Source organism: Oncorhynchus keta, chromosome 35 (genome assembly GCF_023373465.1).
Source record: "Oncorhynchus keta strain PuntledgeMale-10-30-2019 chromosome 35, Oket_V2, whole genome shotgun sequence".
Lineage (NCBI taxonomy): Eukaryota > Metazoa > Chordata > Actinopteri > Salmoniformes > Salmonidae > Oncorhynchus > Oncorhynchus keta.
The window spans coordinates 63,997,565-64,069,653 of NC_068455.1; the positions used below are offsets into that span (position 1 = coordinate 63,997,565).

General features: G+C 43.5%; 2 protein-coding genes across 5 annotated transcripts; both read right to left on the bottom strand.

Moving 5' to 3' along the window:
* Positions 1-683: 683 nt before the first annotated feature.
* Positions 684-11,818, bottom strand: LOC118369310 (claudin-7-A-like). Its single transcript, XM_035753759.2, has 4 exons — positions 11,276-11,818; positions 3,348-3,512; positions 2,173-2,257; positions 684-1,420 (listed from the first exon to the last, which is right to left on the bottom strand). The coding sequence occupies exons 1-4, from the start codon at positions 11,496-11,498 to the stop codon at positions 1,246-1,248; spliced, it is 648 nt and encodes a 215-aa protein (XP_035609652.1). The 5' UTR covers positions 11,499-11,818; the 3' UTR covers positions 684-1,245.
* Positions 11,819-19,977: 8,159 nt separating this feature from the next.
* On the bottom strand, positions 19,978-39,136 carry LOC118369166 (acetylcholine receptor subunit beta). 4 transcript variants are annotated; one of them, XM_052497262.1, is made up of 11 exons: positions 38,869-39,136; positions 34,968-35,101; positions 32,571-32,615; positions 31,924-32,033; positions 26,017-26,125; positions 25,716-25,863; positions 25,339-25,527; positions 24,656-24,879; positions 24,290-24,465; positions 20,453-20,591; positions 19,978-20,155 (listed from the first exon to the last, which is right to left on the bottom strand). In XM_052497262.1, exons 2-11 carry the CDS (start codon positions 34,992-34,994, stop codon positions 20,006-20,008), a joined length of 1,317 nt encoding a protein of 438 aa, XP_052353222.1. In that variant the 5' UTR covers positions 34,995-35,101; positions 38,869-39,136; the 3' UTR covers positions 19,978-20,005. The 4 variants fall into 4 exon arrangements, with proteins under 4 accessions (XP_052353222.1, XP_052353221.1, XP_052353223.1 ...); XM_052497261.1 differs by having other exon boundaries at positions 38,691-39,136; XM_052497263.1 differs by lacking the exon at positions 38,869-39,136 and adding an exon at positions 37,427-37,602.
* Between the last annotated feature and the right edge of the window lie 32,953 nt (positions 39,137-72,089).

Below are 72,089 nucleotides of genomic sequence, written 5' to 3' on the forward strand. Positions count from 1 at the left end.
AAACTTCTTCCATTTAAGAATCGTGGAGGTCACTGTTTCTTGAGGACCTTCAATGCTGCAGACATTTTTTGGTACCCTTCCCCAGATCTGTGCCTCGACACAATCCTGTCTCGGAGCTCTACCGACAATCCCTTCGACGTCATGGCTTGGTTTTTGCTCTGACATGCACTGTCAACTGTGGGACCTTTAGATAGACAGGTGTGTGTCTTTCCAGATCATGTCCAATCAATTGAATTTACCACAGGTGGAGTCCAATCAAGTTGTAGAAACATCTCAAGGATGATCAATGGGAAACAGGATGCACCTGATCTCAATTTCGAGTCTCATAGCAGTGTCTGAATAGTGATGTAAATAAGGTATTTCTTTAAAAAAAACATTTTTAATACATTTGCAATAACTTCTAAACCTATTTTTGCTTTGCCGTTATGGGACATTGCATGTAGATTGATGAGGATTTTATTTTATTTGACACATTTTAGATAAAGGCTATAATGCAACAACATGTAAAGGAAAGTGGTCTGAATACTTTTCGAATGCACTGTATATTACATAGTACAATAATAAAAACAAACACTTCTTGTAATAATGCACCTGTTGAGAATCACTGTTCTGAGATATTTTATAATGGGACAGAGTACATTGCAGGTCTGTATGAAAAGCCCCCCTCTCCCCCTTTTGGAGTGCAACAGTGAATTGTCCGGTGATTCACCATAGCGTATACAGTCACTCACAACTAGTGAAGTTCCACTTGGATTGAACATTGAACACAATTGGAGATGGTCATGTCTACAAAAAACTCCATTGTAAAAGTATTGGTGGTACGCTAGTCCAGTTTCCTGTTTTACATACATAAACTCCCATGAGTATGCCAAGAGTAGGACCTCAGCACCACAACAAGTTTAATTGACTACCTTCAATTACAAAGGAAATGTTCATTTCAGTAGACAGTGTTTCTTACATGGAGGTGAGTGTTTGCCATGATGCTGCATCTTGGCTGTAATAAGAGAAGTGTGTGTGTGTGTGTTTGTGTAATACGAGAACATGCACCCTAAAACATAATATAAGGGGGATCCAATAACCAATTATAGTGTATTTGCGAGGCCCACTCATAAACAATTGTGGAATTTTGGGAGCGGGTGAGAGACATCACAACGGTCCTGCTGGGGTGGGGTGGGGTGTGGGCATATCTGTAAACCTCACAACAATTTCTGTGAATCTCATTATAACCTGGCAGCATGATTTAGCTCACACGTACTCCTTGGTGCTGCTGGATGGTGAGAGAGCACTCACGCCACTCATGACAGGGTATTTGGGCACTGGCTTTTTACTCCTGGGGCAGGAAGATGCCAGCATGGCTCCCCCCAGCAGGTCCAGGAAAGAACCCCCCCAAGCGATGAAGATGGCTGCCCCAAACTCAAACCTGTTATTGGGGAGATGGAGAGAAGAGTGAGACTTGTTCTAGAACAGTGTTCTTACATTATTCTCCTGGAAAGCCATGTAGTGTGCACATTTTTTCTCCAGCCTTGCATTATTTTGAGTCAATAATCAAAGACTTAAGACGGCGCCAAGCCAACTTTGCTGATAGGTATTACTGCACATAGAAATGGTAGTAGAAATAGATCTGTAATTCGCATTGAAAGCAAGTCTAAGAAGTGATAGCGCTCTTCTATGTGCGCTATTTCTATGGTTCTCGTTCATTTTTTTTCTCGTTTCATTTTTGTGTCTTTTACTTTAGTTTTTGTACACCAGATTCAAACATCTGAAAATACAATATTTTTGGTTATTGAAAATATATTTAATAGTGGTTCAGATGATACAATGATTCTCTAACCCAGGGTTAGGCAACCCTTTGTCCCAACTAGGCACCCCACCTGCCCAATTGAGTAAATTGATTAGTTCAGTGATTGCCTAAATTCAACACACCTGGTCTTCCAGGTCAGTTAAATAAAAAACATGAAGTGGATGCGGCATTCTACGAGGACCATGGCTACCTGCCCCTGCACTACACTAGGGGTTGTTTGTTTTGTCACAAACTGATATTTGGTGAACTATTAGAATTTTAGAAGCCAGGAAATGGCAGTGCGATTTCTGCATATAGGACCTTTTTTAAAATAAGACCACTCAATAGAAGGGAAATGCCAATACATTCAGGAATTTTGTAGGGATACTTACTTGGTGTTGACAGGAGAATACGGGTTATAGAAGGCCCGGATGAGATTATGAGCGAACCACGAGCAGGCCACTAATGCACACAGAGCTGAAGAAGAAGATCAAACAGACACAGACAGATCAGTACATCGAGACATCATAAAGAGGTATTTGAGAGAGGGGAGCCATACACTCAAGAAGTCAATGGGAGGCTAGCTATTGAGTTTCAGTCATTAGCTGTTTACTGCCATTGACCTATGAGTCTTCAAATGAGCAAAAATCTAGTCCCCCCCTGTCCATGAATTATAATCTAAAATAATGAACGGATCCTAGATCAGCACTTAGATTCTGAGACCCTTTGTGAATAACAGGCCCTAACCATTTGATTTTATTGCCATTGTCTGATGAGAGTTAATAATTACCTCTTATATAACAGTAACAACCAGCATCCCAAATGGCACACTATTCCCTATATTGTGCACTACTTTTGACCAGATCCCTATAGGCCCTAAATAGGGAATAGTGTCAGAGTAATAGCCACAGAGTCAGTAAAAATTCTCTCCCTATGTGACCTCCAGGGGAACCAGAGTAGATGAGTGTGACATTTATTGCGCAACGTTTCAAATCGAAGGTCTTCGTCAGGCTTAGATGAGTGGGAGAGCAGCTGGTGGCCAGATAGAGGGTCAAACCTCCTACATACAGTACTCTCTAAGATCTCAGACGCTGGACCAGAATGACCAAGTGACCTCTAACACAGATCTTTTCATGTAATGTTAAATAGGAAGTGCCTACACATAAAGAAAAATACAGTATATGCCTGTGATGATTCTCTTGATCTCTCTATATAGCCATGCCCCTGTTAGGGACCAGAATGACAAAGTGACAAAGTGACATAATAAGCACAGATCTCAGACCAGCTTAGAAAGAATGTTTAAAAAAAGTAGGGCCCTGAGATCTTCATGACCAAGTCATTTGACCATGTAAGGAAAACTCTGGACCCTAAGAACATATAATGTTCGTGGTGATCTCTCTCTCTCTCTCTCTCTCTCTCTCTCTCTCTCTCTCTCTCTCTCTCTCTCTCTCTCTCTCTCTCTCTCTCTCTCTCTCTCTCTCTCTCTCTCTCTCTCTCTCTCTCTCTCACTCACTCTCACTCTCTCACTCACTCACTCACTCACTCACTCACTCACTCACTCACACACCTCCAACCAGTAGAATGACGCCTCCAGTCATGGCGGTGCGAGACTTCCACACTTTGTTGTTTCCTCCACAAGTGGTACACTTCATGCCCATGATGGCCACGCCCAGCCCAGCGATGGATACGATGATGCCAACAATCATCAGGGCACGGGTGGCCTGGAGAGTGCCTGAGAAACACACGCACACACATACAAACACCAGGGAGAGGAGAGAGGCCAGGAAAGGGAGAGGAGGGAAAGGAGTAGCAAGATAGTGAGGGAGAGAGAGGTGTGGCACAGCTATAGATAGCTTTAATTTATAGACTTGTGGGATATATTGCAGAATGTAAAATTAAAATAAAAGATTAGCAAGTCTCTCTACCCCCCTCTTTCTCTCCATATCTCTCTCTCTTCCAAATCAAATTTAATTTGTCACATGCGCCGAATACAGCAGGTGTAGACCTTACTGTGAAATGCTTACTTACAAGCTCTTAACCAACTATGTTTGTACCATGTTTTGGGCTGCTACCATGTTGTGTTGCTACCATGTTGTTGTTATGTTGTGTTACTACCATGCTGTGTTGTCATGTGTTGCTGCCTTGCAATTATGTTGTCTTAGGTCTCTCTTTATGTAGTGTTGTGTTGTCTCTCTTGTCGTGATGTGTGTTTTGTCCTATATTTATATTTGATTTATTTTGTATTTTTAATCCCAGCCCACTTCCCCACAGGAGGCCTTTTGCCTTTTGCTAGGCCGTCATTGTAAATAAGGATTTGTTCTTAACTGACTTGCCTAGTGAAATAAAGGTTAGATTAAACTAAATAAATAAATGCAGTTTTAAGAAAATACCCCCCCCCCCAAAAGTAAGAGATAAAAATAGCAAATAATTAAAGCGCAGCAGTAAAATAACAATAGCGGAACTACATACAGGAGGTACCGGTTCAGAGTAAAGGTGCGGGGGCACCAGTGTTGAGGTAATTGAGGTAATATATACATGTAGGTAGAGTTATTAAAGTGACCATGCATAGATAATAACAGAGAGTAGCAACAGCGTAGAAGAGGGCAATGCAAATAGTTTGGGTAGCCATTTGATTAGATGTTCAGGAGTCTTGTGGCTTGGGGGTAGAAGCTGTTTAGAAGCCTATTGTACCTAGACTTGAGTTTTGCCATCTTCACAACTGTCTTGGTGTGCTTGGACCATGTTAATTTGTTGGTGATGTGGATGCCAAGGAACTTGAAGTTCTCAACCTGCTCCACTACAGCCCCATCGATGAGAATGGGGGCGTTCTCTGTCCTCCTTTTCCTGTAGTCCACAATCATCTCCTTTGTCTTGATCACGTTGAGGGAGAGGTTGTTGTTCTTCCACCACACGATCAGTTCTCTGACCGTCTCCCTATAGGCTGTCTCATCGTTGTCGGTGATCAGGCCTACCACTGTTGTGTCATCGAAAAATGTAATGATGGTGTTGGAGTCGTGCCTGGCCGTGCAGTCATGAGTGAACAGGGAGTACAGAAGGGGACTGAGCACGCACCCTGAGGGGCCCTCGTTTTGAGGATCAGCATGACAGATGTCTTGTTATCTAACCAAACTACCTGGGGGTGGCCCGTCAGGAAGTCCAGTTGCAGAGGGAGGTGTTTAGTCCCAGGGTCCTTAGCTTAGTGACGAGCTTTGAGGGCACTATGGTGTTGATCATTGCGCTGTAGTCAATGAATAGCATTCTCACGTAGGCACTCCTTTTGTCCAGGTGTGAAAGGGCAGTGTGGAGTGCAATAGAGATTGCATTATCTGTGGATCTTTCGGGGCAGTATGCAAATTTGAGTGGGTCTAAGGTTTCTGGGATAATGGTGTTGATGTGAGCCATGACCAGCCTTTCAAAGCACTTCATGGCTACAGACTTGAGTGCTACGGGTCGGTAGTCTTTTAGGCAGGTTACCTTAGTGTTCTTGGGCACAGGGACTATGGTGGTCTGCTTGAAACATGTTGGTATTACAGATTCAGACAGGAATAGTTTGAAAATGTCAGTGAAGACACATGCCAGTTGGTCAGAGCAGGCTCGGAGAACACGTCCTTGTAATCTGTCTGGCCCTACGGCCTTGTGAATGTTGACCAGTTTCTGATGGTGCCAGAGGGTAGGGCTGTCGTATTATCGGCTCTGAACTAAATAATGCTATTTTCTTTTTTTGCATTGTTCGTATTGTTCGTTTTGTACATAATGTTGCTGCTACCGTCTCTTATGACCGAAAAGAGCTTCTGGACATCAGAACTGGAATTATATTTACCTCAAATTGGACAAGGAGTTCTTCTTCAATGAGTCGGACACGAGGATATACTGCAGACTCCCGATCAGGCACCGATCCCAGTGATTCGCTGGAGAAGGAAACAGAGATTTCGAAGCAAAAGATCAGGGTGCCTTGCGAGGATCAGCCCTTGCGTTCCTTTCTGCTAGCTAACATTCAATCGCTGGAAAATAAATGGGGCGGACTGAAAGCACGTATAGCCTACCAACAGGACATTAAAAACTGTAATATATTATGTTTCACCGAGTCTTGGCTGAACGACGACATTAAGAACATAAGACTGGCGGGTTACACACTCTATTGGCAAAACAGAACAGCAGCCTCTGGTAAGACCTAGGCATTTATGTAAACAACAGCTGGTGCACGATATCTAAGGAAGTGTCAAAGTTTTGCTCGCCTGAGGTAGAGCATCTCATGTTACGCTGTAGATCTGTATTTTTTTGTAGCTGTCTATATACCACCACAAAGTGAGGTTGGCACTAAAACCGCACTCAATGAACAGTATTCCCACCATTAGCAAACAGGAAAACACTCATCCAGAGGCGGCGCTCCTAGTGTCCGGTAACTTTAATGCAGGGAAACTTAAATCAGTTTTACTGAATTTCTATCAGCATGTTAAATGTGCAACCAGAGGGAAAATAATTCTGGACCACCTTTACTCCACACAGTACAAAGCTCTCCCTCGCCCTCCATTTGGCAAATCTAACTATAACTCTATCCTCCTGATTCCTGCTTACAAGCACACATTAAAGCAGGAAGCACCAGTGACTTGGTCTATAAAAAAGTGGTCAGATGAAGCAGATGCTAAACTACAGGACTGTTTTGATAGCACAGACTGGAATATGTTCCGGGATTCCTCCGATGGCATTGAGGAGTACACCACATCAGTCACTGGCTTTATCAATAAGTGCATCGAGGACGTCGTCCCCACAGTGACTGTACGTACATACCCCAACCAGAAGCCATCGATTACAGGCAACATTCGCACTGAGCTAAAGGGTACAGCCACCGTTTTCAAAGAGCGGGACTCTAACCCGGAAGCTTATATGAAATCCCGCTATGCCCTCTGGCAAACCATAAAACAGGCAAAGAAGAAGAACTCCTTGTCCAATTTGAGGTAAATATAATTCCAGTTCTGATGTCCAGAAGCTCTTTTCGGTCATAAGAGACGGTAGCAGCAACATTATGTACAAAACGAACAATGCAAAAAAAAGAAAAATGCATTATTTAGTTCAGAGCCGATAATACGGCAGCCCTACCCTCTGGCACCATCAGAAACTGGTCAACATTCACAAGGCCTCTGGACCAGGTGAATTACCAGAATGTGTTCCCCGAGCATGTGCTGACCAACTGGCAAGTGTCTTCACTGACATTTTCATCCTCTCCCTGTCTGAGTCTGTTATACCAACATGTTTCAAGCACACCACCATAGTCCCTGTGCCCAAAAACACTAAGGTAACCTGCTTACATGACTACCAACCCATAGCACTCACGTCTGTAACCATGAAATGCTTTGAAAGGCTGGTCATGGCTCCCATCAACACCATTATCCCAGAAACACTAGACCCAATCCAATTTGCATACCGTACCAATAAATCCACAGATGATGCAATCTCTATTGCACTCCACACTGCCCTTTCACACCTGGACAAAAGGAACACCTACGTGAGAATGCTATTCATTGACTACAGCTCATCCTTCAACACCATAGTGCCCTCAAAGCTCATCACTAAACTAAAGACCATGGGACTAAACACCTCCGTCTGCAACTGGATCCTGGACATCCTGACGGGCCGCCCCTAGGTGGTAAGGGTAGGTAACAACACATCCGCCACGCTGATCCTCAACACGGGGGCCCCTCAGGGTGCATGCTCAGTCCCCTCCTGTATCCCTGTTTACTCATGACTGTACGCCAGCCACAACTCCAACACCATCATTACGTTTGCTGATGACACAACAGCCTGATCACCGACAACGATGAGACAGCATATAGGGAGGAGGTGAGACCTGACCGTGTGGTGCAAGGACAACAACCTCTCCCCCAACTTGATCAAGACAAAGGAGATGATTGTGGTCTACAGGAAAAGGAGGACCGAGCACGCCACCATTCTCATTGACGGGGCTGTAGTGGAGCAGGTTGAAAGCTTGGCGTCCACATCACCAGCAAACTAACATGGTCCAAGCACACCAAGACAGTTGTGAAGAGGGCAAGACAAAACCTTTTCCCCCTCAGGAGACTTGGGTCCTCAGATCCTCAAAAGGTTATACAGCTGCACCATCGAGACCATCCTGACGGGTTGCATCACTTCCTTGTATGGCAACTGCTCGGCCTCCGACCACAAGGCACTACAGAGGGTAGTGCGTACGGCCAAGTACATCACCGGGGCCCAGCTTTCTGCCATCCAGGCGATGTCAGATGAAGGCCTTAAAAATTGTCAAAGACACCAGCTACCCAAGTCATAGATTGTTCTCTGTGCTACTGCTCGGCAAGCGGTACCGAAGCGCCAAATCTAGCTCCAAGAGGCTTCTACACAGCTTCTACCCCAAGCCATAAGACTCCTGAACAGCTAATAAAATGGCCACCCAGACTATTTTCACCCCCCACGCTGCTGCTTCTCTCTGTTATCATCTATGCAAAGCCACTTTAGTAACCCTACCTGCATGTACGTAATTACCTCAAATACCTCGACAATGTGTCCCCGCACATTGACACATTGACTCTGAACCGGTACCCCCTGTATATAACCCCGCTATTGTTATTTACTGCTGCTCTTTAATTATTTGTTTTTCTTCTCTCTTATTATTATTTAATTTTTGGGGTGGGTATTTTCTTAAAACTGCATTGTTGGTTAAGGTCTTTAAGTAAGCATTTCACTGTAAGATCTACACCTGTTGTATTTGGCAGCATGTGACAAATACAGTTAGATTTTAATTTGACTAAAGGTCTTACTTTTTTTTTTATGTTTGAACCTTTATTTAACCAGGAAGGGCTCATTGAGATTAAAATCTCTTTTATAAGAGCGCCCTGGCCAAGATGGGCAGCACCAAGTCATTACAAAAAAATTACAGACAGACAACATGAAAAACTCACAAGAGTATAAAACAGCTAATTAAAAACATTGACAGGTCAGGGAATCAGTCTCAAAATCCTTCATCAGTGATTTAAAAACACCAATCGGGACAAGTTCTTCCAGTTTAAAAGTATTTTGTAAGGCGTTCCAAGACAATGGCGCAGAGTACATAAAAGCCCTTTTACCAAATTCAGTTCGAACATTTGGAACAGTTAGCAGGATAAAGTCCTGCGGACGAAGAGAGTATCCACCATATATCTGAACAATAAAAATGCACAAATAAAAAGGTAGTAAACCCAAAATGGCTTTGTAAATAAAAGTATACCAGTGACTGAGCCTACGAGTGACGAGAGAAGGCCAGCCAACACTGGTATACAAAGTGCAGTGGTGCGTAAGGGTTTTGCAGTTTAAAATAAATCTCAAAGTACCATGGTAAAGAGTGTCAATTGATCTCAAACACCGAGCGGAAGCATTCATATATAAAATATCCCCATAGTCTAGTAAAGGCATAAATGTAGCTGATACTAGCCTCCTTCTGGCTTCAAAAGAAAAACAGGCCTTATTCCTAAAATAAAATCCCAATTTCAGCCTCAATTGTTTTGTAAGTTGTTGAATATGCAATTTAAAAGAGAAGCCCGTCATCAATTAAAATTCCAAGATATTTATATGAGGTTACAACCTCAATCTCCTTGCCCTGACAGGTAGTAATAGGTGAAAGGTTCAGAGGTCTATATCTTGCAACGGTGGTACCGTGGGGTACAGCGGGGCTAGGGTGATATTCCATGTTATCCCCAATTTGCATGCCTGGCATGCCCTCATTGTGTTTAGAATATAGCAGAAGATGAATTTTTCCTTCCTTCCTTCCTTCCTTCCTTCCTTCCTTCCTTCCTTCCTTCCTTCCTTCCTTCCTTCCTTCCTTCCTTCCTTCCTTCCTTCCTTCCTTCCTTCCTTCCTTCCTCTCTCTCCTCCCTCCCTCCCCTCCCTCCCTCCCTCCCTCCCTCCCTCCCTCCCTCCCTCCCTCCCTCCCCTCCCTTTCTCCCTTTCTCCACATCGGCTGTGGAGAGCATGATCACACAGTCTGCTGTTGTTTAGGGGAGGGGGGATTGAAAGCTACTGTCAGGACCCCCTAATCTGTCACCACAGCTCATAAAACTGACAGAGAGGGAGAAGCAGAGGCCACCCCAAACCAGTCTGTGCCAGTCCAGGCCATTCCTGAGTTCACAAAAAAAACTCCAGGCCTGAGAAACGGAGAAAGGGAGAACGGGAGGGATGGGTGGATGGAGGGATGGAGGAGAAGAGAGGAAGGAAGGAAGGAAGAAAAATTCCTCCTCTGCTATATTCTAAACACAATGAGGCATGCCAGGCATGCAAATTGGGGATACCATGGAATATCACCCTAACCCCCCTGTACCCCGCGGTACCACCCAGACTCCCCACCCTGTACTCCACGGTGCCACCCTCACCCCTCTGTACTCCACAGTGCCACCCTGACCCCCTGTACCATTCCTAGAACCCCCAAACCTGCACTCTGTCAGCAGTTACAGCCAGTAAAAACTGGAACTCTAAGTGTTCTAAATCTGAACAGGCATCTCTGTTCAATGAAATCCCTCTCACCAACCAGTATGACATGAGAAACCAAGAAGAGTAGATGAGGAGTTATATCAAATTACACCCAGGTTCTCTTCATTATGGTGCCCTAAGGGTCTGGGGAAAACCGAGGTGGGAAGAAGAGGGAGGGGTAGGGCATAACATTCCTGCACAGGTTACTGTGTTGCTGTTGCAATGGCAACTCTTTTGGTTGTTCACCGTTCGTTAGTTAGTTAGTTAGTTAGTTAGTTAGTTAGTTAGTTAGGACCAGGACATCTCTGGCATCTGGAGCCCCAGTCAGCACCCTCCCTGTGCCACCTTTCTATGCCAGGTATAGTGGGTGATGAATGGGCAGGGGGCATGCTAGTCAGGGCCTTACCATCTTGGGGGTGGACCGGCGCAGCCGTTTGAGAATGGACAGCAGAGAGGGGAGGGGAAAATGGGTTGGGAGGTGGGGAGAGGTTGCCGGGAACAGTAACAGGATTGAGAACTCCAGGTGTTCAATGGGGTTCTGATAAGAGTAAATGTCAGATACGTTTGTAATTGATTTTTCAAGAGTAATATCCAGAGTGATTGAAGTGTCAGTGAGTTAACAGTATCCCACTGTATAATAATACAAAAGGTGCTACTAAATGATAACCACGAGAGGGGCAATTAAATGACGAACAGTCCCGAGGTGACACATTTATCAGTGACACCAATGTGCTCCATTGAACAAGAACTGCTCCATAGGAAAATGGATGACCGTCAGCTGACCGTCTCAGGTGTCTGATCAGATGTCTGCTCACCTGTATCTCCCGTCAATCAATTCCATTTACTGGTACAACATGAGAGTTTTCCGAAACAAGTCACCATACTCATGACATTCCTCCTTTGATAATAAGATAGCCTATCGGGTTATATGCATGCGTAATTCACAGTGCGTGAGATGCGCACAGGACGCGCATAACGCCATAGAAATAGAACGGTCGAATAAATATTTCGGTTTTTTATACTCACCGTCAAGCTGCAGGATCGAGTCGTAGATTTTACATTGGAGCTGCCCTGTGCTCTGAAAAGCGCATGACATCCATAGTCCTTGGTACATGGCAACCGCCGTTATGATGTTGTCTCCTACGTACGCAGACATCTTCCACTGTGGAAGAATGGTCCCCACGATAAGTGCAATGACACCGAAGAGTGACAGGGCGAATCCTAAAAGTTGAATTCCCGAGTTTGCCATCTTTAAAAATAAAATTATTTTGTCGATTATTTTTTAAATGTCTAAATAAATACGTTTCTGTTGATGAAAAAACTATGAATCCTTTTGTGCGTGTCCAAAGGCACACAACGGTTATCTTAATGCAGTCTATATTTGCAAGGTAGATCTACCTATCTTCATTAAACGCGTCAGGATAGCGTCAGTAAAAACAATCTTGTTGTGGTTCTTGATCTCCTTTCCACCTGTTATAGCTTGAGCCGCACCTTGAATAGTAGTGCTGAGCTTGCGGGAAGGGGGATTTAAATTCTGCATGAGGGCCCGAGAGGGTGTGTGTGTGTCCAGTCACCGTGCCCGGTGATGCGTGAGAGGTCTCTTCTCGCATCCCCTCCTCCCAGGGCCCTTACCGTTATATCACGCCCATTGGCCATGCTACTTCTTCATTCCAGGGAAGCTACAATTGTTTCTCGAGCAAGTGGGTACTGTAAAACAACCGTACAGTTCCTACTGGGCTGACGGTAACTATTTGTTCAGCTTCAGAATGCCAGCGTTGCTTAGCTGACAGGTGTTCCCAGGCCTTATCCGTTGAAAAAAATCACCTCCACATTTTTTTAAAGATTAAACTGTTTGTACATTTTCTCCTGGAACTGTCTAGAGACACATCAGGTTCATATTTTACCTTCAACAACTGGCCAAATGACAATAAATAACTTTTTCTTAGAACTTGTTTTCCAGTGAGGGATGCCTTTCCTTCAGAGGAGACCCTTCATGCAGGACAGGTGGGGCAGAGCCCCATATTTTTGGGGAGTTCCTGTTTTTGCATGTTATTTTGGCATTTATATGTGTCACATATCAGTGTAATATGCAATAATAATATCAGTGTAACAATGTAATATATACATATATCATTGAGTTAATAAAGCAGCATACCAACATGGTATCTTTTTTGTTTTCTTGAGTAAGGCACTTCCAAAATGCAGGTGTTTCAGCATTACGCCGTGATTGGCTCAGTGTTCTGTCACTCATGGGGACACTACATCACCACCAAAGGTAGAACAAGAAAATTGTAGCCCCTTGGGTGCTGCCAAGTAGGCTCAAGGTCATTGGCCACAGATAAAATGACATATCTACAGTAGCTTTGATTGGACTGATCATGTCAACATCATACTATCAACATCTTAGCTTGCTTTATGTAGGCCCTAAGAGTTTGTGGGCACCTTTCGTCAACGTTATAGCGCAATTAATGTTTAGTGTTGTGTTGTGTAGTGGCTTTGCTGGCATGCAACCCCCCACCAAAATGTACACGCTAAAATCACCACAGCTCTCCTTGTAGTCATATGTTTTACATTTCTGTATTTTTATACAGAGACAACTTGATATGTCTTGTTAATAACATTATAAAGGCTTATGCATGCTTATAACATGATACCTGGATGCTTTAAGTGTTTTAAGTGATACCAAAATATTCAACAGTCAGATTGCATTGTGCAGGTCCACAGTTTAGCAAGTCAGTAGGTTAAACTTGTTTGCGAAGTTATGTCATTTAAAAACAGGATACACCTCAACAGAATATCTCATTAACAATCTAGAATCAAATTCTTGGGGGAATAATGATATTTGTACTGACTACGACCTGGAGTTGTGTGTGTGCGGTCACGTGTGTTGGACCCTAACTGCTGCAGTGTCACTGACCTACTTCTGTACAGTAAGGTAGGCTACAGATCAGCCATGGGCCATAACTCACTCTCCCTTTCTCTTCTCACAGTAGACTGTTAGCCTCGTAAATACCTGACTGGCGTGGTAGAGAACCATTTGTGTAAGCTCGACTGTACACCAACCATCTCAATCCCTCACACCAGCAATCACAGCATACTGACACCAACTGCCACTGTGGACAGACATGAGACACATTTTAATTACCATGTGTAGACATATTTATGAAAATGTGGGCACAACCAGAATATGGACAAGATCAGGTCGAAGGACACATATTAGTGTAAATGACTTAAATGTAATGTAATGTAATGTAGTGTCACGTATAAACTAGGCAAGTGTTCAGCCGCTTCCTAGCTAAGCCCGGGGCCTCGATGCTGGGCTCAGGGGGTCAACAAAGGCCCCATTGTTGCTGGGATGAAGGTCCTTGTAATTTAAGGAGGAGGAAGAGATAGTAAGTAACTTCTCTTCATGGAACCCCTATAGCTCTCTCTTTCCTGATCACTAGTGCTGTTGCTCCTAGTTACAGTATGTGATTTATCTACCGTCCTATTGGCCCATATTGGAACTAGGGGCCAGAGTCCCCTGAGTCACCATGACACACAAAATAAACTGTTCTCTCCCTCTCTCCTTCCCGTTCTCTTTTTACCACTTTTCCCTCCTGGTAAACACACATTTGTCTTTTTTTTCTTTTTTTTTGTTGCTGTTGCACAATGCTCGATGGGAGAGCAAAAACAGCTAAATCAGCCCTTAAGAAGGGCAAGGCTCGCACCTCTTTGCTTTTATCCTGCAGGCCCCCAACCATCCTCGGGTGTTGGAGGGACTGAAAAGCAGTGATTCAAATCCTGTACGCTCCCTTGGAAGCTACTGAACCGTTAACAATGAAACATGCTGGGTCCCAAAGCTTTCCCTGAATAGCCAACAATCCACAATGGGCTAATGTCCTCCTCCTCCTTTCTTCTGTCCTCCTCCACTCTCCCTCATTTATCTATATTGCTCTCCCTCGTTTTCTCTCTAATGTCCTGAGACAGCAGGATAGTCCGAGTGACATTGTCTTGTTCATATTTCTTATGTCACTATGATGTAATGAGAGAGTTAATGTTATTTCACTTTAGTACCTATATGTGTGTACTCAACTCTATGACCCATCGACCATATCATCTGTATGGGAGAGAGAACATGTTTTGATGACTGTCCACACAGAAAAGTGCAGTATGTTCATGTAACGGATGTGAAACGGCTAGCTAGTTAGCGGTGGTGCTCGCTAAATAGCGTTTTAATCGGTGACGTCACTTGCTCTGAGACCTTGAAGTAGTGGTTCCCCTTGCTCTGCTTTTGTGGAGCGATGGGTAACGATGCTTCGCGGGTGACTGTTGTTGATGTGTGCAGAGGGTCCCTGGTTCGCGCCCGGGTATGGGTGAGGGGACGGTCTAAAGTTATACTGTTACATTCAAATGTCATAATACTCTTATACCTCAATTGGTTTATTTTTATTTTACCTTCATTTTTACCAGGTTTTCACAATGAGATCAAAATACCTCTCTCTCAAAGGAGACCTGGCAATGAGAAGACATGACCGCCAATGAATGTACAGTAAATCTATTTGGATAGGATTGTAAACTGAACTTGAGGCCAATTATAGGCCACCTGTATGGGAGTTCTCATAGGAATAACTCTTGAGACCAAAACAATGCCCCTTAAAATGGTGTATGGATGCATCAATAGTCTGTTTACAACTCCATTCATTCACCTGCTGCTGCTCCCAGGGTTACAAAGCACATAGTGTAGTCCAGGGGTTGCTAGGTAGCCGTGCACTTGAAAGTAATCAAGGGGTGGGGTTAGAGATGAGGAGGAGGAGGGGGGGCATTCAATGCAAAGACAAGGTTAGGTAACAGCTTGAGTATGTTGTTTAGTACCAGTTCACTTTCAACTTTTTGGAAATTCTTAACAGTAGGTGGAAGATTTCACATGAAAATAAAAACGACAAAATCCTATAAAAATAGTTGAAGAGTGAACTATAGCTATAAGTCATTCCTAAATAATACATTAACTTACAGTATCTTTACTGCAAGCATCTTTAACCACGGTCATCGTGAATAAAAAACATACATGTTGTTTATTCAGATTCTCCACAGGATAAAAGGAATAAAGAACAACTCTGGGATGTCTTATGAATGTACTCAGGTCTTTTGAAATAGCTGAAAAGCAAAGTGAAAGTGACCGTAATGCCATCACATACTCCCATACTTCTGATTGTGGTGGAGCTGATGACAGTAGAAGGTGAGTACACACTGCAGTCTGCTGCCCCCCTCTGTCAAAATGACAAACTGCAGGTGGTGAGAGGTTCAGCACCATTCTTTCACCCTCCCAAAATATCCCTTAATTTTTTTATTTCTACCTCTATAAATCACTCTAGGGACGCATCCTATATAATGCATGTTTGACCAGAGCCTTATGGGCTCAATAGTGAATAGGGTGCCATTTCAGATGCAACCTATGTGTTAGAATGGGCCATTAGTATAGCTTGGTAGAAGAGGATGTAGAGTTTAATCATGGGAAGATAATACCAGATGTTCTGAAGGAAATTAATGAGGCCTACAATGGAGTCAATCTGCCAATACAAGCATGGTTAGTTTACATCCAGAATGGAGAAACTACTATAGCCTAGTCCCAGATTTGTTTGTGCTCTTGCCAACTCCCAAACATGGCACAGCACTTCCATAAAGAGTGAGCAAGATAGCAGGAACTGGCGCCCAAGCTAACCTCTCTAATCAAATCAAATTTTATTGGTCACATACACATATCTCGCAGATGTTATTGTGGGTGTAGTGAAATGCGTGTGTTCCTAGCTCCAACAGTGCAGTACTATCTGACAGTGCAGTAGTATCTAAAAACGATTCACAACAATACACACACATCTAAAAGTAAAAAAAATATATAATTAAGAAATATATAAATATTAGGACGAGCAATGTCAGAGTGGCATTGACTGAAATACAATAGAATAGAATAAAGTATATACTGTACATATGAGATGAGTAAAGCAGGTTGTAAACATTTTTAAAACATTATTAAAGTGACTAGTGTTCCATTATTAAAGTGGTCAGTCATTTCAAGTCCATGTATATAGGGCAGCAGCCTCTAAGGTGCAGGGTTGCGTAACCGGGTGGAAACGGGCTAGTGATGGATATTTAACAGTCAAATGGCTTTACATAGATGTTTTTCAGTTTATCGGCCCCAGCTTTGACGCACCTGTACTGACCTCACTTTCTGGATGATAGCGGGGTGAACAGGCCATGACTCAGGTGGTTCTTGATTACCTTTATGGCCTTCCTGTGACATCGGGTGCTTTAGGTGTCCTGGAGGGCAGGTAGTTTGCCCTCGGTGATGCGTTGGGCAGACCGCACCACCCCCTGGAGAGCCCTGCGGTTGTGGGTGGTGCAGTTTCCGTACCAGGCGGTGATACAGCCCAACAGGATGCTCTCAATTGTGTATCTGTAAAAGTTTGTGAGAGTTTTAGGAGCCAAGCCAAATTTCTTCAGCGCTGATGCGCCTTCTTCACCACACTGTGTGTGTAGTTGGACCATTTCAGATCATCTGTGATGTGCACAGCGGGGAACTTGAAGCTTTCCACCTTCTCCACTGCGGTCCTGTCGATGTGGATAGGGGGGTGCTCACTCTGCTGTTTCCTGAAGTCCACGATCAGCTCTTTTGTTTTGTTGACATTGAGTGAGAGGTTATTTTCCTGGCACCCCTCTCCTAGGGCCCTCACCTCCTCCCTGTAGGCTGTCTCGTCATTGTTGGTAATCAGGCCTACTACTGTTGTGTTGTCTGCAAACTTGATGATTGAGTTGGAGGCGTGTTTGGCCACGCGGTCATGGGTGAACAGGGAGTACAGGAGGGCGCTGAGCACACACCCTTGTGGGGCCCTTGTGTTGAGGATCAGCGAAGTGGAGGTGTTGTTTCCTACCTTAACCACCTGGGGACGGCCCATCAGGAAGTCCAGGACCCAGTTGCGCAGGTCGGGGTCCACATCCAGGGCCACGAGCGTAATGATGTGCTTGGAGGGTACTATGGTGTTGAATGCTGAGCTGTAGTCAATGAACAGCATTCTTTCATAGGTATTCCTCTTGTCCAGATGAGACAGGGCAGTGTGCAATGCGATGGTGATTGTATCGGTTGTGGAACTATTGGGGTGGTAAGCAAATTGAAGTGAGTCTAGGGAGTCAGGTAAGGTAGAGGTGAAATGATCCTTATAACTAGCCTCTCAAATCACTTCATGATGACAGAAGTGAGTGCTACGGGGTGATAGTCATTTAGTTCAGTTACCTTCGCTTTCTTGGGTACAGGAACAATGCTGGACATCTTGAAGCAGGTATTGACAGCAGACTGGGATAGGGAGAGATTGAATATGTCCGTAAACACTCCAGCCAGTTGATCAGTGCTCTGAGGACGCGGCCAGGGAGGACGTCTGGGCCGGCAGCCTTGCGAGAGTTAACATGCTTAAATGTCTTACTCACATCGGCCACGGAGAAGGAGAGCCCACAGTCCCTGGTAGTGGGCTGCGTGTTATCCTCAAAGGAGGTGAAGAAGGTGTTTAGCTTGTCCGGAAGCAAGACGTTGGTGTCCGTGATGTGGCTAGTTTTCCCTTTGTTGTCCGTGACTGCCTGCAGACCCTGCCACATACATCTCCTGTCTGAGCCGTTGAATTGCAACTCCACTTTGTCTCTGTACTGACGTTTTGCCTGTTTGATTGCCTTATGGAGGGAATAACTACACTGTTTGTATTCGGCCATATTCCCAGTCACCTTGCCATGGGAAAATGCTTTGGGTCGTGCTTTCACTTTCACGCGAATGCTGCCATCTATCCACGATTACTGGTTCGGGGAGGTTTTAATAGTCACATAGGGTATAGTCAAGAGAGAATAATCCTATGACAATGGTTGGTACATTAAATCAGTTATTTAATACTTCAAGCAGTGTATTGCCTTTCAAATTCAAACACACTGGAAGACCAGGATACATTACAATTAATAACCAGTCAAAAGTTTGGACACACCTACTCATTCAAGAGTTTCTTACAGTTGACTATTTTCCTACATTGTAGAATAAATCAAAACTATGAAATAACACATGTGGAATCATGTAGTAACCAAAACATTAACAAATCAAAACATATTTTATATTTTATATTCTTCAAAGTAGTTGCCACCCTTTGCCTTAATGACAGCTTTGCACACTCTTGGCATTCTCTTAACCAGCTTCATGAGCAATGGTTTTCCAACAGTCTTGAAGGAGTTCCCACATATTCTGAGCACTCCTTACCTCTCTGTTCCAACTCCTACCAAACCATCTCAATTGTGTTGAGGTCGGGTGATTGTGGAGGCCAGGTAATCTGATACAGCACTCCATCACTCTCCTTCTTGGTCAAATAGCCCTTACATAGCCTGGAGGTGTGTTTTGGGTAATTGTCCTGTTGAAAAACAAATGATAGTCCCACTAAGTACAAACCAGATGGGATGGCGTATCGCTGCAGAATGCTGTGGTAGCCATGCTGGTTAAGTGTGCCTTGAATTCTAAATAAATCATAGACGGTGTCACCAGCAAAGCACCATCACACCTCCTCCTTCATGTGGGAACCACACGTGCAGAGATCATCCATTCGCCTTCTCTGCATCTCACAATTTCACAGCAGTTGGAACCAAAAATCTCAAATTTGGACTCATCAGACCAAAGGACAGATTTCCACCGGTCTAAAGTCAGTTGACTGTGTTTCTTGGCCCCAAACAAGGCTCTTTTTCTTATTTGTGTCCTTTAGTAGTGGTTTCTTTGCAGCAATTTGACCACGTATGCCTGATTCTCACAGTCTCCTCTGACCAGTTGATGTTGAGATGTGTCTGTTACTTGAACTATGTGAAGCATTTGTTTGGGCTGCAATTTCTGAGGCTGGTAACTCTAATGAACTTATCCTCTGCAGCAGAGGTAACTCTGTGTCTCTTTCCTGTGGTGCTCCTCATGAGAGCCAGTTTCATCATAGCACTTGATGGTGTTTGCGACTGCACTTGAAGAAACTTTCAAAGTTCTTGAAATGTTCCGCATTGACTGACCTTCATGTCTTAAAGTAATGATGGACTGTCGTTTCTCTTTGCTCATTTGAGCTGTTCTTGCCATAATATGGGCTTGGTCTTTTACTAAATAGGGATATCTTCTGCCTACCACCCCTACCTTGTCACAACACAATTGACGCATTAAGAAGGAAAGAAATTCCACAAATTAACTGTTAACAAAGCACATCTGTCAATAGAAATGCATTCCAGGTGGCTTCCTCATGAAGCTGGTGGAGAGCATGCCAAGAGGCAAAGGGTGGCTACTTTTAAAAATATAAAATATATGTTTAACGCATTTTTGGTTACTACATGATTACATATGTGTTACTTCATAGTTTTGATGTCTTCGCTATTATTCTACATTGTAGAAAATAGTAAAAATAAAGTAAGACCCTTGAATGAGTAGGTGTGTCCAAACTTTTGACGGGTACTGTATATAAATAATATTTTTGTCCTATTTAAATAGATGCTAATCTATAAACCGTCTATATTAGATTATATTGCTTTCATAAAGGAGTAGGATTAGAGAAGGGGACTATTCATATGGTACTGTGTCATCCCTAACAATACATTATACATAGAACACTGAGTTTTACCTGGGGGTCCTCGTCATATCAAAGAAGTTGGTACTCAGCTATGGAATTATGGGAAGTGTAGTTCTTGTAATCCCTTGTGAGCACCAGAGTGGCTGTGCTGGGGTGTGTGAATGGACTACGGCCTCAGGGGGAACGGTTCGTCTGGGGTGTAGTTGAGTCTGGCGTCCATGAACATGGCCAGAGTCCCCAGAGTAGTAATGATGACAAACAGCCACAGGAACAGCCTGTCCACCACGATGGCAATGTACTGCCAGTCTCCTGTCTCCTATAGGGAGGAACACACACAGGCACACACACGCACATACGGACAGAGGGATGTGCGCACACACATGCACGCACGCACACACAAAGAGACATAGAGACATGAAAGCATGTAAGTAATGAAGAAGGAAGCACAGTATGTCTGCAGTGACATGTGGACATCACCAGGGCATGCTGGGAACACTGACTGTGCTCTGGTATGAGAGAATGGAGATTCATTTAATGAGCATGGGGAAGTTTGTGTCTGTGTGTGCATGCTTGCCTGTGTGTATGCATGTCTGTTCGTGTGTGTGTAGCTCACCGAGTCTGAGCCATCCTGCTTCTTCAGCTGCTCAGCCATGTATGTGACGGCAGCGATGGCTGACTTGAGGTCCGGGGGGAGGATCAGACAGTAGTTGTCACTGTCAAAGAACCTCTGGAGCTGTACTGTACTCTCACTCCTGAGAGGGGGGTAGAAAGGAGAGAGAGAGAGAGAGGGGGGAGAGAGAGAGAGCACAACGGTGTATGAATTTGAGAAGAAACGCAAACCCACACAAACAAATAAATGCTAACAACAAATGTAGTTAATCATGTAGTTAATCAAGTCAGAAGTGCCATATTTCTGTCTGTCTTTTACCATTGAGGGTTCCAGAGGACATACCTATGTGTCAAATAAACTTCATTAGTCATGTGGCATGTGTCCCCTCCTCCAGGTCTCTGAGTGACAGTGACACTCCTGTCACAGAGGTAATGTAGGTAAATAAAGGTAAAAAAAGGTAAAAAAGGTAAAAAAAAAAAAAAAATGTTGGGACAACGTATTGTGGTGCTGGTATGACATTTACATTCAAGTCATTTATCAGACGCTCTCATCCAGAGCGACTTACAGTAGTGAGTGAATACATTTGAATATGTTTTTAGTACTGGTCCTCCGTGGGAATTGAACCCACAACACTGGCATCATGCTCTACCAACTGAGCTACACGGGACCCCTAAAGGTATTCCTGCGTCACACAGCTGTTCCATAGCAGTATTGTTGTCAGAGAATCCACCCTGAACACTACCTTACATTAGGGTATATCTTTATGTTGGGGCTCGACAGAGGCACTGACTACCACTGGCTACGACTGACTACCACTGGCTACGACTGACTACCACTGTCTGTACCATGGGAAACTATGGTTCTTCTAAGATGGCTATTATTTACTGCTATAGCATTTAAGTCATAATTATTTTACATAAACTCTACACTACATTGTCCAACCGCGCAATGTACAAACCACATCAGAACATAAACCAATTCACATAGAGAACAGACTATGAACATAAAATGGAACATATGAAACTGTATCCCGTTGGTTGACAAAGGATGTGAGCAATATTTTGAATGATATTGAAAGATAAAGCATCTCTGTCAAGGACGTAGTGTCACGACTTCCACCGAAGTTGTTCCCTCTCCTTGTTCGTGCCGCGTTCGGCGGTCGACGTCACCGGCTTTCTAGCCGCCACCGATCCATGTTTCATTTTTCCATTTGTTTGGTCTGTTTACACACCTGGTTCCCATCTCATAATTATGTTCCTTATTTAACCCTCTGGTTTCCCTTTCTGTTTTGTGCGTGATTGTCTTTCGTGTATTCCAGTGTGTTGTATTTTGAGTCCTTTTTTGTCTTCAAGCCCCAGACCAGTGATGGTCTCTGAGTATGTAGGTACCACACCGTTCATGTACAGTTGGTATAAAGATAATTATCTGTATAACTTGAGGCACAAGTTCCTGGAACTTTCAATAAATACCTTGGTTTTCCAGAAATTCTGTTTTTTTTCCCGGGAATCTTCCAAACATGATTTTGGGAAAACCAGGGAATTAATTTTGCAACCTTTAAGGCATATGTCATGCCAGTTGTGGCTGGTGGAACTTTGCGGGGGATGGGCTCATTCATTCTAGTCCACCAATTATTATGAGCCGTCCACTCCTCACCAGCCTCCACTGTGTCTCGTTCACATGACGTTCTTTCTTTGGGACTGGTTTAAAGTCACACGGCCTCCGAGAGATGTATTTGTTCATTAGCCAGGAACAGGGCTATTCAGTATCAGTTATCACCTCTTCAGGGAGGCCAGACTGGCACCAGGACATCATAACCTTCTGGCACCACAGAGACTATGTGTCATAGTGTGCGTTTGTTTGTGAGTTTGTGTGTGTGTGGGAGAGAGTGTGTGTGACACCGGCTCCATCTGTCTGTGGTAATGAATAGAAGCCCTGGAATGTTGCTGGCACGCAACAGGCAGGACGGAGCATAGCTAGACCCTGAGCTGTGAAGTCACACACACACACACACACACACACACACACACACACACACACACACACACACACACACACACACACACACACACACACACACACACACACACACACACACACACACACACACACACACACACACACACACACACACACACACACACACACACACACACACGTAAACTCAGTGTGAAGGGCAACACCTGGTCTCTAACTAGCTCTGTGACAGCAGAGAGAGAGCGTTGAATCACTACACACTCCGAGGGAACAGTTGAGTTGACACTGGCGCCATCGTCCCCAATCGCCTTGAAACAGAGCCATCTTCTAGATAGAGTAACATCACCATCCCTCCATCCCTCGCTCCACATCAAAACCCACAAAATCACTCAACACCTCTCCCTATACTCCACACTCATCTACCAGCCACCCTTCTCTCCCCTCCATCCAACCGACTGCCACATCCCTCTCTTTCGGGATTACCCCTAATGCCCAAACCAAACAGAGGCTTATGCCCTGGCGACTGTGGATGGGGGTCTGAGGCTTAGCAGGCCTGAATATGATGCCTTTGGCCTGGGATGAGTAGTGTCCACCAGCCCTGGAGATCCATGGGTCTCTGGGTGTTTACGAGCCCCACTCTGGGTGGTGAGACTAGGGTGACTACTGAGGGGCCAAATGAATCTGTCAGATATTTATCATCACTGAGTGAGATGTGGACAGTATAGCGGAAAGTATAGTCGGAACTACTGTATTTAGAGGAGGCTATCTATGGAGAGCATAATAGAGCCCATGGAGAGTATAGTATAGTATAGACGATGAAGAGTATAGTAGAGTATAGTAGAGGCCACGGAGAGTATCGTAGAGTATAGTATAGTATAGGCTATGGAAGAGTAGAGTATGGTAGAGGCCATGGTAAATATAGTAGAGTATAGCATAGTAGAGGGTATGGAGATTATATTAGAGGTCATGGAGAGTATAGTAGAGGCCATGGAGAGTATAGTATAATATAGTAGAGTAGAGTTTAGTAGAGGCTATGAAGAGTATAGTAGAGTATAGCAGAGGCCACGGAGAGTATAGTAGAGTATAGTAGAGGGCATGGAGAGTATAGTATAGTATATGACATGAAGAGTATAGTGTAGTAGAGTATAGTAGAGATCATGGATAGTATAGTAGAGGCCATGGGGATTACAGTAGAGTATAGTAGAGGTCACAGAGAGTATAGTATAGTATAGTATAGGGCATGTAGAGTATAGTATAGTGGAGTAGAGGCCATGGAGACTATAGTAGAGTATAGTAGAGGCCATGGAGGGTAAAGTAGAGGCAATGGAGAGTATAGTATGGTGGAGTATAGTAGAATAGAGTATAGTATAGTAGAGGCTGTGGAGGAAAGTAGAGCACAGTTGAGGCTTTAGAGAGTATAGTTGAGTATAGTAGAGGCTATGAGTATAGGAGGAACATTACCTACTGTTCTAGACTATTGGGATGGTGTAGAGTATAGTAGAGTATATTAGAGGGTATAGAGGTGGGAGGAATAGGAACTAGGTTCCCAGACTATAGCAGATTATGATGATATAGCACATATAGACAGACATCTATTAAGATGCCTAAAGAAGATGATACTACTGCCAAGCCTGGGCACACAATGTACCTAACTATAATATAGTTGGCACAGGAGAAAAAGGCATTTGTACTTTGCCTCAGGATAGTGCTGAAAAGAAGATTCATGCTTTGGCTAGCTTGTATTCAGTCGAATAGAATCTCTTCACCAACAAATCTTTGTAGCCAAGATGACTGTCTCAAACCGAAAGCAACTAGCTGTGATCTACTGGTGAATCCCTGGTCTGCGTGTGTTAGTTGATACCTTACCTGCCTCTCCAGGGTAGGACCAGTTCAGGGTTGATCTTCCTGAAGAAGTACTCTCCCCCCGGCCTGCGTCCGTCGATGCTCTGGAGGGGCGTATCATCACTAGGCTCCTCCTCCAAAGGCTCCTCTGGGTGGGGCCTCTGCATGCCCAGATACTTCGGCAGGAAGTGGATGAACACCTGGATGAGAGGTCAAACGTCAAGGTTTTAGCAGGAAGTAGCAAATATATGTCCCCTTGGCATTGAACCAGCACAGAAGCAGGAAATTGCATAGAGATGTATTGCAAAGATAATGAAGAAGAAGATCCTAGAGTCTATATCTCATATAGACTACACCATCCATAGCACCGCCACGTAGGCTACAGCTCACCTTGCGCACCCAAGGGGGCATAATGTGTGTGTAGGGGGTCCGATGGTGCAAGTTGAGGACCACCACACTGAGGATGACTGAGAAGGTGACCAGGATCATGGTGAACATGACATAGTTAACAATAAGAGGGATGGCCAGGGAGGTCTCGGGGACCTTGTCAGCCAGCAGCAGCATGAACACAGTGAGAGCGATGAGGACAGAGATGGACAGGGTCATCTTCTCACCTGGGAGAGAGAGGGAAACACAGGGCTAAAACATGGCGGCTATGTATCTACTGCAGTTGTCTGGCAAGTGATAAAGACTGGGCTTAAACATTATGAACCACCTAATGACAAATATTGCTTCTTTTACAACTGCGGACCACATTAAGTTGGTTCATGGGCCACTTCTGGCCAGCAGGCTGCCAGTTTGAGACACCTGTTCTAAAACATGTAAATAAACCCCCAAGAAGTATAAACAGACTACATAAACATCGTACCCAGAGCACAACATATATTCTTACGGATACTTCCTTGATGTGTAATCAACAATGGCAAGCTACCCATCTCAATTTATCATTGAGATGGAAAGAGGGCACACATCCTATCTTTGTGCTAAGTGTGCCCTCTATCCGGTTCTACGCAAGTTACACATGCCAATGAGACATAATGTGCATATGTGGCAGAGTGTGACATGGGACTGACATGCGCCAGGTGGTAGATAGAAGACAAAGATGGCCAGGACCATGGTGAGGATGCAGGGCACGATGATGTTAACGACGTAGAAGAGAGGCTTCCTCTCGATGATGAGATAGAAGGTGATGTCTTCATACAGGTCCTCGGGGTTCACGTTCTTTCTGCTGGGCTTATGGCAGATCGCCCACTCCCCGTTCTCTGTGGAAAGGGAAAGGGAGATGAAGGGCAGAGGGGAAATGGGGAACGGGGGAAGGCAGTGGGAGGAGTGGAGAGGTGTATGAGGGGAGAAAAGAGAAGAGCAGAGAAGAGAAAAGAAAAGAAGAGGAGGTAAGAAAAGAGAGGCCAGAAGAGAGAAGAGAAGAGAAGAGAAGAGAGAGGACTCTAACCAGTGAAGGTGTTCTCATCTATGATAATCTCATGTATCTCCTCTCCTTTCTCATCCAGGGCGTACTGCAGGTCCACCTCTGATGAGTCGTAGGTGTAGGAGCGGAACACCATGGTGCAGTTCTGCCAGTCAAACGGAAAGTACGCCACCTATTGGCAAAGAAGGTTATTACAGAGTGGGAGTGCTGATCTAGGGACCTGATCCTAGATCAGCAGTCCTACTTTGAGAAGCTTTATGAATACGGGCCCTGGTTCGTTACCTCTATTGGTTAATAATAATATAATAATTTCTTGATAATGTACCTCTATAGGGCAGCTGCTGCGGTAGATAGCAGGAGGCAGCCAGTTGACTGTCCCATCACTGTAGACCAGCACGTTGACATACAGAGCCACGTCAAACTGACCATCATTACTGTGTGGATAAGGAGGTTCACATAAAGGACAATCAGGAGTCATGTGATGCATATTTTATTAATCTAACCTTAATTTAGAAAGGGGATTCCGATTGCGACCAAGGTCTCCTTTTCAAAGGAGCCCTGCATCGTTGCTTTGTCATTGTGGGGTGTTAAGGGTAGATTGATAAAAACATTATATATATATTAGAATAAGGCTGTAACGTAACAAAATGTGGAAACAGTGAAGGGGTCTGAATAGTTTCAAATTCACTGTAAATTAATAAAAAATGAAAAGGTGAAATGTCTTGAATCAATAAGTATTCAACCCTTTTGAATGGCAAGACTAAATGCTGTATTTTCATGAGTAAAACTTTGCCTAACAAGTCACATAATGAGTTGCATGGACTAACTCTGTGATGCAACACACACATCACTGAGTACCAATCTTTACATTTTCAAGCATGGTGGTGGCTGCAACATTTTATGAGTTTGCTTGTGAGTTTTTTTGTATAAAAATGAGCAGAATAGAGCTAAGCACAGGCAAAATCCTAGAGGGAAACCTGGTTCAGTTCTGCTTTCCAACAGACACTGAAGGTTCCTGAGTTACCTATTTACAGTTTTGACTTAAATTCTCTTGAAAATGTATGGCAAGACTTGAAAATGTCTGTCTAGTAATGATCAAAAAACAACTTGACAGACCTTGAAGAATTTTCTATAGAATAATGTGCAAATATTGTACAATCTAGGTGTGCAAATATCTCAGAGACTTACCCAGAAAGACTCACATCTTGTAATTGCTGCCAAAGGTGATTCTAACATGTATTGACTCAGGGGGTTGAATACTTATGCAATCAAGCAATTATTATTATTATTATTATTATTTTTTTACAAATGTTCAAATTTTTCTTCAATTTGACATTACAGAGTATCTTTTTGTAGATCGTTGGCAAAAAAATAACAATTAAATCAATTTTAATCCCACAACAAAATGTGTAAAAGTCTAGGGGTGTGAAGTAGTTCAAAACAACACAGTAGGTTACTTCAAAACAACACTGTATAACTCAAGAAGAGCTATGGGAGGCCCCCAACCATTTTTTCCTTCATATTTAGTTCAAGTGTAATTAACACACTGCTTAGCATATTTGTATGTTTTGTGCAATACACATGATTTCCAGTGTTCTACTTATACTTTGTGTACAGGTTGATGGTCACTAGACTGTTCACTGATTGTTAAGGATTGTTCTCAAATCGTTTGATAGTGATTGACGTTAGAGCTACTGAAGTTTCAATGACAAACTGATTAGTATTCCATCGATGACATTATGAACACTGTGTGATTCTGTAGCAGCTGCCAAAGTCACTGTCTTTTGTTTTGACTTCGTACAAGCCTCTTGGCAGATGTTTAGAGAACGTTTGGTACTGTCTGATTAGAATATAAAGGGCCTGTTTCCAAGAGGCCCGTAAAGACAATTGTTTTGCTTCTGCTCTAGAGGTGTGCTCACTGAATTCTTGTATTAAATCGGATAGATTTTTGATTGATATCATCGACTGATCTCCTTTTGGTTCACCTGAAAAATCCCTTTACAATAGCATTACCCACAACAATTGAGAGGTAGAGCCTACATGCAATGTGTTTAAATGATCACAGTGTTACGTGGATTGATAGTTTTTTTTGTGTCATTGGAGAACAACTCTTAATTCAAATGTTCTACTTAAGTAAAAGGCAACCCTGTCACTTGGTTTACAACTGAGCTGAGAGAGTGGGCTGAAGGAATTCAATCATGCTCAAAATCATAGATGGAGATATGGATGCAAGGACTGGCAGTCCACAAGATCATCATGATAGTTATAACATCAGATTTTGAAGCTTTTAATAATTGAAGATTCCTGTTACTGTATGTGGAAGATATCTGCATTAGACAATTGCATTGTTTCAAAAGAAGGCATGGATTTCCTCCTGCACTTGGACAAACTCGTATTCTATAGCTGAAAATATAGTCAATGGATTGCCATACCTGAAAATGTCAGCCTATGACTCAACCTGTCACCATCTAAATGTATTCGTTGGGTACTGTACTTCTTAATAGTTGAGGTAGGTGGAATCCAAACAATGAGTGTTGAGGCATACTACATCCATTACAGGGAGAGTTGAGGCATACTACATCCATTACAGGGAGAGTTGAGGCATACTACATCCATTACAGGGAGAGTTGAGGCATACTACATCCATTACAGGGAGAGTTGAGGCATACTACATCCATTACAGGGAGAGTTGAGGCATACTACATCCATTACAGGGAGAGTTGAAGTTTCTTATTTTCGACTTCCCTAAAGGGGTGTTTTTGCTGTAGACGAGTCACGAGAGACCCGGTAGCACTGATAACACTAGAAAACTGTCTCATTGCTTGGTAGAAGCTGTTTGTAGATTACTGCTAACTGTTCCACTCACTCTTCAACAGCTTTTTCTAGTGACATCGATCAGAATGTCACAGACCCAATAGATGACTTCTGGGTTTGGGCCCAGTCTCAAAGGCAAAATCTTCATAATGTCTCCCATCATTGAGTCCTGGGAAGAGGAGGGCCGCAAGGACAACACCATCCTGATTCTGTTCATCTAACTGTTAAAGGTGGGCCTGGACTGTCTGATCCTGTCCATCTGCCTGTGCCGGCTTCACACCTCCTTCATGGGCGTCTGTGGCCTCTGAGTCTTCCTGGTCGGCATGGTGTTGGCATGCGCCATGGCGGCTGTGTGGTTCCTCGGACCTGCCTGCTCCCCAGTGTCCAAGTGCTTCCTCTTGGAGCAAGCCTCGGACGTATTCAACGAGCTGCCTCTGCCCATGCTAGCCCTGGGGCTGCTGGACTATGCCTCCGAGCCACACTACGCCGGGTGCCACACCGCCCCCTGTAGAGCCCTGTGGAACTGCGCCCTGACGCTGCTGGTGTGGGTGCTGCCCGGCGTGCGCTCCTGCTGCTCAGCTGTCAGCAATCTCATAGAAGTCGAATACGAAGGAGGGAAGAACCCTTTAGTGTGCGTGGTGCAGTAGTCTGTAATAGTGGGGCATTTCTTGGTGGGGATCTGCATAGGCATTTCCTGTGTGCTGCTGCCCCACTACAAACAGCTGTCCTTATGGCTGGAGGAGGCCAACAGGCTGACAGAGCAGTGGGACGACGTCAATCCAACACTGCAGAGCAACTTAAGCTTCAGGTATGCCCAAGTTAGGGCAGCTAGGGGCCAACGAGGACAAGGAGAATGCATCCTTTACGTCAGTCTGACTTGGCTTCAGAAAAACGTGGGCATCTTACCTGGTCATGTGCATCATCTGTGAGGTCTTGGGCCTAGTGGTCCCAGCATACATCGGCGTTAACCTCCTGCGGTTTGAGTGCGCCAACAGCTTATTGGTGGGGCTGGCTCAAGAGCGACTGGCTGGGACCGTACAGCTATTTCCCTGATGGCATCTGCCAGTTGCAGGTTTTATTGGCACTTAAGTAGATGAGCCGTTACAGACTATGAGAAGCATGGACAGAAACGCATTCCGGCATTTACAGTTGAAGTTGGAAGCTCACATACACTTAGGTTGGAGTCATTAAACTTGTTTTTCAAACACTACATAAATGTCTTGTTATCAAACTATAGTTTTGGCAAGTTGGTTAAGACATATACTTTGTGCATGACACAAGTCATTTTTCCAACAATTGTTTAAAGACAGATTATTTCACTTCTAATTCACTGTATCACAATTCCAGTGAGTCCAGTGAGTTTACATACACTAAGTTGACTGTCTCTTTAAACAGCTTGTAAAATTCCAGAAAATTATGTCATGAGGGTGCTTTGCTGCAGGAGGGGATGGTGTACTTCACAAAATAGATGGCATCATGAGGCGGGGAAATTATTTGGATATATTGAAGCAACATCTCAAGACATCAGTGAAGAAGTTAAAGCTTGGTCGCAAATGGGTCTTCCAAATGGACAATGACCCCAAGCATGCTTCCAAAGTTGTGGCAAAATGGCTTAAGGACAACAAAGTCAAGATATTGGAGTGGCCATCACAAAGCCCTAACCTCAATTCTTTCGAACATTTGTGGGCAGAACTGACTCAGTTACACCAGCTCTGTCAGGAGGAATGGGCCACAATTCACCCAACTTATTGTCGGAATCTTGTGGGAGGCTACCCGAAACGTTTGAATCAAGTTAAACAATTTAAAGACAATGCTACCAAATACTAATTGAGTATATGTAAACTTCTGACTCACTGGGAATGTGATGAAAGAAATAAAATATTAAATAATCATTCTTTCTACTATTATTCTGACATTTCACATTCTTAACATAAAGTGGTGATCCTAACTGACCTAAGACAGGGACATTTTACTTGGATTAAATGTCAGGAATTGAGAAAAACAGAGTTTAAATGTATTTGGCTAAGGTGTGTAAATATCCGACTTCAACTGTAGCTAATTCAAAACACTGTAGGCTTCTCTTAACAACACTGTAGCGTACATAACTCAAGAAGAGGTAAATGCATATCCCATGAAACTGATTTAGATCAAATGGTTGATGTGCAGATAACACATGAACACTTCACCTGTAAAACGTAACAAATTATCATTCACGATTGACAGTAAGAAATGTGAAAGGAGGGTGACCACAAACAATTGTGCGTAAAGTATAGGTAAAGAAAAACATTTGCAGGTTGTTTTTCAGCTCTGGGGAAAAGCAATGTGGGGTGCTGGACAGGGCCAAAAGGAAAAGTCCCAAGTTTTAGGCACATCTAAGGAGTGCAGAGTTTTTCCTGTTCAGTGTCACATGGTTGGGAAAAACTCTTGGTGATGGAACATGGATGGCTGTTCTCTGCTATTCCAACCTCTTGGGGATGGAACCTGGATGGTGTTCTCTGCAATTCTAAACTATTGGTGATGGAACATGGATGGCTGTTCTCTGCTATTCCAACCTCTTGGGGATGGAACCTGGATGGTGTTCTCTGCAATTCTAAACTATTGGTGATGGAACATGGATGGCTGTTCTCTGCTATTCCAACCTCTTGGTGGTGGAACCTGGATGGTGTTCTCTGCAATTCTAAACTATTGGTGATGGAACATGGATGATGTTCTCTGCTATTCCAACCTCTTGGGGATGGAACCTGGATGGTGTTCTCTGCAATTCTAAACTATTGGTGATGGAACATGGATAATGTTTTCTGCTATTCTTGTATCACCCGTGATACCAGTCAGAAACTGGTATTCAACGTCCATCCATGTCTGAGGATGTTGGGAGATGACATGGAAACATGCCACTAGGGGCAACAGTGAGCTCAGTTACCTTCAAGTAGGTTTTGGTTTTGTTACGGCGTTGTGGACAGGGATGACAGAGGGTTGTGAACATCTGCCTCTGAGTCCAAATGTTGCAAGTTTAAATCCAGTGATGAAACATTTATTTTTTATTTTTGTATTAAGCACATCCCAAACCTTAACCCTTACCTTAACCATTCGGAGTTAATGTCTAACCTTAAGGTTTTGGAATTAATGCCTACATTTAACCATAACCTTAAAAATGTTGAGTTAATTCATAAACTTGACTTTAAACACTCAACTTTGAAATTTGACATTCTGAAGTGAGACTATGAGAGCTGGTTGGATGGAACATGGATGTTGTCTCTGCTATTCCAAACTCTTGCTGATGGAACATGGATGGTGTCTCTGCTATTCTAAACTCTTGGTCATGGAACATGGATGGTGTCTCTGCTATTCTAAACTCTTGGTCATGGAACATGAATGGTGTTCTATGCTATTCTATTTTGGAGTAGGACAGGAGTCTCACTTGTTGATGAGGTAGATGTCTGGCCGCCACACCTTGTTGGGAGGAATCCTGAGGACATCTATATTATCGTAATCCTCTGGATTCCATGATAATCTGTAGTCAGTCCACGCCTAGAGAGAGAGGGAGGGAGAGAGGGTGCGTTAAAGAGAGTGTGAGAGAGAGAGAGAGAGAGAGAGAGAGAGAGAGAGAGAGAGAGAGAGAGAGAGAGAGAGAGAGAGAGAGGAGGAGCAGCAAAAGAGATACAGTCACAATGTGAGGAAGATATAAAATGAAAGGACAGAATGGGAACAGAGAATCATTACTGCTTTTGTCTGGTGTTGCTGTCATTTATAACGTGGCTGAGGCAGTCTCATTGACATACACACACACTGCACTGTCACACACACTCAGGCCCGCTCCAATAACAATTAGCACCGCAGACCGAGGGAGCGAGGGAAGAAGAGCCGGGCGAAAAATGAAAAGAAAGGAAGAGAGAGATGGAGTTAGAGAGCGAAAGAGCAAGGCTGCATGCGTGAGGGATAAAGAAATAAATAATTTTCCATTATAAAAAGTGACAAGTCCCATTTTTGAAAGAGAGGAGTAACGTGGAGATGAGAAGAGAGGGAGGATTAGCGGAGAGATGATGAAGATAAATGCTTGATGCTCACCATATTCATGAACACATTGGTTGTCATCTCCTCGTTCTTCTCGTTCTGCCCAGAGAGATCGAGACATTAAGCTGGGGGTGAGTCTCATTCTGCCCAGAGAGATCGAGACATTAAGCTGGGGGTGAGTCTCATTCTGCCCAGAGACAGAAACATTAAGCTGTGGGTGAGTCTCATTCTGCCCAGAGACAGAAACATTAAGCTGGGGGTGAGTTTCATTTCTGCCCAGAGAGATCGAGACATTAAGCTGGGGGTGAGTCTCATTCTGCCCAGAGACAGAAACATTAAGCTGTGGGTGAGTCTCATTCTGCCCAGAGACAGAGACATTAAGCTGGGGGTGAGTCTCATTCTGCCCAGAGACAGAAACATTAAGCTGGGGGTGAGTTTCATTTCTGCCCAGAGAGACAGAAACATTAAGCTGGGGGTGAGTTTCATTTCTGCCCAGAGAGACAGAGACATTACGCTGGGGGTGAGTCTCATTCTGCCCAGAGACAGATACATTAAGCTGGGGGTGAGTTTCATTCTGCCCAGAGAGATCGAGACATTAAACTGGGGGTGAGTTTCATTCTGCACAGAGAGATCGAGACTTTACGCTGGGGGTGAGTCTCATTCTGCCCAGAGACAGATATATTAAGCTGGGGGTGAGTTTCATTCTGCCCAGAGAGATCGAGACATTAAGCTGGGGGTGAGTTTCATTCTGCCCAGAAAGATCGAGACATTAAACTGGGGGTGAGTTTCATTCTGCACAGAGAGATCGAGACTTTACGCTGGGGGTGAGTCTCATTCTGCCCAGAGACAGATATATTAAGCTGGGGGTGAGTTTCATTCTGCCCAGAGAGATCGAGACATTAAGCTGGGGGTGAGTTTCATTCTGCCCAGAAAGATCGAGACATTAAGCTGGGGGTGAGTTTCATTCTGCCCAGAGACAGAAACATTAAGCTGGGGTGAGTTTCATTCTGCCCAGAGAGATAGAGACATTAAGCTGGGGGTGAGTCTCATTCTGCCCAGAGACAGATACATTAAGCTGGGGATGAGTCTCATTCTGCCCAGAGACAGAGACATTAAGCTGGGGGTGAGTCTCATTCTGCCCAGAGACAGAAACATTAAGCTGGGGATTAGTTTCATTCTGCCCAGAGAGATAGAGACATTAAGCTGGGGATGAGTTTCATTCTGCCCAGAGACAGAGACATTAAGCTGGGGGTGAGTTTCATTCTGCCCAGAGACAGAGACATTAAGCTGGGGGTGAGTTTCATTCTGCCCAGAGACAGACATTAAGCTGGGGATGAGTTTCATTCTGCCCAGAGACAGAGACATTAAGCTGGGGGTGAGTTTCATTCTGCCCAGAGACAGAGACATTAAGCTAGGGGTGAGTTTCATTCTGCCCAGAGAAATAGAGACATTAAGCTGGGGATGAGTTTCATTCTGCCCAGAGAAATAGAGACATTAAGATGGGGATGAGTTTCATTCTGCCCAGAGACAGAGACATTAAGCTGGGGGTGAGTTTCATTCTGCCCAGAGAGATAGAGACATTAAGCTAGGGGTGAGTTTCATTCTGCCCAGAGACAGAGACATTAAGCTGGGGGTGAGTTTCATTCTGCCCAGAGAAATAGAGACATTAAGCTGGGGATGAGTTTCATTCTGCCCAGAGAAATAGAGACATTAAGATGGGGATGAGTTTCATTCTGCCCAGAGAGGCAGAGACATTAAGATGGGGATGAGTTTCATTCTGCCCAGAGAAATAGAGACATTAAGATGGGGATGAGTTTCATTCTGCCCAGAGAGACAGAGACATTAAGCTGGGGGTGAGTGTCATTCTGCCCAGAGATATCGAGACATTAAGCTGGGGCTGAGTTTCATTCTGCCCAGAGAGATAGAGACATTAAGCTGGGGATGAGTTTCATTCTGCCCAGAGAGATAGAGACATTAAGCTGGGGATGAGTTTCATTCTGCCTAGAGAGATAGAGACATTAAGCTGGGGCTGAGTTTCATTCTGCCCAGAGAGATAGAGACATTAAGCTGGGGATGAGTTTCATTCTGCCCAGAGAGATAGAGACATTAAGCTGGGGATGAGTTTCATTCTGCCTAGAGAGATAGAGACATTAAGCTGGGGGTGAGTCTTGTGGTGCATGGCAGCCCGCTATACTCAATCCTGTCCTAGGAAAGCATAATTGGCTATGCATGATTGGAGGCTCTATGTCACTGAGAGAGGGCTGGCTGGCAGGATAGTTGGCAGTGCCAAATGTGTCTGTGTGTGTGTGTCCTCCAGAGCAAGTTTGTATTTGTTTCTTTGTGTCTATGTATGAATTGTTTGAGTGGTTATGTGGGTGTGTCTGTGTGTGTTTATTTGTGTTATCGTGTGTGTGTTTATATGTGTGTTCCATGTGCGTGTCTGTGTCGTACCAGGCTGACGAGCTGGGAGAGGGTCATCCCCACTCGGACCTGGACTTTCTCCTCCCATTGTTTAGCTGGCCGGACCTTCAGGTTGTAGTTCTGGAAGATCTTCTGGTGAAGCAGCCTCTCTGACTCTGACGCACCTGGAGAAAGATAGAGAAAGAGGGAAAGATGGAGAGAGAGATTGAGGGAGGAGGGCGAGGGAGAGAGGTGGAGAGAGAGAGGGAGAGAAAAATAGAGAGAGGGAGAGAGGGAGGCAGAGAGAGCAAGAGATGAGAGATATCCCGAGAGCGAGAGAGAGATGGAAATAATAGAGTGAGGGAAAGAGCGAAAGATATGTAATGAGAAGGAAACAAGAGGGAACAAGAGGAGAGAGAGAGGCTGAGGGTAAGGAAGTAAGGAGCAGGTGGATGTAAAATGGGCAGCAAAGGGAATCTGTACTGCAATCGATATCCACTATTGCACCACAAGTTCAAAGAAATATCTGGAACAGTGGCAAAATATGAGATCAAAATAGATTCTAAACAGAATGATCACACAATGGAGTGTTAATGAGCTTCGTTAAATGTTCCATTTGATCCCTGATGAAGGAACACTTTACTTTGATCTTTCATTCTATCAATGTGGACTTCTGGGGCTGTAATTGTCAAGCTTCTTAGAAAACATCTAGGATCGGCTCCCTCCTGTCCATGTAATCTTATTCATCAGAGCTCGTATTCTAAGACGCTCAGTAAATATGAGCACTGATTTATATTTTTGCTTCCATCAAACAGTAATATTCTACTCATCTACCAAACTATGTACTTCTCTCTTTAACTCTCTTTCCATATGTCTATCTCTCTATTTCTATTGCCCCTCTGTCTCTTTATATCTCTCTACCCTTCTCTCTTTAACTCTCTTTCCATATGTCTATCTCTCTATTTCTATTGCCCCTCTGTCTCTTTATATCTCTCTACCCTTCTCTCTTTAACTCTCTTTCCATATGTTTATCTCTCTATTTCTATTGCCCCTCTGTCTCTTTATATCTCTCTACCCTTCTCTCTTTAACTCTCTTTCCATGTCTATCTCTCTATTTCTATTGCCCCTCTGTCTCTTTATATCTCTCTACCCTTCTCTCTTTAACTCTCTTTCCATATGTCTATCTCTCTATTTCTATTGCCCCTCTGTCTCTTTATATCTCTCTACCCTTCTCTCTCTTTTCGACAGGTCATTAACTGCCTCATTCCCTGTCCTCTATCACAGTCACTCTATCACAGTCTGGATGCCTCTCTCTCTCTCTCTCTCTCTCTCTCTCTCTCTCTCTCTCTCTCTCTCTCTCTCTCTCTCTCTCTCTCTCTCTCTCTCTCTCTCTCTCTCTCTCTCTCTCTCTCTCTCTCTCTCTCTCACTCTCTCTCTCTCTCTCTCTCTCTCTCTCTATCTCCCTTTTCTTCTCCTTCCCTCTCTCTTTCACTTTCTCTAGCTCCCTTTCCCTCCCTCCCTCTCTCTCTTCCCCCTTCTCTCCTCTCCCTTCTCCTCTCTCTCTTTGGAGGAAATCATAAAATCCCTGATCCCTTCATACCTCTCCTGCCTGGTTTCCTTCCCCAGAGAGAGAGAGAGGAGGGGCACATACAATGACACTACACCACCACAGTAGGCACCCAGGGGAGACAATGGCCTAGAGGTCACCAGCTAGCATGGGGGGATGTTTGAGAGGTGAGGCATTGGCCTAGAGGTCACCAGCTAGCATGGGGGATGTTTGAGAGGGGAGACAATGGCCTAGAGGTCACCAGCTAGCATGGGGGATGTTTGAGAGGGGAGACAATGGCCTAGAGGTCACCAGCTAGCATGGGGGATGTTTACTTGCAACACCCCCACTGGGTGGCGTGGTCAAAGTCAAAGGCACGGATCTTGGTCGGGTGTATGTTTTTTTTCTTCTGTCTGTCACTCAAAACCAAAGTGCACAGAGGCTAGAGTGGTATTGTTATTAGGTTGCTAATAAAGTAATGACAATGATATACTGTAATGACATTTTTACCCGTCTTTTTTAAAGAGATATCATTTATGACTTACACATACCATGGGTTTCTTCAGTCGCTTAACACGCAACCTCAATGAGGACAACCTCAGCCTCAGATGCAAACAAATATATGCCCATGCCATGCCTTGCATTGCACACACACACACACACACACACACACACACACACACACACACACACACACACACACACACACACACACACACACACACACAATTATGGGCCGTCCTCCCCTCAGCAGCTTCCACTGACACGCACACAAACTTTCCTTACCAGTGAGAGTGAGGCAGAGGCAAGCAGACACCACCCACAGGAAAAGGTTCATCCTCTCTCCCATCTTCATCCACATAGTCATCCTCAAAACACCTCAGACCACAAGGACCCACAACGTCTTGCCCCTTCCCCTGGCAACCAACAAACCAACCAAACTGTATCGTAGGGGCGTACCGACCTTACCCACCAACTGTACCCACTATTCCAATCGGTGGGCACTCTAACCACCTTTGACAGGAATCTGGATAGTCCAACGAAGTCGCTAATCGTTAACACACATCCCCACACACGCATCCAGGTCCAGAGCATTAAACAGGCCAACACAGCCGCTACACCACCATTTAGCTATGCCAACCTTACAGGCAGAGTCCTGCTTGTGCGAGTGAACAGTTTCTCTCTCTCTCTCTCTCTCTCTCTCTCTCTCTCTCTCTCTCTCTCTCTCTCTCTCTCTCTCTCTCTCTCTCTCTCTCTCTCTCTCTCTCTCTCTCTCTCTCTCTCTCTCTCTCTCTCTCTCTCTCTCTCTCTCTCTCTCTCTCTCTCTCTTTATCTCCCTTTTCTTCTCCTTCCCTCTCTCTTTCACTTTCTCTAGCTCCCTTTCCCTCCCTCCCTCTCTCTCTTCCCCCCTTCTCTCCTCTCCCTTCTCCCTCTCTCTCTTTGGAGGAAATCATAAAATCCCTGATCCCTTCATACCTCTCCTGCCTGGTTTCCTTCCCCAGAGAGAGAGAGGGGAGGGGCACATACAATGACACTACACCACCACAGTAGGCACCCAGGGGAGACAATGGCCTAGAGGTCACCAGCTAGCATGGGGGGATGTTTGAGAGGTGAGGCATTGGCCTAGAGGTCACCAGCTAGCATGGGGGATGTTTGAGAGGGGAGACAATGGCCTAGAGGTCACCAGCTAGCATGGGGGATGTTTGAGAGGGGAGACAATGGCCTAGAGGTCACCAGCTAGCATGGGGGATGTTTACTTGCAACACCCCACTGGGTGGCGTGGTCAAAGTCAAAGGCACGGATCTTGGTCGGGTGTATGTTTTTTTCTTCTGTCTGTCACTCAAAACCAAAGTGCACAGAGGCTAGAGTGGTATTGTTATTAGGTTGCTAATAAAGTAATGACAATGATATACTGTAATGACATTTTTACCCGTCTTTTTTAAAGAGATATCATTTATGACTTACACATACCATGGGTTTCTTCAGTCGCTTAACACGCAACCTCAATGAGGACAACCTCAGCCTCAGATGCAAACAAATATATGCCCATGCCATGCCTTGCATTGCACACACACACACACACACACACACACACACACACACACACACACACACACACACACACACACACACACACACACACACACACACACACACACACACACACACAATTATGGGCCGTCCTCCCCTCAGCAGCTTCCACTGACACGCACACAAACTTTCCTTACCAGTGAGAGTGAGGCAGAGGCAAGCAGACACCACCCACAGGAAAAGGTTCATCCTCTCTCCCATCTTCATCCACATAGTCATCCTCAAAACACCTCAGACCACAAGGACCCACAACGTCTTGCCCCTTCCCCTGGCAACCAACAAACCAACCAAACTGTATCGTAGGGGCGTACCGACCTTACCCACCAACTGTACCCACTATTCCAATCGGTGGGCACTCTAACCACCTTTGACAGGAATCTGGATAGTCCAACGAAGTCGCTAATCGTTAACACACATCCCCACACACGCATCCAGGTCCAGAGCATTAAACAGGCCAACACAGCCGCTACACCACCATTTAGCTATGCCAACCTTACAGGCAGAGTCCTGCTTGTGCGAGTGAACAGTTTCTCTCTCTCTCTCTCTCTCTCTCTCTCTCTCTCTCTCTCTCTCTCTCTCTCTCTCTCTCTCTCTCTCTCTCTCTCTCTCTCTCTCTCTCTCTCTCTCTCTCTCTCTCTCTCTCTCTCTCTCTCTCTCTCTCTCTCTCTCTCTCTCTCTCTCTCTCTCTCTCTCTCTCTCTCTCTCTCTCTCTCTCTCTGGGTGGGAGTCGTCTGCCTGGGGACGCTCTCACCTGATTGGCCGGTGGTGCTGGGAGTGACAGGAGGGAGGAGTTTGTTATGGACTATGAAAGCCTCCGTAGTCAGACACCTGTTGGTGAGGTTTTGGCTGGGGGGGTATGGGTCATGACAATAGGTATATTTTTGGGGAGAACAACGGGGTGACGTTCAGATGATCCCCCCTTTGTTCTTCCCAAAAATATACCTGTTGTCATGACCCCACATCAGGTCACACTGTGCTTTTGGTGGAAACCTCATTGTACATGCTGCTATTTCCCTGGTTTGACTTCCTGACAGGTCGCCAAATTGCGTGCTGCCCTCTAATGCCTCTCTCTCTTTCACTTCATCAATGTATCACTGTCTACCATCTGTGTCTTTTTAGTTAGACTGTATGTTGCCCTCTCTCACTCTCTCTCTGTGTCTCTGTCCTTTGGTGGAATGGCATTCCAAGCTCTGCCCAGTGTATGATATGTGGAGCATTGGAAAGAATGGGGGACTCCAGCTCAGACATGAACCAACCATAAAACACCACAGCCAGTCCTGTCCAGAGTCCAACACCTGGTCAACACACTCAAACATCACACCACTATCAACACAGGTAATCAGGCTAGAAGGCCGTCTCAAGGGCTAGACATGTCATAAATAGACAGGGACTGGATGACATTACCTGACTAGGAGAATCTATGGGCCTTGGTCTATAACTAGTAGAGGCCTGAGTTTCTCCTGGTCAGGTCTAAAAGTCAGGGAAAATACTCGGTCCACCATTTTTTATGATGGCTTCCTCCCTTTTTCTTTATTCTCGCTTTCACCCCTACTCTCTTTCTGCCCCCCCTCTCATTCTCTCTCTTCCTCCATCCCTGTCCTGCTCAATTCAATTTCAATTTAAGGGGCATTATTGGCTAGGGAAACATATGTTTACATTGCCAAAGCAAGTGAAATAGCTAATACAAAATTAACAGTAAACATTACAATCACAAAATTACCCAACAATTAAGACATTTCAAATGTCATATTATGTGGTGTAATGATGTGCAAAAGGGAAAATAAATAAACATAAATATAGGTTGTATTTACAATGGTGTTTGTTCTTCACTGGTTGCCCTCTTCTTGTGGCAACAGGTCACAAATCTTGCTGCTGTGATTGCACACTGTGGTATTTCACCCACTTTTTGTTTTCTCATGATTTGGTTGCGTCTAATTGTGTTGCTGTCCTGGTGATCTGTGCTGTCTGTTTGTGTTTGTGAACAGAGCCCCAGGACCAGCATGCATGGGGGATTCTTCTCCAGGTGCATTTCTTTGTAGGTGATGGCTTTGTTATGAAAGGTTTGGGAATCGCTTCCTTTTAGGTGGTTGTAGAATTTAACTGCTCTTTTCCAGATTTTGGTAATTAGCAGGTAATTATTATTTGGTGTTTTAAGTTGTACACTGAGGATAGTTTTGTAGAATTCTGCATGCAGAGTCTTAATTTGGTGTTTGTCCCAGTTTGTGAATTATTGGTTGGTGAGTGGACCCCAGACCTCACAACCATCAAGGGCAATGGGTTGTATAACTGATTCAAGTATTTTTAGCCAGATCCCAATGGGTATGTTGAATTTCATGTTCCTATTGATGGCATAGAAGGCAAGGCATTCTTGCCTTGTCTCTCAGATCGTTCACAGCTTTGTGGAAGTTACTTGTGAAGCTGTTTAGGCCGAGGTATGTATTATTTGTTGTGTGCTCTAGGGCAATGGTGTCTAGATGGAATTTGTATTTTTGGTCCTGGCAACTGGACCTTTTTTGGAACACCATTATTTTTGTCTGACTGAAATTTACTGTCAGAGCCCAGGTCTGACAGAATCTGTGCAGAAGATCTAAGTGCTGTTGTTGTAACAGGATTCCTCCTGGGAAGGAGAGGCAGACCAAAATGCAGCCTGGTTATAATTCATGGTTCTTTAATAATGAAACTCAACATGAATAAACTACAAAACAAGAAACGTGAAAACCCGAAACGGTCCCGTGTGGTACAAACACTGACACAGGAGACAACCACCCACAAAACAGGCTACCTAAATATGGTTCCCAATCAGAGACTATGACTAACACCTGCCTCTGATTGAGAACCATATCAGGCCCAAACACAGAAACAGACAAACTAGACATCCAACATAGAATGCCCACTCAGATCACACCCTGACCAAACAAAACATAGAACATACAAAGCAAAATATGGTCAGGGTGTGACAGGTGTAGGCCATCCTTGGTTGGGGACAGGAGCACCAGATCATCAACAAACAGTAGACGTTTGACTTCAGATTCTAGTAGGGTGAGCCCGGGTGCTGCAGACTTTTCTAGTGCCCTCGCCAATTAATTTATATATATGTTGAAGAGGGGTGGGGGCTTAAGGTGCATCCTTGTCTCATCCCCCGGCCCTGGGGAAAGAAATGTGTGTATTTTTTGCCAACAACACTTGTTGTTTGTGTACATGGATTTTATAATGTTATGTTTATGTGTTTTTATGTTTATGTGTTTATATGTTTTTCCCCCAACACCACTTTCCATCATCCTCATGCCACGTTTTTTTTTTAATCAGGAAAGCATGAGGAGACTTTGCCTTTGTTTTGGTTTGTTTGTTTGTCAATACATGGTCTGTCGTATGACAATTTGGTAAAAAGCCAATTTTACATTTGCTAAGTACATTGTTTTCGCTGAGGAAATGTACAAGTCTGCTATTAATGATAATGCAGAGGATTCTCCCAAGGTTGCTGTTCACGCATATATCCCCTGGTAGTTATTGGGGTCATATTTGTCTCCATTTTTGTGGATTGGGTGAGGATCAGACCTTGATTCCAAATATTGGGGTAGATGCCAGAGCTGAGGATGATGTTAAAGAGTGGGACTGTATATTTGTGGACTGAATATTTTATCTTTTTTTTTAGGATACCATCAACCCCACAGGCCTTTTTGGGTTGGAGGGTTTGTATTGTGTCCTGTAGTTCATTCAATGTAATTGGAGAATCCAATGGGTTCTGGTAGTATTTAATAGCTGAGTCTAAGATTTGTATTTGATGATCTAAATGTTTTTGCTGTTTGTAGAGCCAAAAATATTGGAGAAGTGGTTTATCCATACATTCATACATACTCTCTCTCTCCCCCTTACTCCATCTCTCCCCTCCCCTCTCTGTCATTATTTCTCACTCGTTTGACCCTGCTCCTGTGGAGATCAGAGGGCGAGCCTAGAGAAGGTGTTTCCAGAGGATACAAACACAAACAAGTCATAAATCTGAGACACGTTCAGAGTTGAGTGGGCATAGCTGGAACCTGCCCTCCTGCCTGCACGACTGTCAATATAAACAAAGTGTCTGTGTGTCTCAATCAGCTAGTCAGTCAGTGTCCCACTGTCCCATAATGCCACTGCGTCAGACACCCTGGGTGATTCCCAAAATCATTTCATCGTTTCATCCCTGTATGGATGGATACACAGCTGTGTGGGTTGACAATGACACATTTCACCTAGTTCATTCAGTCAGGTGACATTGACCGCAGAGGTGAATGAGGAACTGAAAACGTAAACAAACTGCCTATTGCAGGATATTTTTAAGACAGTGCGGTGAGGTGGTTTCTCCAATGATTCTCATTCATATACAGTACTTTCTCTAAACACGGTGAGTGTGAAAGTGTGTGTGTCTGTGTGTGTGTGTTTTTGTGTGTGTATGTGTGTTGGAGTGTCAGTGTGTGAGACCAAAATCACAAGTTCATGTTATAATACTGTTTATGTGCCAAATAAGTTTTGATGAGTACTCTCTCATCTGTGTCTGTGGGTAGTTGGGCCTCTGGGGCTTGAGCTGACAGTTGACTTGGTGATCAAACATAAAGACTGCATTCCATAGACAAGATGTGGTGGATGTAACTGAGATAGAGACAGCCTGGAGGAGTAGAACATAATCCCTCATTGACTCAAAATCAGACTGGCATCTGGGAAAATATGTTGATGTGGGGATAAAACAACACCGGGTGCAGATGACCACAGGATGAACCCAGGATGGCTTGTGGTGTCCCCCGATCTGCATGGGAGGGGTGGAACCAGCCATGACTAAGCATTTTGAGTGACAGCTATATAAGAACTCTAAAATGTCTGTTAAGGATAAGCTGGGGTTGTGTGGGGTGTGGGGTTGACGGCTTCATTATTGCAATAATTAATCAATATTAAATAAAGATGATTGTTTGAAGAAATTACAAATTCTCTCTCAATGAATTACCATGACAAGTGTAAGTACAGTACCAGTCAAAAGTTTGGACACGCTTACTAATTCAAGGGTTTTCTTTATTTGACCATTTTCTACATCGTAGAATAATAGTGAAGACATCAAAACTATGAAATAACACATATGTAATAATGTAGTAACCAAAAAAGTGTTAAACAAATCAAATCAAAATATGTTATATTTTAGATTCCTCAAAGTAGCCACCCTTTGCCTTGATGACAGCTTTGCACATTCTTGGAATTCTCTCAACCAGCTTCATGACAAATGCTTTTCCAACAGTCTTGAAAGAGTTCCCACATATGCTGAGCACTTGTTGGCTGCTTTTCCTTCACTCCGCGGTCCAACTCATCCCAAACCATCTCAATTGGGTTAAGGTCGGGTGATTGTGGAGGCCAGGTCATCTGATGCAGCACTCCATCACTCTCCTTCTTGGTCAAATAGCCCTTACACAGCTTGGATGTATGTTTTGTGTCATTGTCCTGTTGAAAACAAATAAGCGCAAACCAAATGTGATGGCGTATCGCTGCAGAATGTTGTGGTATCGCTGCAGAATGTTGTGGTAGCCAGGCTGGTTAAGTGTGTCTTGAATTCGAAATAAATTACAGACAGTGTACCAGCAATCATCACCATACCATCACACCTCCTACTCCATGCTTTACGGTAGCAACCACACGTTTATTTGGGCTGCAATCTGAGGTGCAGTTAACTCTAATGAACTTATCCTCTGCAGCAGAGGTAACTCTGGGTCTTCCTTTCCTGTGGTGGTCCTCATGAGAGCCAGTTTCATCATAGCGCTTGATGGTTTTTGCGACTTCACTTGAAGAAAAGTTCCAAAGTTCTTGACATTTTACGCATTGACTGACCTTGAAGTCTTAAAGTAATGATGGACTGTTGTTTCTCTTTGCTTATTTGAGCTGTTCTTGCCATAATATGGACTTGGTCTTTTACCAAATAGGGCTAACTTCTGTATACCACCCCTACCTGGTCACATCACAACTGATTGGCTCAAACGCATTAAGAAGGAAAAAAAATCCACAAATGAACTTTTAACAAGGCACACCTGTTAATTGAAATGCATTCCAGGTGACAATGCATTCTTAATCATTCTTCATTTCATGAAGCTGGTTGAGAGAATGCTAAGAGTGAGCAAAGCTGTCATCAAGGCAAAGGGTGGCTACTTTGAAGAATCTCAAATGTATTTTCTGATTTGTTTCACACTTTTTGGTTAAGAAATTATTCCATCTTTGTTATTTCATAGTATTGATGTCTTCACTATTATTCTACAATGTACAAAATTGTAAAAATAAATACAGTGCCTTGCGAAAGTATTCGCCCCCCTTGAACTTTGCGACCTTTTGCCACATTTCAGGCTTCAAACAAAGATATAAAACTGTATTTTTTGTGAAGAATCAACAACAAGTGGGACACAATCATGAAGTGGAACGACATTTATTGGATATTTCAAACTTTTTTAACAAATCAAAAACTGAAAAATTGGGCGTGCAAAATGATTCAGCCCCCTTAAGTTAATACTTTGTAGCGCCACCTTTTGCTGCGATTACAGCTGTAAGTCGCTTGGGGTATGTCTCTATCAGTTTTGCACATCGAGAGACTGAATTTTTTTCCCATTCCTCCTTGCAAAACAGCTCGAGCTCAGTGAGGTTGGATGGAGAGCATTTGTGAACAGCAGTTTTCAGTTCTTTCCACAGATTCTCGATTGGATTCAGGTCTGGACTTTGACTTGGCCATTCTAACACCTGGATATGTTTATTTTTGAACCATTCCATTGTAGATTTTGCTTTATGTTTTGGATCATTGTCTTGTTGGAAGACAAATCTCCGTCCCAGTCTCAGGTCTTTTGCAGACTCCATCAGGTTTTCTACCAGAATGGTCCTGTATTTGGCTCCATCCATCTTCCCATCAATTTCAACCATCTTCCCTGTCCCTGCTGAAGAAAAGCAGGCCCAAACCATGATGCTGCCACCACCATATTTGACAGTGGGGATGGTGTGTTCAGGGTGATGAGCTGTGTTGCTTTTACGCCAAACATAACGTTTTGCATTGTTGCCAAAAAGTTCAATTTTGGTTTCATCTGACCAGAGCACCTTCTTCCACATGTTTGGTGTGTCTCCCAGGTGGCTTGTGGCAAACTTTAAACGACACTTTTTATATCTTTAAGAAATGGCTTTCTTGCCACTCTTCCATAAAGGCCAGATTTGTGCAATATACGACTGATTGTTGTCCTATGGACAGAGTCTCCTACCTCAGCTGTAGATCTCTGCAGTTCATCCAGAGTGATCATGGGCCTCTTGGCTGCATCTCTGATCAGTCTTCTCCTTGTATGAGCTGAAAGTTTAGAGGGACGGCCAGGTCTTGGTAGATTTGCAGTGGTCTGATACTCCTTCCATTTCAATATTATCGCTTGCACAGTGCTCCTTGGGATGTTTAAAGCTTGGGAAATCTTTTTGTATCCAAATCCGGCTTTAAACTTCTTCACAACAGTATCTCGGACCTGCCTGGTGTATTCCTTGTTCTTCATGATCCTCTCTGCGCTTTTAACGGACCTCTGAGACTATCACAGTGCAGGTGCATTTATACGGAGACTTGATTACACACAGGTGGATTGTATTTATCATCATTAGTCATTTAGGTCAACATTGGATCATTCAGAGATCCTCACTGAACTTCTGGAGAGAGTTTGCTGCACTGAAAGTAAAGGGGCTGAATAATTTTGCACGCCCAATTTTTCAGTTTTTGATTTGTTAAAAAGGTTTGAAATATCCAATAAATGTCGTTCCACTTCATGATTGTGTCCCACTTGTTGTTGATTCTTCACAAAAAAAGACAGTTTTATATCTTTATGTTTGAAGCCTGAAATGTGGCAAAAGGTCGCAAAGTTCAAGGGGGCCGAATACTTTCGCAAGGCACTGTATCAACCCCTGTATGAGTTGTTGTGTCCAAACTTTTGACTAGTACTGTATGTGTGTGTGTGTGTGTGTGTGTGGTTAGACTCCAGTGTGTGTGCAGGTAGCCCAGGTAGCCATCTGATTTGCTATTTAGCAGTATTGTTTAGCAGTCTTATGGCTTGGGGGTAGAAGTCATTCAGGTTCCTGTTGGTTCCAGACTTGTTTCACTGGTACTGCTTGCTGTGCGGTAGCAGAGAGAACAGTCTATGGCTTGGTGGGTGGCTTTAACTTTTTGAGGATCTGAGGGCCCATTCCAAATCTTTTCAGTCTCCTGAGCAGGAAGATGCACTGTTGTGCCCTCTTCACAACTGTTTGTTGTAGTCTCATCAGGATACCATCTCACCTTCCTTTCTTTCACCGCTGCATCCTCTTTCGTATCCCAGGGATTAGAGCCTGGTCCGGAGTAAGCAGAACGTCCAGAGGAACCGACTCGTTGAAGTAGAAATGTAGATTGAGGTTAGTGATCAATGTTCTGATGTCCAGAATCTGTTTTAGGCAGGGGTTAGAACCAAAATAATTTTCCAATCATTTCGTTCTGAACAAAACCATAATTTTTTTTGCGTTCCATTCCATTTTTCCGACCTGCAAAATGACGTTATTGACCGGTTCCAACCGGTTTATATCCTTCCTCTCTGAAATACATTTGTTTTTACATATAGCCCACATTAAATTACTTAACCAATCATGCAGTGCAGATAGTAGTTAATAAATACAATGTGAAATGTGATAACTATAGTATCCCTAACTAGCATATAAAAGTTAATCCATCCTTCTCTAATAAAAAATGATGTGAGTAATAATGTCAGTCGGCTGCAGCCATGCTTCGGAGGGGGAGGGGAAGGTAGCCTACACGCACGCACACACTGGCAATGCACACACACACACTGGCAATGCACACACACACTGGAAATTTTCAGCTGGCAGGCAGACACTGGAAGAACACACACGCGCCTTAGGGAAGCCCAGGCCTGTACAGTAGTGTCCAGTGGTCCCAGATTATCAGTGCCCAGTGTGTAATGTTATTTATAGAGCTGGTACAGCAGGTGACGGGGCCTATGTGTGTGTTCTCTATTATTACGCACGGCACAGGGATCACATTCTGACAACAGATGGAGCCTTTGAATTTTTGTTCTCAGATCTTTATTTAAAAAATGAAAGCATAACAAGCTTAACGGACAGGTGTGTGTGTGTGTGTGTGTGTGTGTGTATTTGTGCATGGGAGATAGAGAGAGAGAGAGAGAAAGAAAGGGAGAGAGAATGATGGAGGGAGGCTTGTGTGTGTGTGTTTGTGTCTGTGTCTGTGTGTTTGTGTGTGGCACAGGTTTCTACAGTAATGGAAAATCCCCAGGTTGTTGGTACAGCTGGTGAAAAGAGTGTGTGTGTGTTTGTGTGTGTTTGTGTGTATGGGCATGCTATTCCACCCCTGAATACAAAAATAGCCCTTACACACTAAAATACACAACAGATTACCAGAGGTACATATATATAGGTAGCACGTGATAGCTTTCTAAACACAAATTCTCACACTGGTAATGAAATGCATGCACTTAATTTATATTATGTGGTGTTCATGGTCTTTATCTTCTCACACCAAACAAATACATGCCAATAAATACATACTGTAGTAACACCACAACTACAGTCTTGTCTAGGGTTGCCAAATTCCAGTAAACTTTCCCAAAATTCTCAGGTTTTCCAGAAATTCTGTCGGTTGGATGATTGCCGGATTTCCTGCTTTCATCCTGATTCCAGGAGTCTTCCAACCGGGATTTCTGGAAAACCTGGAAATGTCACACTTCAGCACAGCAGATATAGAAAATAGACACATGCACAGTACATACATGTAGCTACTCATATACTGTACAGAAGCTGTTATCCAAGGCATCACTGGAGGTAGGAAAAGTGTGTGGATGAGGATCTAGCTACACATGTCTGTGCTTTGGAGGCTGGAGGTAACTGTCAAGGTAAGCTTCAGGGGATTTGGTGAAGTAATTTTGAGTGCCTTTTGAGTGTGTGTGTGCGTGTGTGTTCATGTATGTGTTCCAGTAAATATATAGATTTACTGGTAAATGTGTAATATGTGTGTGCATGTGTCTGTGTGTCAGTCCCACGTTAGGAGTACTTGAAGGGGTCGCTGGGGGTATGGTTGAAGCTGGCGTCGACGAAGATACCCAGGGTTCCCACAGTGGTGAAGACTACGAAGATCCACAGGAACATACGATCGACCATGGCTACATACTACCCAGCCCAGCCCATTGGTCTGATTTGTGTCATATACTCACAGCAGTAAAGTCCTTTTCAGCCTGTAGCTGCTCAGCAATGTAGGTGATGACAGTGTTGAGCTCTGGGGGCAGAGTGATGTAGTGGCTGGGCCTGTCAATGAACTTCCTAAGGTCAGTACACATGCCCTCTGACTGGTACCTATAGACATACACAGGAAGGGAGGGAAGGGGTTAAACACACTAATGCCCAATCCTGAATAAACTGCTAACACCTATGCACTGATCAAAAATATAAACACAACATGCAACAATTTAAAATATATTACTGAGTTACAGTTCATATAAGGAAATCAGTCAATTGAAATGTTTATTTTTTAATATTTTTTTTTCACCTATTTAACCAGGTAGGCCATTTTAGAACAAGTTCTCATTTACAACTGTGACCTGATAAAGATGAAGCAAAGCAGTGCGACAAAAACAACAACACAGAGTTACACATGGAATAAACAAATGTACAGTCAATAACACAATAGAAAATATGTATACAGTGTGCAAATGAAGTAAGGAGGCAAGGCAATAAATAGGCCCTAGTGGCGAAGTAATTACAATTTAGCAATTAACACTGGAGTGATAGATGTGCAGATGAGGATGTGCAAGTAGAAATACTCGTGTGCAAAAGAGCAGAAAAACAAAAACAAATATTTACATGGGACAAAAACGGGACAAAAACGGGACAAAAACGGGACAAAAACAAACACGTCTTGCTGCTATGCCATCTTGGATAGAAATAAATAAATTAGGCCCTAATCTATGGATTTCACAGGATTGGGAATACAGATATGCATCTGTTGGTCACAGACACCTTAAAAAAGGTAGGGGTGTGGAGCAGAAAACCAGTCATTATCTGGTGTGACCACCATTTGCCTCATGCTGCGTGACACATCTCCTTCACATAGAGTCGATCAGGCTGTTGATTGTGGCCTGTTGAATGTTGTCCCACTCCTCTTCATTGGCAGTGTGACGCTGCTGGACATTGGCAGCAACTGAAACATGCTGTCGTACTCATCGATCCAGAGCATCCCCAAAAAAGCTCAATGGGTGACATGTTTGGTGATTATGCAAGACATTTTTAGACTCCAGGAATTGTGTACAGAGCCTTATGACATGGGGCTGTGCATTATAATGCTGAAACATGAGGTGATTGCGGTGGATGAATGTCATGACAACGGGCCTCAGGATCTTGTAACGGTATCTCTGTGCATTCAAATTGCCATCAATAAAATGCAATTGTGTTCGTTGTCCATAGCTTATGCCTGCACATACCATAACCCCACCATCGGGCACTCTGTTCACAATGCTGACATTAGCAAACGGCTCTCCCACACGACTGCCATCTGCCCGGTACAGTTGAAACCGTGATTCATCTGTGGCTGGTCTCAGACAATCCCGCAGGTGAAGGAGCCGGATGTGGAGGTCCTGGTCTTGGGACGTACTGCCAAATTCTCTAAAACAATGTTGTAGGCGGCTTATGGTAGTGATATTAACATCAAATTATCTGGCAACAGCTCTGGTGGGCATTCTTGCTGTCTTCAGGCCAATTGCACTCTCCCTCAAAACTTGAGACATCTGTGGCATTGTGTTGTGTGACAAATCTGCACGATTTAGAGTGGTCTTTTATTGTCTCCAGTATAAGGTGCACCTGTGTAATTTTTTATTTTATCTTTATTTAACTAGGCAAGTCAGTCAAGAACTAATTCTTATTTTCAATGACGGCCTAGGAACAGTGGGTTAACTGCCTGTTCAGGGGCAGAACGACAGATTTCCCACAGTGGTGTCAGCTCGGGGGTTTGAACTTGAACTTGTAACCTTCCGGTTACTAGTCCAAAGCTCTAACCACTAGGCTACCCTGCCGCCCGTCGGAGGCAACACTGTACACCTTTCGACCGTGTCAGGGTGCATGTGCCCGGCCTGCCACAGAAGTCATTACAGCACAATGGGACAAGGACATCCTGGTTGGCCAAACCCTACCCTCATGCGGTTTAATCAGCTTCTTGATATGCCACATCTGTCAGGTGGATGGACTATATTTGGAAAGGAGAAATGCTCACTAACAGGGATGTAAACAAATTTGTGTTCAACATTGTAGAGAAATACGTTTTTTTGTGTGTATGGAACACTTCTGGGATCTTCTACTTCAGCTCATGAAACATGGACCAACACTTTACATGTTGTGTTTACATTTTTGTTCAGTATCTGAAATGACTAGATGGGTGTATGGCCGTTGCTGTGGTGAGAGAGAGAACCATACCTGTATCTCTCACGGAACTAGAATGAGATTCTATGATCTTTCTCCCTTTCTCCGCTCTGATAGACATGAGCCTGCAACTCTCGTTTCTCTTCATCATTTATTTCCTTATAAAATCACTGCCACGGGAAGGGGGCTGGAGGTGCTGCAGCACTCCTGGTAAATAGAAATGCATTTGCCAAAGTTTAGGAATGACTTATTTCTGTTCATAAATACATTTAATAATTCACCAGGAGTAAGCCTATAATTTAGCCACAGAGGATCAATATCTTATTTGAAAAAATTGTCTAGCTATGGATTCTGTGTAGCCCAAATACAAGGCCTACAGTCTGGAACAGTGAACAAACAGCACGCATGTGCCCGGCCTGGGACAAGGACATCCTGGCTGGCCAAACCCTACCCTAACGATGCTGTGTTCATTTTGTGTCGCTTCCATGGGTCTCTCGGTCTCAGCTGCCTGCGACGCAGAAGGGCATCGAATCAGTGTCTGGAGCAATGCAGCTTGAACTCCAATGCAGTGTCATAGACCTCTGCGCCACTCAGGAGGCCCCATCCACAAAGTGTTTTAAGTATCAAAATACTAAAGTACTACTTAAACAGGAAAGGCTCTTAAATAATTTTATTTAAATGTTAATTTTATTTTTGATCAAAGAAACAAAGAGAAAATATGGAAAAATAAATAAATAATGAAATGTTAGTTATGTAAAGCAGCCCATGTAATCATCTGCCAGAGAGTAGCCCCAATCGGCCCGAGCCCCAAGTAATACATTTGGGCCAGATAACTCACACCGGAATCGGCCCGAGCCCCTAGTAATACATTTGGGCCAGATAACTCACACCGGAATCAGCCCGAGCCCCTAGTAATACATTTACTATTCTACTGCTCTATTCCACTACGCAAATGCTATGATATGCATCCAATAAAGTAATTTTTTTCAAGCCTCAGAGCCCCCTAGGTCACTCCCCTCCTCGCGCTCACGTTTTCTTCCGGCATCTCCCAATTTACAAATTAATCACTTCCTAACATCTATTCTTTCTGAAACACACCTCTCTTGCTGTAGGCCTGTGGAGACTGGAACCTGTTAGTGTTGCAGTTCTCCATAGCTAACACCAGGGGTAAGCATGGTACTGTGTCTTCAGCCTGGCTACAGTGTGGTCATACAGCATCACAAAGGCAAGCAGGCAGGTCTTCTATCCCTCTCTGTAGTCTCTCTACTTGGTATTCCGGGCAGAACCTGTCTTATGTAGTGGTATGTATGTGTGTGTGTGTGCATGTCTCCAGGGCAAGCCGGGCGAGTGAAGCGCCCCTGACCTCGGCAGCAAACAGCAGCTCCTCTCTTTCCAGTAGAGGGTCACTAAATAACATCAGTGCTGTTTTACACAGAGAGAGAGGGATGCTGAGGCATGGTTCTGGGATGAACTACGTGCCTTAGGGGTATGATAATAGACTGAAATAATGGGGAGGGACTAGAGAATGTGTGTGTTGGTAGGAGGTGGGTGCATTGTCCCACATGAAAAAATACTATAGTATACTTGAACAATAAGGCACGTGGGGGTGTGGCATATGGCCAATATACCACGGATAAGGGCTGATCTTATGCACGACGCAACGCAGAGTGCCTGGAAACAGCCCGTAGCCATGGTATATTGGCCATACATCAAACTCCAGAGGTGTGTTTTTTGCTATTATGAACTGGTTACCAACGTAATTAGAGCAGTAAAATACATGTTTTGTCATACATTTGGTATATGGTCTGATATACCACGTCTGTCAACCAATCAGCATTCAGGGCTCAAACCACAGAGTTTATAATATGGTATAAATACACTGCTCAAAAAAATAAAAGGGAACACTTAAACAACACAATGTAACTCCAAGTCAATCACACTTCTGTGAAATCAAACTGTCCACTTAGGAAGCAACACTGATTGACAATAGATTTCACATGCTGTTGTGCAAATGGAATAGACAACAGGTGGAAATTATAGGCAATTAGCAAGACACCCCCAATAAAGGAGTGGTTCTGCAGGTGGTGACCACAGACCACTTCTCAGTTCCTATGCTTCCTGGCGGATGTTTTGGTCACTTTTGAATTCTGGCGGTGCTTTCACTCTAGTGGTAGCATGAGACGGAGTCTACAACCCACACAAGTTGCTCAGGTAGTGCAGCTCATCCAGGATGGCACATCAATGGGAGCTGTGGCAAGAAGGTTTGCTGTGTCTGTCAGCGTAGTGTCCAGAGCATGGAGACGCTACCAGGAGACAGGCCAGTACATCACGAAACGTGGAGGGGGCCATAGGAGGGCAACAACCCAGCAGCAGGACCGCTACCTCCGTCTTTGTGCAAGGAGGAGCAGGAGGAGCACTGCCAGAGCCCTACAAAATGACCTCCAGCAGGCCACAAATGTGCATGTGTCTGCTCAAACGGTCAGAAACAGACTCCATGAGGGTGGTATGAGGGCCCGACCTCCAGAGGTGGGGGTTTTGCTTATACAGCCCAACACCGTGCAGGACGTTTGGCATTTGCCAGAGAACACCAAGATTGGCAAATTAAACACTGGCGCCCTGTGCTCTTCACAGATGAAAGCAGGTTCACACTGAGCAAATATGACAGACGTGACAGTCTGGAGACGCCGTGGAGAAATTTCTGCTGCCTGCAACATCCTCCAGCATGACCGGTTTGGCGGTGGGTCAGACATGGTGTGGGGTGGCATTTCTTTGGGGGGCCGCACAGCCCTCCATGTGCACGCCAGAGGTAGCCTGACTGCCATTAGGTACCGAGATGAGATCCTCAGACCCCTTGTGAGACCATATGCTGGTGCGTTTGGCCCTGGGTTCCTCCTAATGCAAGACAATGCTCGACCTCATGTGGCTGGAGTGTGTCAGCAGTTCCTGCAAGAGGAAGGCATTGATGCTATGGACTGGCCCTCCAGTTCCCCAGACCTGAATCCAATTGAGCACATCTGGGACATCATGTCTCGCTCCATCCACCAACGCCACGTTGCACCACAGACTGTCCAGGAGTTGGAGGATGCTTTCGTCCAGGTCTGGGAGGAGATCCCTCAGGAGACCATCCGCCACATCATCAGGAGCATGCCCAGGCGTTGTAGGGAGGTCAAACAGGCACATGGAGGTCATTTTGACTTGTTTTAAGGACATTACATCAAAGTTGGATCAGCCTGTAGTGTGGTTTTCCACTTTAATTGTGGAGTGTGACTTCAAATCCAGACCTCCATGGGTTGATACATTTGATTTCCATTGATAATTTTGTGTGATTTTGTTGTCAGCACATTCAACTATGTAAAGAAAAAAGTATTTAATAAGAATATTTCATTCATTCAGATCTAGGATGTGTTATTTTAGTGTTCCCTTTATTTTTTTGAGCAGTGTATTATAGTTTTCTTGCAGACTTAACTGTAGTATTCACCGTACAGTTTTTGCCGACATGACTGTAGTGTACTGTAGAATTTACAGTTAAATACTGTCGTAGAAAAACTGTAGTATATTCTATAGTAATTACTGTAGTGTTTGTGCTGGTTGTAGTATTTATTGTAGTGTTTTGGCTTTATTATCTTTGACATAGCAGTGGGGACTTTCTCCTTGAGGAAAACTAATGGACAAAATACTCAAAGAGCAATTTCCCATGACCTGTAGGTAGGTAGGTACAGTTGAAGTCGGAGATTTACATACACTTAGGTTGGAGTCATTAAAACTCGTTTTTCAACCACTCCATATATTTCTTGTTAACAAACTATAGTTTTGGCAAGTCGGTTAGGACATCTACATTGTGCAATGACACAAGTCATTTTCGCAACAATTGTTTACAGACGTATTATTTCACTTATAATTCACTGTATCACAATTCCAGTGGGTCAGAAGTTTACATACACTAAGTTGACTGTGCCTTTAAACAGCTTAGAAAATTCCAGAAAAGATGTCATGGCTTTAGAAGCATCTGATAGGCTAATTGACATAATTTGAGTCAATTGGAGGTGTACCTGTGGATGTATTTCAAGGCCTACCTTCAAACTCAGTGCCTCTGCTTGACATCATGGGAAAATCAAAAGAAATCAGCCAAGACCTCAGAAAAAGAATTGTAGACCTCCACAAGTCTGGTTCATCCTTGGGATGAAGTAGATCATACTTTTAGGAGAAATGTCCTCTGGTCTGATGAAAAAATAACTGTTTGTCCATAATGACCATATTTATATTTGGAGGAAAAAGGGGGAGGAATGCAAGCTGAAGAACACCATCCCAACCGTGAAACACGGGGGTGGCAGTATCACGTTTTGGGGGTGCTTTGCTGCAGGAGGGACTGGTGCACTTTACAAAATAGATGGCATCATGAGGATGGAAAGTGATGTGGTTACATTGAAGCAACATTTCAAGACATCAGTTAAACCTTGGTCGCAAATGGGTCTTCCAAATGGACAATGACCCCAAGCATACTTCCAAAGTTATTGCATTATGGCTTAAGGACAACAAAGTCAAGGTATTGGAGTGGCCATCACAAAGCCCAGACATCAATCTCATAGAACATTTGTGGGCAGAGCTGAAAAAGCGTGTGCGAGCAAGGAGGCCTACAAACCTGACTCAGTTACACCAGCTCTGTCAGGAGGAATGGGCCAAAATTCACCCAACTTCTGGTGGGAAGCTTGTGGAAGGCTTCCCGAAACGTTTGACCAAGGTAAACAATGCAATGCTACCAAATACTAATGGAGTGTATGTAAAATTCTGACCGACTGGGAATGTGATGAAAGATATAAAAGCTGAAATAAATCATTCTCTCTACTATTATTCTGACATTTGACATTCTTAAAATAAAGCGGTGATCCTAACTGACCTAAGACACGGAAGTTTTACTAGGATTAAATGTCAGGAATTGTGAGAAACTGAGTTTAAATGTACTTGACGAAGATGTATGTAAACTTCCGACTTCAACTGAGGGTAGGTAGGTAGGTAGGATATTAGAACTGTAGTCTGAACAGATAGTAGTAACCTGTAGGGAACACAATATATGGTCTTTACTTGGCATGTAGGTTTCTTTCTTAAGGGTGGCACAAATGTGGATATGGGGGAGGGGAATGGACAGGGTATATTTACATTAAATACTGTAGTATGTACTATAGTAATTACTCTGGAGTTTTTGCACACTGTAGTGTTTTTGCAGACGTTATTGAGGTATTTACTGTAATTTCCTAAAGTATTTGTGTGTGTGTACATGTTGGGTTTGTGTGTGTGTACATGTTGTCTGACCAGAATGTCCTGACAAGGTAGGAAAACAAGAACAAATCCTGAATTTGCTATTTTAGGCTTAAGGTTTGGGGTTAAGGTTAAGGTTAGGGTTTAGGACTTAGGGTTAAGGGTTTGGGTTTAAGGTCAGTGTTAGGGTAGTTTCAGGGTTAGGGAAAATAGGATTTTTAAGGTGAATACATTTTTACTTTTCAAAGTCCTAAAAACAAAGCATGTGTGTGTGTGTGTGTGTGTGTGTGTGTATGTCAGCCAAATACTGAGGGGAGGCTGAAGAACAAGGCCCTCCAAACTCCAAATCTGATTGGAGGATAAACACACCTCTTCACACATTCACGACGCCAAACCTCCTCTCTAACCTCCTGACCACTTATCCATTGCTCCTCTCTCCTCCCTCACCTCCTCTTGGTCCCCCTCTCACAGTATCACATTTTCAGGGAGATGTAGATGAGTAATCAGGGAGACTAATTCAATTAAGACCGGCACAGACGGTGCCAAAACACGCACTAAAACCAATTTAGAAGGCCGGGGAGCGGGGATACTGCTGTCTCATCGAATCGCTCTAATACTCATTCCCCTCTCCTGTGTCGCCCAGCCAGCACCGACACATGCAAACCAGGCCTAATGTGTCAGAGGATTATTTGCGCTTATTTTAACAATGATATTCTCTCCTCCCCTTTCTCTCTCATGGTCTCATACGTCCATTCCTCCATGAGATTAATTAGTGTGGAGGTTAATAAAGATGCAGGTGCCTGGGTTTCTCTGTGTGTGATTGCTTGTGTGACTGTTGTGGGGGGAAAATCAGAATGAGCTAAGTAACATTTGCAGAATATGCTTATATGTTTTAATTACTGTTGATATGTCTCTCTTCATCATTGTATGTCATCTCTGAGGTTGCACCTATCCTGAGAGTTTATAACCCAGAGGCTCACTCCACTCAGTGGGCTGTCACTCTATTCACTTTGTGGGTGGTGTGACCAGCTCCCTTATCACTAAGTTTTTAATAAAGTTAATATCCTGTTTGGTGATTGACCTTGTCTCTCCTCATTATTGATTGTGTGAGTTAGACTGTGTGTGTAAATTGCTTTGAAGAGGGTTAAAACATTAAGCTATCCATTTGGTCCTCATAGTATCAATCCCTGAGTGGCTGATCTTCAGTCATTTATGATAGAATTCACCTTAGGGGTTACTAGGGGACAAAACATGTTACCAGAAGTGAGTCTTCCCCAACAGATTCTGAGAGACGGTGGTTAAAGCTCAAATTATACACAGCAAACAGCCGTCAGATTTGGTACCAACACCGCCAGAACCAACTCATTGTAAAGCCTCCACCACATGGCCCAACAAGAAATTCATATCAATCCAATGTGGTCCTGATAGCGCGGGGGAAAAAGTCACAGGACAATTTCAAACTTTAGCGCTTTGATTGGCCATAATGCTTGATTAACACTTGATTCAACATAGGCTACTCATTCAGAGCAAATGGTCACAAGAGCGGAGAGAAAGGACAGTGCCTCCTGTGCACATGTTTGTAACCTGGACGTTTTACTTATTATAATGAGCCATGTAATACCTTGCTTCAAAGTAACCTATAGCTAAAATCCAACCACGGAAATGTTGAGGGAAGAATTTTATCAACACTTCCTCGTATGTCATTTGAAACTAGCATTTCTCTTCTGTTCTCTTTCTTTCAGCAGCCAATGGCACAATCCTATGTCATATTAGCAAGTCATGCTAGTATTTGCATCTTTGGATCTCTCTTTTCATAAAACAAAACAATAATCACATTTGCGCGTATTGCCTTAAAATGGGAAGAAATAATAGTTTGTCAACATTTTAAGCTAAAGGTTTTGATGTGCTCCATCAGTCTCATTGTGTTTATAGGCTATGCAGGCTATATTGCAGCTATGTTACCAGCTGATGAGATGATACATTCATTGTTTGCACTGGGCTCAATCATACTGAGATGTGCTATGATTTGGGAACACCCCTGGGTTCTGTGGTGATTGGCTTGTGATTTGCTATTGTCATAGGAGGTGGAACCGACGAGAAGATCAGACTCTCCAAGAGAATTTCGACCAACTCACTCCCGACAATGATTTTATAGTTAAAAGAATAGAATGGATATTTTTCCCATTCAGAAGCTCGTGCTCGCATATGAAGTGGCTATGTTGAGCATAAAAGTGATCATTTAAAACAGGTCCTATATGCTAGATTTAGAGTTATTTGGCAACTTAGGAAATGATACAAACCTTGGAATGCATTAGACAGCAAAATATATTTGGGCTGCTATTGATGATTTGAGAAAGTCGCAAAATAAAGCTCTGTTCCTTGCCTCAGGCTCTACAGCTGTTCTCTCATCAAGGGATCACATTTTCACCCATCAGACTATTCTCAATTTAATCTTGTCTTTACTAATATGTAAAAGTAGTTTTGATTTAGAATGGCCCATTATCAAATGGGCAGGAATGGGGGCAGGGGGAAAAATACATGTCATCCATATGCACTGGAATAGTGAATGGAGAACACTTTCCCATTGATATGTTATTCACTCATGTTAGGTAGGCGACTCCGGTGATTTCACTGCTCCACAGGTGATATTCCGCCCAAACTCTTTATACCATGGGCTCTCCAACCCGGTTCCTGCAGCTACCCAGTGCTTAATTTGGGAAACCAAGTGAAATCTGTTTGAGAACATCAATAGTAACATGTTTTCTCAATGGAACATAAGGGAGATCAATAAGGGAGATCATAGATTTCACCTGGATTCACCTGGTCAGTCTATACCATGGAAAGAGCAGGTGTTCTTAATGTTTTGTACACTCAGTGTATATACACTGTATATATGTATATATGATAGAAACAACTTTGTTGTCTTTCTGATACAATGGAACGGGCCGCCAATCCAAAACGATGAGGGCTGCCCTTGGGGCCAACATGGAGCCAATATGCAAAGGCACATCGGTCCAATTTCAGCAGCCTATGTGGGGCCAATATTTTAGCCAGAATTGGGCCCACACTGTTTGCTGGTCACACTGTCACTGAATTTGCAGTTAAGCCAAACGTATCAATCTTCATCTCTCGTTCTGTGTGTGTGTGTACTGTGTGCACAAGTGGAAAAAAAAAAAGTATATTTTCTGCATGACTGAGTCTCAGTGCATTAGCCCTCTTATTCTCAAAAGTAGTCGTCTCAGGAAGGAAAATTCAATCAGGTGCCAGTAGAAAAGCTATTGGGATAGCGGAGCGGCCCGGGAGCATCTGTGTCTCTGTTTGGAGATAATGGGACTCAGATAAGCCTAGAAGAGAGGAAGTGTTTTCTCCTACGCTCTGATGGAAAAACGAACATTTGTTGATTTTCAGACGATTGGCGTGGGCTCTCAAAAGGCACGGCTAAGGAAGTGTTTGTGTTTCCATGTGTCTATCCGTGTGCGTGTGTGTGCTCAAACGATTGACGTGGGCTCTCCAAAAACACGGCTAAGGAGGTGTGTGTGACGATTGGCAAGAGACGTTTTTTAGTCCAGAGCTGCCACCCGCTTACTGGAGCAACAAGTATCTCACACAAGCAGGGCCAGCCAGTACACACACATTGACGAGCACACACACACGTGTATGTATGAAAGCATGCAGGCACGCACAGGCGCCAGACACACACACAAGGAGGAGGAGCAGGTGGAGGAGCAGGAGGAGAAGGAGGAGGTGGAGCAGGTGAAGAAGATAAAGGAGAGAGTAGCAGGAGAAGAAGGAAGAAGAGGAGATGGAGGAGAAGGAGGAGGAGCAGGAGAAGGAGAAGAAGAAGGAGGTAGAGCAGGAGAAGGAGGAGGAGCAGGAGAAGAAGAAGGAGGAGAAAGGAGCAGGAGAAGGATGATGGGAAGGAATGTGAGAAGAAAAGGAGGAGGAGGAAGATGTACTGTGGCCTTAAACAACCCCAGATTTCATTCATGTTTTCTATGTTTCTATGTTCTCTAAATGTGCTGAGGACACCTGTTAAATTTCTATTTATTAGTCCACCAAGACCAATGTTTATCAGTTGTGGCTGGTGGGAGGAGATATCATACGATAGGCTCATTGAAATGCCTGAAATTGAATAAATGGACAGGAATATATTGAATATATACTGGGGGACTGAGCTTCATAGACTAAATACTCTGAAAAGGCCTGCTGTTTCAGAATGAGGGGGGCTGTAGCTGTGCTGCTGTTGCTGTTCTGTCTGTCTGGAACATGGGCTCAGCAAGAGAGTGGAGAGGTCAGAGAGAATGACACTACAGAGACCACCAAACCTGATTTTTATTTTACCTTTATTTAACTAGGCAAGTCAGTTAAGAACAAATTCTTATTTTCAATGACAGCCTATGAACAGTGGGTTAACTGCCTTGTTCAGGGGCAGAAGGACAGATGAGTTCCTTGTCAGCTCAGGGATTTGATCTTGCAACCTTCCGGTTACTAGTCCAACACTCTAACCACTAGGCTACGCTGTCGCCCCACAACTGATGACTGGGCTGAGCTGAGAGCTCTGAGAGACATGATGGTGGAACCGAGAGTGGAGTTCCACAAGAACACAGTTGCAGAACTGAAGAGAGAGAATGTGTCACAAGCAGCAGAGCTGTCCACCATGGGGGACTGAATGCCAGGGAGGGGAAGGTGGAGGAGCTGAAGAGAGAGAATGGAGAGTTGCGGACTAGACTGGCACGCGTCGAGGCAAAGATCCAAGACCAAGATGCAGAGCGGTTCAAACTGGAGGCCAGACTAAGTTCCAGTGAGCAGGAGGTAGAGGAGCTGAAGAGAGAGAACACAGACAGACCAAAGGTAGCCATTAGGTCCTCCAGTGGGACCCTTCACTACTTCTGTCACACTAGTGTACAACAATGTCATCACTAACTTTGGTAATGCCTACAGCCCAGTTACAGGGGCCTTCACAGCACCAGTGAGAGGTGTCTACTACATCAGATTCACTGGTATGGACAACCACATCTCAAAAAGGGTGGGTGTATCTGTAACAGTAAAATTGCACGTCATGCAATGCACGGCTCACCATCCAACTCTGCACTCGCGCACTGTACAAAATATATGAACCCCCCCACCAGACACAGTAAGTTGCTAGCTAGTATTACCGGGAATTCTCTACAACAAAATGCATAACAAATATTCACCAAAAAACGCTGCATCTCATGTGTTCGAATAACATTTACAAAGAAATTGATATAAATTGTACATTTAAATCATCACTTGGGAGTATAAAAATCACTTTTGACATACAATGCTTTGCAACCAACAACTTACCGCTGGTTTGGTGCTTGTTCACTGGGACAATTCTAACTGAAACATCCTCCCTCGTAAGCAAGCTACGCAAACCAGCCAATAAGAAGCCATGCTGAGTAGGTGAAGGCAAGACAAAACTAAAACCAAAAACCCATTGGCTTAACAATAAAGTGGCAAGGGGAATCACCAATATAACCCTGTTACATATCCATGAAAAAGAATGGCAAGTACCACATAATGTGGGCACGTCAGAAAAATGTAGCAGATCATCAGTTTGTATCCAATGCAGTGATTCTAGAGCTGGAAGAAAGGGATGTGATCTATATGGAACTTTATACAAGCTTTAGGCTCTATGATGATCACGATAAACACAGTATCTTCAATGTCTTTCTGCTCTTCCCTATGTGTGTCACACCTTGGTCATAGTATTGTGTGTGTTCGTTATATATTTGGTCAGGCCAGGGTGTGACATGGGTTTAAAATGTTGTGTTTCGTATTGGGGTTTTGTAGGCATTGGGATTGCGGCTGAGTAGGGGTGTTGCATAGGTTTGGCTGCCTGAGGCGGTTCTCAATCAGAGTCAGATGATTCTAGTTGTCTCTGATTGGGAACCATATTTAGGTAGCCGGGGTTTCACTGTGTATTTCGTGGGTGATTGTTCCTGTCTCTGTGTTAGTGTTCACCAGACAAGCTGTATAGGTTCACACGTTCCGTTTGTTGTTTTTGTATATATACAGTTATTTCATGTATCGTTGTTTTTTCATTAAAGAACATGAGTAACTACCACGCCGCATTTTGGTCCGACTCTCTTTCGACAAACGAACGCCGTTACAATGTGAGAGGAACAACACAAAAAGCTGGCATGCAATCAGATGAAATAATATAATTGTCATCAACAACCGCTGAATTGCACAGCGCCACATTCAAATAATATTACTAAAAATATTTATATTCAGGAAATCACAAGTGCAATGTAGCAAAACACAGCTTAGCCTTTTGTTAATCCACCTGTCGTGTCAGATTTGGAAAATATGCTTTACAGCGAAAGCAATCCAAGCGTTTGTGTAAGTTTATCGATCGCTCGACAACATTATGAACACCTAGCATCAAGTAGCTTGGTCACGAAAATCAGAAACGCAATCAAATTAATCGTGTAACTCCCAGCTACACAATACATGTTCCTTTTGTTCCATAAAGATTATTTTTATATCCAAAATACCTCCGTTTGTTTGGCGCGTTATGTTCAGAAATCCACAGGAAAGAGCGGTCACAACAACGCAGACAAATTCCAAATAGTATCCGTAATGTCCACAGAAACATGTCAAACGGTTTTTATAATCAATCCTCAGGTTGTTTTTAAAATATATAATCGATAATATATCAACCGCAACTGTCTTTTTCAGTCGGAAAGGGAAAGGCAATGGCTGCCCACACTCTGTTGCGCCAGGCAAAATGCTGCTGGCACCTGGCCATACAATGACGTAATGTTATCTTTCTCGCTAATTTTTCAAAATAAAAGCCTGAAACTATGTCTAAAGACTGCTGACACCTTGAGGAAGTGATAGGAAAAGGAATCCGGTTGATATCCCTTTAAATAGGATAAAGACAGGAGCAAAGGCAGGCTATGGAACATGGAGTTTTCAAAATAGAAGCCACTTCCTGGTTTGATTTTCCTCAAGGGTTCGCCTGCAATATCAGTTCTGTTATACTCACAGACAATATTTTGACAGTTTTGGAAACTTTAGAGTGTTTTCTATCCTAATCTGTCAATTATATGTATATTCTAGCATCTGGTCCTGAGAAATAGGCTGTTTACTTTGGGAACGTTATTTTTCCAAACATAAAAATAGTGCCCCCTAGCTTCAAGAGGTTATTAAATCGCTCTCTGTATCTCTCTGTTTCTCTCTCTCTCTCCTTCACATAAACAGACATGAGGTGTGCACCACTCATAATCCTTCAAACTTAAAGGGTAACACTTTACAAAAAGGTTCCATTTACAAAGGGGTTATAATTACTTTATTAACGACAATTTAATTATTTGTAAATGTATTATTAACCATTAATAAACTGTTATATCGCATTGGTCAAAATAGTGCAATAACTGGTTAGTTTCCCAAATAGAGAACCAATATTTACCTATATTTATTAACCATTTATAAATGCACTTACAAATGCTTTTAAGATGAACCCTTATGCATCATCATGCAACCTTATTTTCAATAGTTGCACATTTTCTCACTTTTGGGTGGGATGAATTGGTGCTCTGTTTCGGGAAAAGAAGAAGTTGGTTTTCATTATTTGTCTTGACCCACCTTTGAAACACCGATGCCCTGGGCAAATTTACATCCAGGATATTATTGACGTGAAATGGTAACAGTAATACCTTTGGTTGAAGAAACAGTGAAGGAGGTATCCTCTAAAAATGTTGAAATGTTTTGGTCTTTGTACCCACCATTCATTGACTGAAGATGTTTAAACAAAGTGTTGAATCTTCTCTCATGAATGCAATGATGAGTACCCAATACTGTCAACTGTGAAGAGGCGACTCCGGGATGCTGGCCTTATAGGCAGATTTCCTCTGTCCAGTGTCTGTTCTTTTTCCCCATCTTAATCATTTCTTTTTGGCCAGTCTGAGATATGGCTTTTTCTTTACAACTCTGTCTAGAAGGCCAGCATCCCGGAGCCGCCTCTTCACTTTTGACATTGATACTGGTGTTTTGCGGGTACTATTTAATGAAGCTGCCAGTTGAGGACTTGTGAGGTGTCTTTCTCAAACAAGACACTAATGTGCTTGTCCTCTTGCTCAGTTGTGCACTGGGGCCTCCCACTCCTCTTTCTATTCTGGTTAGTGCCAGTTTGCGCTGTTCTGTGAAGGGGGTAGTACACAGCGTTGTACGAGATCTTCAGTTTCTTGGCAGTTTCTCACATGGAATGGCCTTCCTTTCTCAGAACAAGAATAGACTGACGAGTTTCAGAAGAAAGTTCTTTGTTTCTGGCCCTTTTGAGCCCACAAATGCTGATGCGCCAGATACTCCACTAATCTAAAGAAGGCCGGTTGTACTGCTCGTTTAATCAGAACAACAGTTTTCAGCTGTGCTAACATAATTGCAAAATGGTTTTCTAATGATCAATTAGCCTTTTAACATGATAAACTTGGATCAGCCAACACAACATGCCAAACACAGGAGGGATTGTAGCTGAAACTGGACCTCTGTACGCCTATGTAGATATTCCATAAAAAATCTGCCGTTTTCAGCTACAATAGTCATTTACACCATTAACAATTTTTACACTGTATTTCTGATGTTATTTTAATCGACGAAAAAATTGCTTTCTTTCAAAAACAAGGACATTTCTAAGTGACCCCAAACCTTTGAACGGCAGTGTATATGAATGTGATATTTCAGTTTTTTATTTTTAATACATTTACAAAATAAAAACATAGAAACGCTTTTGCTTTGTCGTTATGGGGTATTATGTGTAAATTGATGAGGGAAAAAAGGATATAATAACAAAATGTGTAAGTCAAGGGGTTTAATACTTTCTGAAGGCACTCTAAATAAGTGTACAAATGCATCATCAGGGTTTCAAACGTGGGGCAAGACACATCATGGGAGTTGACCATTGGTCTGAAAACCAACCATTTATTCCTGAGACAAAGCAATAACGCATCACACGCAAAAGTGAGAAAATAATCATTGTTTAACTGTGAAACCATTTAAAATAATGTTGCATGATGCATAAGGGTTCAATATTAGACACATTTATAAATGGTTAACAGTTGGACGGAAATAGTGGCTCACCGGCTATCACACTATTTTGACCAATGGTTTATAATGCATTTACAAATGATTAAATAACTGCTAATAACCTAATTACAAACCCGTTATAAACCCTTTACAAATGGAACCATATTGTAAAATGTTACCACTTAAGGTAATAATCAAACTTGTCATCCTTGCTTCGAAGTGTGATATCACAGTGAATAGTAAGATAACGTAGTGTAAACTGTCTTATCATACACTATCCTAATCTATTGTAGCAGTCCCCAATGACATTCCCATGGCTTTAAACAACCCAAAGTGTTAATGGCGTGGCATGTGGTAATCTTTACCTGGGATCTGTTACATTACACAGTGACTTGGCTATATTGTGTAAATGCTCCACTAGGGACATCTGTTACATTTCCAATGTATTAGTCCACTGTGGCCAATGAATGACGTGACATGGAGTAATCCTGACTTGTGTTCTGTTACAAACACTGTCCTTGGCTATGTTCTCTAAATGTACTGAAGACACCTGTTAAAGTTTCTATGTATGAGTCCACCGCAACCAATGTGTATCAGTTTTGACTGGTTGGAGGAGATATTAGAGGACAGACTCATTGAAATGCCTGAAATTTGTTTGATACCATTTCAGCCATTACAATGAGCCTGTCCTCCGATATCTCCTCTCACCAGCCACCTCTGATGTGTATATAAAGTGGGGGACTTAGCCTCATAGACTAAATACTTTGAAAAGGCCTGCTGTCAGAATGAGGGGGGCTTTAGCTGTGCTGGTGATGCTGTTAGGCAAGTCAGTTAAGAACTAATTCTTATTTTACAATGGCGGCCTAACTCGGCCAAACCCTTCCCTAACCCGGACGATGCTGGGCCAAATATGTGACTCCCGATCACGGCCGGTTGTGAAACATTCTGGGATCTAACCAGGGTCTGTAGTGGCACTTCTAGCACTGAGATGCAGTGCCTTAGACCGCTCCGCCACTCGGAGCCCCAGACATGGGCTCAGGGAGAGAGTGGAGGGGTCAGAGAGAATGACCACTACAGAGAGGTGGAGGAGCTGAAGAGAGAGACACAGACAGACCAGAGGTGGCCATCTTTTCTGCTTTAGGCCGTTTGTCCAACAGACGTCATCATAGCGCGCAACAGATCAGTGTACTGTCTACACTTGATCTGTTGTTTTTATTAAATAGCTTTCATTAAATCGTTTTTAATTATGTTAATTATGTCAACAACAACAACAATCTTTAACCATTGGAAGTTAACTTTTTCGGCAGGGACCACAAGTTTGTGTCCCATATTACTGAAAAAAAAACACAATAGTTAGGGGTTAGCTGTCATGCATCATTAGAGCAAGATAATGCTAGCAGTCAGTACTAGAGTCAAAACACAAGTGATATTTTTTTACCTTTATTTAACTAAGCAATTTCTTATTTTCAATGACGGCCTAGGAACAGTGGGTTAACTGCCTTGTTCAGAGGCAGAATGACAGATTTGTAATATTTCGGGTTACTAGTCCATCGCTCAGCTCCATTTGTGTCTACGTCTGGGCTCAAATGTGCTAGGTGCGAGATGATATCTACACAAGAGGAGAAAAGTAAGGTGGAACTGATAAATGAACATAAATTCTTTGGCTGTTCCAAATGTATCATCATTAAGCAACTGCGAGAAAGACAAGATGTGCTTTCTAAGCACTTTGACGCAGCCCAGGAACACATATTTTCAGTTCAGAAGGCCTCCTGCAGCCGAGGGGTGGATGAGTCGGGCGGTACTGACCTGCTCCAATCCACTGGACATATGGTAAGCTCAACTCCGCAGCCAGTGGTAGACTGGACACTGGCAAGGCGAAGGAGGTCGGGTGGAAGGCAGTCTGGTCGGCTTCCATATATCCTGGAAGATCAGATCCAACTATTAAAACAGAGAAGCCCTACTGGAGACGGACATACCGGCCCCGGGAGTCAGCTATAATCCTGGGAGTACACCAACAGCCAGCAGCCGTCCAGGGGCACCCTTCACAGCTCAGCCGGTCGCTGACTAAAGGAAACAAGGTCTTGGGTCCCTCCTTCATTTCCCCAAGGATTCCGATACCATCCACTGCTACTGGTACATGTGCGGTGAGTCATGCTGTTACGAGTCGAAGCCCACCTCCTCCCCCCTGCCCAAGGATGGCCCGTTCTGTACCCCCTCTTCCTTCCCTATCGGATTCCATCACCACCACCATCATCTTGGGCAGCTTGATAGTGAGAGATATTTTGCCTGCCTGCAGCCTGACCAAGGTCCACTGTCACCCAGGCGCCCGTATCCAAGACATCTACTCCCTTCTACCCACAGTTCTAGCCAACTACTCCAATATTGGCATCACTCACGTTGGATTTAACAACATTCGCTTTCGGCAATCTGAGGAACAGAAGAAGGACTACAACATTCTCTTGAACACCCTTCTCTTGAAAATTCTCTTGAACACAGTCATCTCTGCCCCCCTGGAAGGCTACAGCTGTCTCACTGCCCTAAACGAGTTCCTGAAGAGACAGGAATGTCTCCTTTTGTGACAATTTTTACTTGTTGTGGGAGCAACCAACACTCTTTTAAAGAGATGGGATTCACCTTGACCACAGGGATTCCAGGTTCATCTCCATCAACATACTGAACTGCTTAAGAGATTGACGGTCGGTTTGGCAGTGCTCCAGTCCTCCCTGTCATAATAAGCAACAGAGGACATGGAAATCATATTATATGTCAGAGACATAGAAGTTCAGTAAATGTAAGTAACCTAATCTGTGCTCCTTTAACTGTTGGCTCTGAGGCTAGTGTCTGCAATAATCATATGCACATAGAACTGAATTTCACTGTTTGCACTCAAAATGTCTGCCTTAGGAAGAAGCCCTCTGTGGGCAGCCCACTCAGTACCAATGGCTCAAATGTAAATTTCACTGACACGTCTTCCTTGGATCAGCCTTTCAGAATAGCACTAAAAACAAACAAGCAACCCAGAAAAGGACACACAAAATTTTCCATATTAACATACGTAGCCTGAGAAACAAGGTTAATGAAATAAACGTATTAACAAAAATATTCATATTCTGGCCATCTCTGAAACACATTTAGATCATTAATTTAAAGATGCAGTAGTAGCTAGACATGCTTATAGAATATATAGGAAAGATAGAAATTCAAATGGAGGAGGTGTTGCCATGTTTGTCCAGAGTCATATTCCTGTTAGGCTGAGAGAGGATCTCATGTCAGATGATGTGGAAGTAATATGGCTACAGGTTAATCTGCCTCACTTAAAGCCTATTCTTGTAGGAAGTTTTTGTAGACCACCATTTGATAAAAGTCAGTATTTTGACTATGTGTGAAATGTTGGAAAATATATGTGATATCAACAGAGAGGGATATTTTCTAGGTGACCTAAATATTGACTGGTTGTAGTCAAGCTGCCCACTCAAAAAGAAGCTACAACCTCTGACCAGTGCCTACAATCTAGTTAGTCATCAGTCAACCTACCAGGTAATTTACAAACAGAACAGGAACTAAATCATCCACGTGTATTGATCATACATTTACTAATATTGCAGAAATCTGCCCTAAAGCAGTATCCACACATCATAATGTAATAGCCATATCTTGAAAACCAATGTTCCAAAGACTGGACCTAAAATTGTATATAAACGATCATACAAGACGTTTTGCCATGATTGCTATGTCGAAGATATGAATAATATTTGTTGGTCCGATGTGTGTAATGAGGAACACCCGGACGCGGCACTTGAAGCATTTATGAAACTGCTTCTTCCGGTTACTGATCCCGGTCCAGTCCATCATGAAACTAACTGTTAGAACTGCCAAATCCCCACAGATAGATTATGAATTGAAAAACTGTATGGCTGAGAGGGATGAGGCAGAGGGAATAGCAAATAAGCCTGACAACACAGCAGACTGGAAAGCAGACAGTAAATTGATAAATTACGTAACTAAACAAAACAAAGAGGAAACTATGCTATGGAACAAAGATAAATTATATAAAGAACGATAGTAAGAAGCTGTGGTGTACTTTAAATGAAATTCTAGGTTAAAAAAACTAACTCGGCTCCATCCTTCATTGAGGCAGAAGGCTTGTTCATAACAAAACCCTTTGATATTGTCAACCACTTCAATAACTTTTTTGTTGGCAAGATTAGCAAACTTAGGTATGACATGCAAACAACAAATTCTGAGCCTTTGTTGGTTGGTGGTGGAATACATTGTGACTCCTGTTTGCCACGTCTTCAATCTAAGCCTAGAAGACTTGTGTCCTAGAAATGGAAGGAGGCAAAGGTCATTCTGCTACCCAAGAATAGCAAGGCAACCTTTAATGGTTCAAACAGCCGACCAATCAGCCTGTTACGAGTGCTTTTGATCAAATCAAAGTTATTTTACAGAAAACCAATCAGCAACAGACTTTCAGCATGCTGAACACTCAACATGCTCAGCCCTGACACACCTGACTGATGATTGGCTGACAAATTGATAGTAAGAAGATTGTGGGAACTGTTCTGTTAGACTTTAGTCAAGATTTTGATGTCATTGATCATAACCTATTGCTGAAAAAAACGTAACTGTTATGGATTTGCATCCTCTGCCTTATTATAGATTGAGCATTACCTATCTAATAGAACACAGACATGTTTTATTAATGGAAGCCTCTCTCATGCAAATTCAGTTGAGTGTGGTATACTGCAGGGCAGCCGGCTAGGGCCATTATTGTTTTCTGTGTGTCTATGTACGCTGATGACTCACTCATCTGTATACACGTCTGCTTCCACTGTAAAATAAATAACTGAGACACTTATCATAGAGCTCGAGTTAGTTTAATAATGGGTAACTAGCATAGGCTGATACAAAATACTGTATCTCAAAAACTGAAAGCATAATTTTTGGGGCAAATCACTCACTCAACGCTAAACCTCATTTAGATCTATTATTGAATAATGTGGCTATTGATCAAGTTGAGGACACTAAACCTCTGGGTGTAACCCTAGATAGCAAGCTGTCATGGTCAAAACATATAGACTCAATGGTTGCTAAAAGTGGAAGAGGTCTGTCCATGACCCTCTCAGTCGACCAGACAGGTCCTACAGGCCCTAGTATTGTCACTCCTGGACTATTGCCCAGCTGTGTGGTCATGTGAGGCAAAGAAGGACAGGAAAATTGCAGTTGGTCCTGAAAAAAGCAGCACGTATCTCACTTGGATGTACATGGAGAGAAAGTATCAGTAACATGCATGTCAGTCTCTCCTGGCTCGAAGTTGAAAAGACTGCATCTCTTGGTCTTTGTGCGAGGTATTGATGTGATGAAGGTACCGAACTGTCTGCTCACAGTTTGGACACTCATCGGTACAACACAAGACATGCAACCAGAGGTCTCTTCACAGTCCCCAGGTCCATAACAGAGGCTGAGAAACCCACAGTATTAAAGAGAGCATGACTATATGAAACTCACTGCCACCCCAGGTAACACAAGTTAGGAACAAAACCAGTAAAAATAACAGATAAAATAACACCTTACTACACAAAGGGGACTGTGAAGATACAGACATTTTATATATCATGTATTGTAATTGCAAATGTATTATGTATTAGCCTAGATATTGTGTGTATGCACTGTTATGTAGACTGTGTGACGTTTTAAATTGATGTATTTCAGTCCTTGGCAAATAATGTTCTGTACTATGTCATACGTGGGGCGACAGGTAGACTAGTGGTTAGCGCGTTGGACTAGTAACTGAAAGGTTTCAAGATCGAATCCCCAAGCTGACAAGGTAAAAAGAAAAATCCCCTTCCCCTGAACAAGGCAGTTAACCCACTGTTCCTAGGCCGTCATTGAAAATAAGAATTTGTTCTTAACTGACTGGCCTGATTAAATAAAGGTAAAAAACATAATGTTTCACGTGGACCCAAGGAAGATAAGCGGATGCTTTTGCAGCAGGAAATAGGGATCCAAATAAATACCAAAATACTGTACCAGTGGGACCCTTCAGTACTGACATCACACTAGTGTACAACAATGGCATCACTAGCATCAGTTACAGGGTCCTACAGTCCTGACTTCCAGCGCCAACAGAGATGGCCACCTCGCATCGCACCTCTCAAGCCTCAGGAGGCTGAAGAAATTCGGCATGTCACCAAAAACAAACTTTTACAGATGCACAATCGAGAGCATCCTGTCGGGCTGTATCAACGCCTGGTACGGCAACTGGTCAATCCACAACCGTAAGGCTCTCCAGAGGGTAGTGAGGTCTGCACAACGCATCACCGGGGGCAAATTACATTCCCTCCAGGACACCTACACCACCCGATGTCACAGGAAGGCCATAAAGATCATCAAGGACAACAACCACCCGAGCCACTGCCTGTTCACCCCGCTATCATCCAGAAGGCGAGGTCAGTACAGGTGCATCAAAGCAGGGACCGAGAGACTGAAAAACAACTTCTATCTCAAGGCCATCAGACTGTTAAACAGTCATCACTAACATTGAGTGGCTGCTGCCAACATACTGACTCATCTCTAGCCACTTTAATAATTAAAAAAATGATGTAATAAATATATCACTAGCCACTTTAAACAATGCCACTTTATATAATGTTTACATACCCTACATTACTCATCTCATATGTATATACTGTACTCTATACCATCTACTGCATCTTGCCTATGCCGTTGGGCCATTGCTCATTCATATTTTTTTATGTACACATTCTTATTCATTTCTTTACAATTGTGTATATAAGGTAGTTGTTGGGAAA

Coding starts and splice junctions, on each gene's coding strand:
- LOC118369166 (XM_052497261.1), bottom strand. CDS start 38,772: ATGACTATGTGGATGAAGATGGGAGAGAGGATGAACCTTTTCCTGTGG. Junction 32,034..32,570: donor CCAATGTGTTCATGAATATG/GTGAGCATCAAG, acceptor CTCTCTCTCTAG/GCGTGGACTGACTACAGATT. Junction 20,156..20,452: donor AGCAGGATGGCTCAGACTCG/GTGAGCTACACA, acceptor TCCTCCCTATAG/GAGACAGGAGACTGGCAGTA.
- LOC118369310 (XM_035753759.2), bottom strand. CDS start 11,498: ATGGCAAACTCGGGAATTCAACTTTTAGGATTCGCCCTGTCACTCTTC. Junction 3,513..11,275: donor CTCGATCCTGCAGCTTGACG/GTGAGTATAAAA, acceptor TGTGTTTCTCAG/GCACTCTCCAGGCCACCCGT. Junction 1,421..2,172: donor TATTCTCCTGTCAACACCAA/GTAAGTATCCCT, acceptor CCCCAATAACAG/GTTTGAGTTTGGGGCAGCCA.